This window comes from Arachis hypogaea, chromosome 20, assembly GCF_003086295.3.
Source record: "Arachis hypogaea cultivar Tifrunner chromosome 20, arahy.Tifrunner.gnm2.J5K5, whole genome shotgun sequence".
Lineage (NCBI taxonomy): Eukaryota > Viridiplantae > Streptophyta > Magnoliopsida > Fabales > Fabaceae > Arachis > Arachis hypogaea.
The window spans coordinates 117,426,951-117,499,039 of NC_092055.1; the positions used below are offsets into that span (position 1 = coordinate 117,426,951).

At 36.3% G+C, this 72,089-nt stretch overlaps 1 protein-coding gene, 1 non-coding gene and 1 pseudogene across 2 annotated transcripts; all 3 read left to right on the top strand.

Annotated features, from left to right (window-relative positions):
- Window positions 1-9,779: 9,779 nt before the first annotated feature.
- LOC140183175 (MACPF domain-containing protein NSL1-like) lies at window positions 9,780-11,765 on the top strand. The gene is made up of 5 exons (XM_072231197.1): window positions 9,780-9,948; window positions 10,696-10,842; window positions 11,035-11,039; window positions 11,152-11,340; window positions 11,466-11,765. Exons 1-5 carry the CDS (start codon window positions 9,780-9,782, stop codon window positions 11,706-11,708), a joined length of 753 nt encoding a protein of 250 aa, XP_072087298.1. The 3' UTR covers window positions 11,709-11,765.
- An 8,328-nt stretch (window positions 11,766-20,093) lies between these two features.
- On the top strand, window positions 20,094-20,195 carry LOC112787186 (small nucleolar RNA R71; annotated as a pseudogene).
- Window positions 20,196-58,501: 38,306 nt separating this feature from the next.
- On the top strand, window positions 58,502-58,609 carry LOC112787531 (small nucleolar RNA R71). The gene has a single exon (XR_003194939.1). It is a non-coding gene; the product is annotated as a small nucleolar RNA R71 (small nucleolar RNA).
- Window positions 58,610-72,089: the final 13,480 nt, after the last annotated feature.

Sequence of the window (72,089 nt, forward strand, 5' to 3'; positions counted from 1 at the left end):
ATTTATCCCTGTGGCTACCGTAGAACCAATAACCTTGTCACGGAACGAAATCTTGGAAGTCAGCCTGGAACTAAGGTCGCCCTTACTTGATCCCTCCTTCACACCTGATGCAAACCCTCCCACACTCTCCCCCTTATCTCTTTCGATGGCATGGCCATCTTCTTCACCGTGTTTCACCCTCAAACGCTCTCTCCCGCTCTCTCCTTCTCTCATTCTCTCTGAGTACGGAGTACGTACTCTTTCTCTGCTAGGGTTTAATTCTTGATTGGTAGACTGTGTATTGGTATTTGGTTTACAAGTACATATATATATACACTGGAGTACGAGAGTAATACATAACAAATTACATCAGGTATAATATGGCCTTCTAGCCACTAATAAGGTTTAATCATAGTATTGCAGTTGACATCAAATGGTGTTTAAGCTTTTTCAAAACCCTTCTGCTCATTACTATTTAATTTGTTGAACATTAATAATTTTTCTCATAAACGGTGGCAGCCTACAGGAGTTTATGAGTTTAAAAAACCCTTCATAAGCGGTGGCTGGCTATAGAGTTTTTTAGGTATATTTCGTTGCTTGCTAAACCGTTGTGACCTACCACGGTTTACTTTCAACACTTCTCCTTATTAAACCGTTGCAGACTACCACGATTTACATGTAAATAGGAAACCGTGGTTAACTTTCACAGATTACATAATAACAAAAAAAAAAAAGACATACAGATAAAAAAGTTCCAATTATTACAATCACGTAAAACTTTCTCTCCTTTTATTTATTTGAGTACATTGCCCTTAAAATGAGATGATTATTATAATGTCTAAGAAGTAGTAGTTAATTTGCTAAAAAAAATTTAAAACGTAATATAAAAATAAATAATTTTTAAATATTTAATATTTATTTTAAAAAATAAGTTCGTCCAATACCAAATTAAAAATTACCATAGAATTTGCCTTAAAACTATTATAATGACTAATGAAATTAGTTTGAATGAGTATAATTATAATATTTTCTTCAATTTCACAGGAGGAATAGCATTGTAATTTTCTCAGACCTTATGGCTCACATTATTTTCAGAACAATAAAATAACTGAACAATACTGTTATATTAATTTATCTATTAAAAAAAAAAAAGTTACTGCCAAGTCATACTCTCTTCTGTTTTCATTTTTTACATTTTTTACAGAAATAAAACTAAACCATGTCAGCCTCCATGTCAATAAAAAATTAAGATTAAAGTCAATGTTGATGAAATTGATAGACATGACTAAGTTTTTAGTTGGAAAAACTAAGATTATAACGACACAACAATTATTAAGATACAGATTTACGAAAATTAGTAAAGAAAATATATCCCTTTTTTTTAGGAAATTTCGGTTTTTAAATGGTCTAAAATATTCTCTATAAACTTAGAATTAATATTTAAATTGACTCTGAAATTTATTTTAATTTTTAAATAATTATTAAAATTTTAATTGTCTCAATTTAAATACTCTAATGTTATCGATCTCCTCAAATTATTTATATTAACATCTTAACATTAATCATATAAAATAAAATAATATTGTATTTGTTAGTAATACGCGGTATATTGATATAAATGATAGTATTATATGTCATAATACGATTTGTCGACATGTTTTTGGTATGTTATTATTTTAATGGATTTAAATTGGCTTATAATTTTTTACTCATGACTCAAATTAAAATTTTTTTATTTAGATTAAATAAATATATAAATTATAAAAATATATAAAATATAAAGTAATTACATAAATGTATAACGTTACATATTTCAGATGCTAAAAGGTGAATTGAAAAATAAGTATATTTCGGTGACTGAAATTCTGTGCTGTGACAGTTGTACCATCATAACACAAGGTGTCAAAATCTATAATGTTACGCATTTATGTAATTCCTTCCTCTTTTATGTGTTTCCGTAATTTATGTATTTATTTAACTTAAATAAAAAACTCCACAAATTGGCCTATAAATTTTTTTGAAAGATTAAAGTGATTCATGAGTGAAATTTAAAGAATCCATTTGAGTATTAGCTCGTAATAATCATAAGAACGTAGACGTATAGGCTTACTGTTTCTTCTTGAAAGGATTTTGGGCCTTGAAAGGATAACTTATCTCTATAAAAAGAAAAGAGGATTTGTGCAAGACAATGTCAAATATGGCTCATAGCTCATATCCGATTGTCTTTCTTTTCCAGTTTTTGGTATAATTTTTTGTTTATGGTCTATATTATGTCATATATCTTAAACTGATTATCACAGTTCGGATTTCAGTTTTAGGCCCATTAACCCAATATGTATCTGAGAACCATATTCAACTACCCTCCAAATTGAAAAGAAAGAAAAAACCATCTAGGGGGTAGGGGCCGGGTAGTACGTCCTCTTTTTTTTTTTTTTTAAATTAAAATAAAAAAAAAAAGTAGATGAGCGGATTGAGAAATACTTACATATTTGTAATTATACTTAATGAAAAATTTTAAAAATATTTTTAATATTGTTATAAATAAATAAGTAAATAATTAATTAATTACAAATATAATTTTATTTTATATATTTCACCAATACTGCCACCGGTGAGTAATTTACAAAGTTGTCTCTATGCTGGACAAAAAATTAGATGAATGATTTTATTTATATCGGACAAACAGTCCCAGGTTATATATAGGTGTATGTTATGGTGTCTATATATATTTGTCTAACTTACTACAAAGAGATAAAAATTAATATTTAAATTAAAAAATATAAAAATAAATAATTTTTTAATATTTAAAATTTATTATAAAAAATAATTTCGACAATTTCGGTACCAAAATTAAAGAGATAGGAGAATTCACCTTATATATATAGTTTCATCTATGCCACTGTATTTTTGTGGCATTTCAGTCTTTCATGACTTAGGACCAATCAGATATATTGTAAGAAATTTGAACGAGTGATATTAAGGAATAGGGTGTGGTTGTAAAACTGTACGGAAGGGGTGCACGGTGGACACGCGCGAGTTTGTCCGTATTGGAGATGTCTCTTGTGTCTTAAGAACTTGTTTGGGTGAGTTTTTAGAAAAAGATTTTTTTTGAGTTATCTTTTTTTAAAAGATCTCATAAAAAAGTAAAAGTAATTTTTATGTTTAGTATCTCATGTAAAAAATTCTTTTTATCTATTAATTATATTTGGATATAACAATATAAAAATACTTTTTTGTTTATTTATTACATGAAAAATATCTTTTTTTTAAGAAAAAAAATCTTTAAAAAAAAAGATGTAAATTACAGCTTCTCAAAAAAGATATTTTTTTTTCTAATACTTTTACTTTTACTATTAGAAATTTGCTAAACACGCTAAAAAATAAAAAATAAATTTTTTATTGAAATTTTTTTTATCAAAATAATGACGCCTAAACAAACACTGAGACTCCTAACATGCCAAGTATTTTCTTTGGTATCCTTTGTGTGGACGCTCCCTATTTTGTTTCTTTTTTTTTTTTTTTAATTTGTAAGATTGATTAAATTAAAGATCACCAATTAAGATAATAACATACTTAGCATCAAGTCCATGTTATTAATAATTTTACTGAGTAATTGTAACGCATCAAAACTCTCAATATACTTAACGAATGAAGTGTTGAATTAGCCTTCTAAAACTTTTCATAGAAATAATAGAAATTATGTGAACTCCATCTTGAATTGCTTGATTAAGTGCTTCAAGCACAACTTCAATTTCTTTAATGTTTCATGGCCTTCCTTGCCTTCAATGCTAATGAATTTTCCTCCAATAATTTTACCAAGACGCCCACAATGACAGCACCAGTGAAGAACCTCTCCTACTCCAACAACAGTGTAATGTGAGAGTGAATTTTCTCTGATAGAAAAAAAATTGACACTGTCCAGTCTTTGATTTCAAACCTTGATAAAATCAACGATCCTAATTATAATTATAGTTATGACTATTATTTTCTCAAATTTTACAAACTCTTCTTCTCTTCGATTTCATTCTCCACGAGCCCCATTTTCTTCTGGTGCACTAACAACAACAAGAAGAAGCTCTCTCTTCTCAAATTCTTCAAACCCTTCTTCTTCTCTTTAATTTCACACTCTACTCGTCCTATTCTTTTCCCCAACAGTAACAACAAGAAGAAGAACTTTCATTTCTCGTCTTCTTTCTCCTGCATTAGCAACTCTATGAGTAGAATCTTAGCTATTGAAGACGAATACGAATCTCGCATCGAAATCGGAGGCCAGAATCTGAAAGCTCTATCTCCCGAAGTATGGCTACACAACACGACGAGCAAGAAGAGAGAGCTTTTGAGACCTAAAGTGGAATTTAAGGTTTGAGACATTTTCAAGTTCTTCTTTCTCTATCTCAATCACTAAATCCCTAAATTAATAATCCTTGTTGATAATAATTGGTTTAAATTTGTGTGGTTGGTTTTGCAATTAGACAGGTACCTAAAGTATTTGGGATATGAAATATCTTATTACTGATGTGGATGACAAGATGAGAAAAATTAGTTATTTTTTTCTTTCTCTTTGAATTGCCATAGTTTGGTTGTCTAAATTTTGGATAATGATGTGATATATATAATATTTTTCTTTCATTGCGATTAGATATTGAGAAAGGAACACAGCAATAGATAAAAAAAAATTCATTTGATTGTGAAAATGCTGTATTTTTCTTTCAATTCTTTTGATTTTTTTTCTTATTTGTGTTTGCTTCTGAAAATACTGTATTTTTTTTTAAACAAAATTATTTTTAAGATTATGTTTTTTGAATTAGGTATTTGGTGTCACTTTAAAATAAGTAGAGGAGAACAATGAGGTTCTGGAAGACATGTGCTGCAAGTTCTGCCTGCCTAAACAGTTTTATTGTTCCTGCAATCATCTTAAGGTTTAAGAATGTAATTTATAATGAAATTTGATGACTTTACTTGTTTGTAATGTTGGCCATTCAAGTAGTACTCTGTTTTTATTATTTAGACCTTAATAATATTTAGTAGTGATTAAATTTTGATTATATTCTCTTGTTATGCAAAGTAGCCACTACAGGAGTTTGGTATGACAGAATCTGAGTCTGCAATTTTTAAATTCTGTAGATAATTGTCAATTTTGTAGATCATTGCCAGAGCAAATGAGTTAGCGAAGATTCAATCAGTTTAACCGAACGCTTTTATGAAGAGTTCCACCAAGACATGAGACGCTTTGCGATTTTTTTTCTTTTTTAACTTTTCTATTTGCTTGTTGTTGTTCTTGCTCCACTTATTGTGTTGAGCTCTCCTATTAAAAAAAAAAACACTTATTTGTCTGACTTCTATGAAAATTCTGATGTTAAAGATGAGAAGCACATCTGTTCAAAATTGTAATAGGATATTGAGTATGAATTGGTGTAGGAATAAATTTATTGTGCATGAATTTATTGTTCAAAGTAATTATATATGTTCTGTAATTTGTGATATGGTATTATAAACATACTAATTGAAATAGAGAAAAAAGATTGTACACAAGTTTTAATCAATCAAAATAGTAAAATTACAATATGAAATTTCAAAATAAATATCCCAAAAAACAAATTATAAATAACAGATTCTTCTCCTCTTTTACACCATTCAATAATTTCATCAAATATTTTTCAAGATCAATAGCAATCCAAGTATATTTGGCATCAAAAAAGCTCTTTTAGTATGTATCTAAGATTCTACAAAAAAAAAAATTAATATAAAATTGTTATTAAGTGAAAGAAATAAATAAAGTATTACTATGCTAATTTGTTTACAATAATGTAAGTAATTATTTATTGAGATATTTTATAACTAAAAATTACCTTAAATTTTATAAACTCTCTTGACTGTTCACAAATATATTTGGTTGAAGAAATACATTCAACAGTTCCTATTAGATATAAATAATCATAATAATGTTAAACACCAATAAAAAAAAAGTATTACTATGCTAGTGATCAGTGCTTCTAACCTTATTATCTGTCATTCTTTCCTTAACTTTTTGTATGCTTTATTATGATCTTTATATTTTACTTGCATGTTTAATCTCTACCTTTTAGAAATTGGCCGACCTCTTTACCAACAATTTTGCAGCATCTAAGATATACGTCCATGATTCTGACTATCTTAGCACAATAAAAAAAAGGTCAACCCAAAAGTCTTTGTGACTACATAACGAGGTTCAATAAAATAGCGATGGAATTCTCCAACCTCAACTTTGTCGACAAATCGAAGACTTTAGTTGAATTCTGAAAAAAAAAAAAAAGTTGGATAGATGGTAATTGAAGAACTCAGACAAACTCGTCAGAGCAATAAACTAACTCATTAAAAAGAGGACAATCAAAAAGACCTTTCCGAAGATGTACTCTTTTTTCCATTCACAAAATTTTTTTCATACTAGGTTTTTCTTAAAAGGGTTTTAACGAGACACTTCATCCTGCACCTCCTGTGCTAGGATTGTAACTCTCAATAAATAATACATTATTTTCAACTTCATCATTCTTTATTTTTAATTATTATTATTCTTACCTTTAATTCGACTACTGTTTTTCCTACACACTACACATATTATGACAAACCAACATCAAATGTGGCATACAAAAACAAACCGACAATTATAAGTTGGAATCAGTTTAAACAAGCTGACACCTTAAGTTGGAATCAATGCAAATAAATCGGCAATCATAAGTTGGAATCAGTCAAAACAAACCAACACCTATAAGTTGGCGTCAGTCCAATAAACAATCACCTATATGCTCGTCCAAAAATATACTAATATAAGCAGCACCTTTTCAAATGACAAGCTTATCCAACTTTATTTTCAAGATTACCAAGTTGATCTTGGACTAATCCTCATACCTCCAAATTATTACATAATCACATCTTTGTTATATCTTATCAAGTCATAACTTGATTTTCATAAAGCTCAATCTACTTCTCTTAAAAATAAATAGGTTAAATTTGGGTTATAAACTAGAATTTTTATGGCTCATGAACAACCACCATTCACGTTGTTGCGTATAACTGGACCGTTATACCTATAAATTATTCATTATAATCTGGTCCATCCCATACTATTCGATAACTGCCACACTTATAATTTGGAGAACAAGTCAAATAAATATATATAATCATTCAAGTAAAATAGAAAAATAACTTCCTCATATATCATTTTTAATAGTTTGGAGAAGTAGTCAAAATAAATGTTGGTATTTCAAACATAACCACACTATAATTCACACACAGCTCACTAATATCTCGACAATAATTGAAGATATTTAAAAATGATTATATTTTTGTAAGTCTATATAAGGTAAAGCAAAATAAAAAATAAAAAATATCTGAAAATTTAATACTCATTTACATCACATTTATTCGTTTCTTTGAATTATTACTAAATTGAATATAAGATTCATCCTATTTAATATTTTTTGAAGTTCGACGTATACTTCATTTGTAGAAAAGATATAATAACATCTTTCTTTCTATGATAAACTATATCTCAAATAGACTAACAATAAGAACATATATATCTCATTAATTCTACAAAATATTTATGTTTATACTCTAATAATTTATTGCCCTAAATAACACCAAATAAATCAAGCCACACTGCATATTTTGATTGAATTGCGTGTTTAAATATATATAACCCCACCACTATAACGTACTTGACCTACGTTGACCTATAAAGATATGAAATTATGCCCTGGCCTATCAGGTAACCTCGAATTCGAAAGGCATTTGCTTTCCATAATATTGATGTTATCGTTATCATGTTAGGTTGCATACGGCATTACCAAACAAGTCAATAACGCAAGTTACCTAACAATGATCTTTTTATATATATATAGAGTATGGATTCATCTTATAAGAATTTGTTTGGGTGAAGTTTTAAAATTTTTTTTTGAATTATATTTTAAAATTTTTTAAAAATAATAAAATTAATTTTATATTTAAATATTTTATATAATTTTTTTTATTTATTAATTATATTTGAGTTACAATAAGATAAAATATTTTTTTATTTATTTATTATGTGAAAAATATTTTTTATTAAAAAAATTATTAAAAAATATAAATTGTAACTTTTTAAAAAAAATATTTTTAATTTTTTTATTATTTTTATTTTTACTATTAAAAATTTGTCAAATATATTAAAAAATAAAAAAATATTTTTTATTAAAAAAAGTTTTTTTTATTGATTTAATGGCGTCCAAACAAACACTAAGAATGAAATTTTTATACGAAAATATGAGAATGTATTTATAATTTGATTAATTTAAATGGTTAAAATTAAATATAGCTAAAAATAGTATACAAACAACGTATTTAATATAGTTATTGATTTCATGAGAGAAAATATATTTAATAGCCATTATATTTATGAATTATTCTCCACATACAAGCGTTTTTGCTATACAAGTCTTATAAGTCCATATACTCAATTACACATAACACGCGCCTCTTTTGGCACGTCTAATCCACGCGCCTCTTAACAGATTTTTCAATCAACGCGTGAATATATAACTTCCTTTTTCGAAAGGATTTTGTTTTCTTTTTCGAATTTCTTCTGCGTTTTCGTGCCTTCTCTCTGCGATCTCTTTCGTGCGTTTCTCTCTGCGTTCCCTTTTGGCGTTTACGTGCGTTCTCTTTGTTTGTTTTCTCGATTTCCATTGTTTCTGAAATCAAGCTCTGAAATCATTTTGAAATCAAGCTCTACTCTGAAATTGTTTTGAAATCAAGCTCTGAAATTCTTTTGAAGATAATGGATGATTTAACTTCAGATTGTCAGCTAAACCAGAGCGAAGTGAATTTTGATCCAATGAAGTCTCTGAGGTGTGGTTTAATTCCAGTTAATATTTTTGTTAGTAGTTTATGATTGTGGAGCTGATTAATGTTGTGAACCTTGCCTATGAAATTTTTTGTTCATTGTTCATTGTTTGAATTGAATGTAATGTACTAGTTCTGATGAATCTTCTGCATTTTATATCAGACTTTCGGGTGTAAATGAGGAATATTTGGGTGTAACCTGAGAAAGTTTGGGTGTATTTACAGGTTCTGACTTTTCAATTGACTGAGGGTGAATTGTCTTATTGTTTTAGTTGAATTGTTTTAGTTTCTGTTTGATGATGACTCATGAATATGAGTTTTGTTATTTTTTATGATGGTTTTATAGTTGTATTTGAAATCTATAGTTTTTGCTTGTTTTAATATTGCGTATTGTGGACTATTTTGGGTGTATTTTGTAGTTCCTCCGTGATGTTGATAAGCAGTTTGTTCCCAAGGTTGGGATGACTTTTAACACCCTTGAAGATGCTGCAAAATTCTACAAGAATTATTCGAAAGTTGTAGGTATTTCTACAAGAGTTCGGAGCATAAATAAGAAGGAAAACGAAATTAAGAATCAATTGATTAAATGTAGCAGAGTGGGGAAATGGAAATAAAAAATATCTCCGACAGAGAAGACAAACCCCTCAGCAGGATTAAATTGTCCCGCAATAATTTATATACACATATTGAAGAACATCGATATTTGGATCATTTCCAAGGTCGTGTTGCATCATTCACATCCTTGCTGTGCAAATCAAGCAGAGATGCTTAAACAATACAGAGAACTAAGCATGTCCGTGCGTCGTACAATAGAGAAGAACGAGGAAGCCGGAATCAGACCAAGCAAAATTTACCAATCATTTGTGACAGTAGCGGAGGGTTACCGCGAGTTAAATTTTATCGAAAAGATGTGAGAAATTACATCACGAGAGAAGTGCGGAATGTCATCAGAACTAGAGGATGCAAAAGAATTTGGGAAATACTTATTAAAACTGAAAGAGAAGAATCAGAATTTCTTTTTCGAGCTCGAACTCGAGGATGATCAGTCGATTAAGCTTGCTTTTTGGGTGGACGCAAGGAGCAGGGCCGCCTGTGAGTATTTCGGAGATGGTATTTCATTCGACACCACCTACAATACAAATAGGTAATATGCTGTTTTGGTTTATGATGTTGAATTAATGTTGTTTTATAAATCTGCACACTACAAGAAAAAAGGCCTATCGGCACACATTTTTCTTGCCACGCTTTTAAAGTGTGGCCAAAAGTGGTCAATGGGCACGCTTTTATGAGGGTGGCAGCTAATTTGTGATTTGGCCACTTTTTTTTGCCACACTTAAAAAGCGTGGCCATAGAGAGAAACAGGCATGCTTTAAAAGCGTGGCTAATTTGTCTTAACCCTGCAAAAGTGTACCGATAAAGTTCACCCCAAAATTTTATTTCCCACATTTTTTTCTAAGTTATCTTTTAACCTAGCTATAGAAGTGATATGATAACAGCTGATACACTTCACTGTTATTCCCAAATTCACTTTTAACCTAGAAGCAAGCTGCCGTCACACCCAGGAAGCTGCCGTTGCACCAAGTCGATCGCCATGACCCTCACACCCAGCATGCTCGCCTTCATGTTCATCTAACCCTCACACCCAGCCCTTTATCTAACCCTCACACCCAACCCACTCTCTGTCGCACCCAAACCCTAAATCACTTTCTCATTCACCACTCTCATCACTACTCCGTGATTAACTGTGCCTGGAGCTCCGCCGTCTTTATTTCACCGCGCCTCGAGCTCTGCAGTGCACGATTCACTGCGTCTCAAGCTCTGTTGTCTCTCCGTCTTGAGCATCACCTCCTTCGTCAGACCAGGGTCGCAGCCGAGCTGCCATCCCCTTCTCTATCGCTCCTAGGCATCGGCATGCCCTCCTACTCCCTCAGTGGTCTCTGTCTCGCAAACCCTCGTTGGATTCGGAATCCTCTGTCTTTGTCTCAATCGGCACCGTAAGCACTGGTAAGTCTTTCTTCCCTGATTCTCTGTGTCTCTATTTTGGACTAATTAACAGAAAGAGAAATCTTTCCCCAATTAGGCACTCCTGCCTAAAGTTCTTGGAAGTAGCAGAAGATAATTCGCTGAAAGTGAACGTTTGTGCAGCAATGTTATTGCTCCCTGTGTCTTTGTTTCCATCTTTGTTTAATATTTTAGGTTTTGTTTGTTGGCCTCCCTTTGACTTGTTCTGATAATTATTATTTAGTTAGTTAAATCCATGTTAAATTTGTAGATGAATCTTAAACTTATGTTACATTGGCATGTATTTTTTAGATGAATTTTGCAAAGGGAGTTGGAGGCGGTGGGAAGAGGTTGGTGGTGCTTGATGAAATGTACAAGAGGGATATTTTGATCCCTACAGCTGGTGGAGCCTCCATCACCATTAGAGGGGTCTCTGAGGACATTCGTTGTGATAAAGGGGATAGAATAAGGTTCAAATCCGATGTGCTTGAGTTCAACCAGGTCCTCCTTTTTCTCTATATCTTCTTCTCTGTTTCATTTGTAAGATGCCAATTAGTTAGAAAGCTTTGTTATATCACTATGTTTGGGTTTTAAGATCTTTATCTGAATCTTTTTTAAACTTTCAGATGTCTGAGTTGTTAAATCAGAAATCGGCAGTGCAAGGGAAAATACCTTCTGGCTATTTCAATGCTCTTTTTGATTTAAGTGGTAACTGGTTGAGGGATGCTGCTGACATCAAGTATCTTGCTATTGATGGTTATTTCATTTCGCTTGACTATTTACATCTAACAGCTTCTCCACTTGTGCTGCAAGAGGAAGTTAAGAAGTCTGTTCCTGCTCAATGGGACCTGGCGACATTGGCTAGGTAAACACCACGCCCCTACTATGTTTAGTAAGTAGAGTGGCGAATTCACTAAATTAATCTTTGTATTCCTGGTGTAAATATTGAGTGTCTTGAATTCAATTCGTTGTTGGTTGTTATACATTCATCATTTTGGCGATCCTACAAAATTTAGCCTAGTTGTTGTCTTATTGATGAACCGAACAGACTAATGAAAGAGTTTCGACATTGATAGCACCCATCTCATTTGATGTGGAGTGATCTTGACAGTTTGATATGGTGTTTAAGTTTGGGTTTCTATGTTGATTCGTATGTGATGCTGATGAATTTTGTTAGGCAGGTTCATTCAGACATATGGTACACACATAGTAGTAGGTATGGCTATTGGTGGTCAAGATGTAATCTGTGTCAAACAGAAGCATTCTTCAAAGATTTCTCCTGGTGATCTCAGAAGACATTTAGAAGATCTTGGAGATTTTCTGTTTTCAAATGTAAGGAGTCCTTCTTTACTACAGAGGCAGACAACCGATGACAAACAGAAGGTATTTTGCTTTATCATCTACAAATTTACCAGTTTCACTAGTTTGTTACTTTTAGAGCAAATAGTTATCAGAACAAAGCCTTAGAGCAAATAGTTACATTGGCATGTATTTTTTAGATGAATATTAAACTTATGTTAGTATTATAGAATACATTGGCATGTATATATTGTAGTGCACCAGCATATGACTATACAAGACAGGTTATGAAAGGGTAATAGGTTCTAGGGTATTTTACACCAACCTCACCTATGGTTAAATGATATTGTATAATGTACCGCTTGATTTTCATGCCTACACTAAACCTCCTAAGGTTACTGTAATTTGTTGTAAAGCACCACTACTAGATTATTGCATACAATTATAAAGTAAGTATATGGTATGAAGTTGATTATTATCTTCTGGGGTGACCAAATGTTTGCATCCAACTCCTCTGTAGGCCATCCATTATTTTGGTTTGAAAGGAACAAGCATGTTTGATGTTGATAACTTTCCTGGCTTTCAAATTGGTGAGTTTTCTTTTCAAATCCTAAATATAGTTCCAAGGAGCTTGGACTTCGGAGTTCGATGATAGCAGGCCCTACCAAGAAGGTTTTGAACGTGCTTAAGAAGAATGGTACATATTGCTCTTCTAAAACAGAAATCTGTTAACTTGATGTCTTAGTTTTAACTTGGTTCAACCGAAATCTCCTAAGTGGTCGAGAATTTCTCTATTTGCATGGCATGGTCGAGAGTTTCTATTTAGCTTGTTTGTTTCATATTTTCGATTTAGCTATTCATACAATTCCTTCATACTTGGTCGGGGCATATATGCCAAAACATTAAAACCTAATGATTTGTGATCAATTAAAATTCTTCTGCTTCTACTTAATGGAGCACCTCATATCAATACTTTTACTTCTGCTTCTACTTACTGCTATTATTATTATTTTTATCAGTGCACAAAGTGATGGCAAATCTGATCATGTAGGAGTTGAAAGCTAGAGGAATTAACAATGAGCACACTCTTGCTTATCAGGTTAGTTTGAACCTCATTTAACTTGCTTTTTAATTGCTGAATTGTTGGCTTACCTTTTTGAGCCTCTGTTTCTTATGGAATTGTTGGGTGAATTTCCAAAGTCGAGTGGGCCCGGTACAGTGGTTGAAATCATATACAGATGAAACTCTCGTTGAGCTTGGTCAGAAAGGTGTGAGGAGTCTTTTAGCTGTTCCAGTGAGGTACATTATTTTTGGACTTTTACCCCTGTTTTTAATTTTTAATCGTGTTTTTCATTAGACACTGTTGAAAGTTGTGAAATATCCTTAAGAGTAAAAGACGCTCCTCCTCCTTGTATCTCAGCTTTGTGAGTGAGCACATAGAGACCCCTGAAGAAATTGACATGGAGTACAGGAAGTTGGCTCCTGAATCTGGCATCAAGAAATCTGGCATCAATGACTCTTCCCCATACAAAGCTTCTGTGATCCCTTTCATTGACTCCAGACACATCCTTATAAGTAATCCACAGGTTCCCATAAAATTTTTGAACCATTAATTGCCTCACTTGTGTGTACGAATTGCACAGATACTGCCATCCTTTTCTCTGAATCTCACGCTGAATTTTTGGATATTCATCTAGTTGGAGATTAAACCGCACTTCTGGTAGAACCGGCCTCTTGCCAGTAACATCATAAAAGTGCTCTTCATGTAGTTTAGAGCGGAATCTTCTTGAATCATAGAAATAACAGAATAAAACAACAAAGTGACAACACCAAACTTAAAACTGTTGCTCGTCCTCGATCAAAATAAAGAAATACAAAGGGGAAGAAGAAAGGAGAGAAGAATTTTAAATAGAAGAAAATAAAAATCAATGCTAAAAGTTTTTTTTGAACGGAAATAATTAAACAGAAGAAGTAGGAGAAAAGAAGGGGGTTATGGACATAGGAGGAGGGCGTGAAGGGTTGCGGTCTTGAAAGGGAAGGGACTGGCTTGTGTGGTTGGAGAGGGAAGAAGATGTGTGTTTATAAGGTAGAGGGGGGCTGTGTCTATAACGGATGAGAGAAAGGAGGAATAGAGGAAGCTGGGAATGTAGTGAATTTATGTGTTTGTTATGAGGACGGGTTGAAGGTTGGTGGTAGGAATGGAAGGAGTGGGGTCGGTTTTTTATAGAAGAAGGGTTAGGTGAGGGATGGATCACGGGCGAAAATCTTGGTCAAAGGGGGGGGGGGGCGTTGGGGGTCACGTTATTTGGGAAAGGCTGAGGGGGATCACATGTGGGTATTGGGAAAGCAAGAGGGGAGGGTTGCAGTGTATGGGAAGTTGGGTTGTGGAATGGAATATATTGGGAAGGGGGGTGAGATTCGGTTAAGGGGGAAGAGAAGTCAGGAGGGGTTCAGGGGTTGGTGGGGTAGGCTTAGTAGAAAGTGCATGAAGGAATAAATAAATAGGTAAGGTAAAAAGGGAAAGGATCAATCAGAGGGAAGCCATGTGATATGGTTGGGATATGTGGGATCACGTTTGGCAAAAAATTAGGAACAATGAATCAGCTGGTGTCGAACTTGGGGATAGTGGCGTACGGCGTCGTGACTCACACAGTGGATATCTCCTCCCCACGCCAAACTTGAGGAAGCTCAAGTTTGGCGCCAACCCTTACTTTTTTTTTTCCGTTGAATTTCCTACGCCGAATGCCAGGGGAGCCAAGTTCGGCGTCCCCCTGGCAGAGAACTTTTCCTTTTTATGCGCAACAATGGCGCCAAACTTGAAGAACCTGAAGTTCGGCACTATCTCTTCCCCTTTTTCTCTCCTTTATGTCATTCTCCACGCCAGACTTGGGATTTTCCAAGTTCGGCGTGGGCCTTCCAGAGCCTAATTCCTCTTGTGCACGCACACACGTCGCCGAACTTGAGTGGCCCAAGTTTGGCATCAAGATTACAGACCCAAATTACCCTGATTCATGTAGCACTCGGTGCCAACTTGGAAATCCCAAGTTTGGCGCCAACCAATCCAAATTAGCTGTCTCCAGAGCTAGCAAAAATTCTTCTAAGTGTCTAGTTCTTGTTCTAAAATTTCTGCATGATCAAAATATACGTAAAACAAGGGAAAAACAGTAAAAACTCAATAAATGTCAAACAAATAATAAAATCAACGCAACGAAAAATAAACCAAGGATACGAAATTATCGGGTTGCCTCCAGACAAGCGCTTCTTTAACGTCACTAGTTTGACGGTCAGTTCCACTAATTCAGTAGATGAGCGGACCTTTGGCGATCAATCTCGCCTCCAAGATAGTGCTTCAACCTCTGGCCATTCACTGTAAACTTCCTGTCAGAATTCTCTTCCTGAATCTCCACATGACAATACGGTGAAACTCTGGTAACCAAAAACGGTCCTGACCACCGGGATTTCAGCTTCCCGGGAAAGAGTTTGATCTTTGAATTGAACAGAAGCACCCTCTGACTTGGCTCAAAAACTCTAATGACAATCTTCTTATCATGTCATATCTTAGTTCTCTCCTTATAGAGCTTGGCATTCTCATAGGCTAAATATCTGAATTCATCAAGCTCATTCAATTGAAGCATTCTTTTAATTCTTGCAGCCTGAGCATCAAGGTTCAGATACTTGATTGCCCAGTAAGCTTTATGCTCCAGCTCAACTGGCAAGTGACAGGCTTTACCATAGACCAGCTGATAAGAGGATATGCCAATAGGAGTCTTATAAGCTGTCCAGTAAGCCCAGAGAGCATCATCAAGCTTACTAGACCAGTCCTTTCTTGAGACGCTGACGGTCTTCTCTAGAATCTTCTTTAGTTCCCTGTTGGAAACCTTAACCTGTCCACTTGTCTGAGGGTGATAAGGGGTTGCCACTTTATGACGGACTCCATATCTCTGCAGAAGTGAGTCTAGCTGTCTGTCATAGAAGTGACTTCCACCATCACTAATGAGTGTCCTCGGGATACCAAACCGGCTGAAAATATATCTTTGAAGAAAGCTCATCATCACTTTGGCATCATTGGTGGGTAGAGCCACAGCTTCCACCCACTTGGACACATAATCAACTGCCACTAGGATATAGTTGTTGGAATATGATGGTGGAAAAGGTCCCAGGAAATCAATACCCCACACATCAAATAACTCAACCTTAAGAATCCCCTGCTGTGGCATCTCATGGTTGGCAGGAAGATTCTTAGCTCTTTCACACCTATCACAGTGCTTCACAAATTCTCTTGAATCTTTGAAGAGAGTTGGCCAGTAAAAATCGCTCTGAAGGACCTTTGTAGCTGTCCTTTCACCACCAAAGTGGCCCCATAATCAGAGCCATGATAGTGCCAAAGAATTTGTTGTGTCTTCTCATCTGAAACACATCTCCGGATTATACCATCTGAGCATCTTCTAAAAAGGTATGGCTCCTCCCAAAAGTAGTACTTTGCATCAGTTAGTAGCTTTTTCACCTGTTGTCTGCCGTACTCCTTTGGAATGAAATTCATGGCTTTATAATTTGCAATGTCTGAAAACCATGGAGCCTGCTAAATGAGGAATAGTTGCTCATCTGGAAATGTCTCAGTCACAGCTGTGGGTGATTGTACTCCTTCTTCAGGCTCAATTCTGGAAAGGTGGTCAGCCACTTGATTTTCTGACCCTTTCCTTTCTTTTATCTCAATATCAAACTCTTGAAGGAGTAGCACTCATCTGATTAATCTTGGTTTAGAATCTTGTTTGGTTAGAAGGTACTTCAAAGCAACATGATCAATAAACAATAACCTTAGAACCAATTAAATAGGTCCTAAAGTTATAAAAAACATACAGCATCATTTAACACACGGCTAGCATAGTAAATGACATGTATAAGCTTGCCATGCCTCTGTCCTAAAACAGCTCCTATAGCAAAATCACTAGCATCACACATTAATTCAAATGGTAAATCCCAGTCAGGGGGAGCTATAATGGGAGCAGAGATAAGGTTTGCCTTCAGAGTTTCAAAATCATGCAGGCATTCAGCATCAAACACAAAAGGAACATCAACAACTAATAGGTTGCTCAATGGTTTAGCAATTTTTGAAAAATCCTTTATAAATCTTCTATAAAACCCTGCATGACCCAAGAAACTCCTGACTGCCTTAACATTAAATGGTGGTGGTAATTTTTCAATTACCTATACCTTTGCTCTATCAACCTCAATCCCCTTGTTTGAAATCCAGTGTCCAAGAATAATACCTTCTGTAACCATAAAATGACATTTTTCCAATTTAAAACAAGGTTTGATTCTTGACACCGTTTCAAGACCAGAGATAAGTTCTTAAGGCAGGATTCAAAAGAATTACCAAAGACAGAAAAATCATCCATAAATACCTCAATGAACTTTTCAACCATATCAGAAAAAATGGAAAGCATACACCTCTGAAAAGTTGTTGGAGCATTACAAAGTCCAAATGGCATTCTTCTGTAAGCAAATACTCCAAAAGGGTATGTGAATGCTGTCTTCTCTTGAATTTGAGGGTCTACTGCAATTTGGTTATATCCAGAATATCCATCTAGAAAACAATAAAAAGCATGACCAGCTAACCTCTCAAGTATCTGATCAATGAAAGGTAGGGGAAAGTGATCTTTCCTTGTAGCAGTGTTGAGCCTCCTGTAGTCTATGCACATTCTCCATCCTGTGACTGTCCTTATAGGAATAAGCTCATTCTTTTCATTCTTGATCACTGTCATCCATCCTTTCTTGGGAACTACCTACACAGGGCTTACCCAAGGACTGTCAGAAATAGGATAAATAATGCCGGCTTCCCATAGTTTTATTACCTCTTTTTGGACCACCTCTTTCATAGTTGGGTTGAGTCTCCTTTGTGGTTGCACAAACGGTTTAGCATCATCTTCAAGAAGGATTTTGTGCATACACTTGGTTGGACTAATCCCCTTTAAATCACCAATGGTCCACCCAAGAGCTGTTTTATGGCTCCTGAGCACTGTAATAAGTGCCTCTTCCTCTCCAGGCTTCAGGGAAGAGATAATAATCACTGGATATAACTCATTTTCACCCAAGAACACATATTTCAGAGAAGGAGGCAATGGTTTGAGCTCAAGCTTGGGGACTTCCTCCCCCCTTTTAGGCGTGTTCACCATTGTTTTTTGGGGTGGTGAATCATCAATTTCCACTAATTCATACTCAGAAATAGGATCCAGAACATCATCAAGTACCTCAGCTTCCAGTACCTCTTGAACAAGTGGTTCAACAACATCAACTCTCATACACCCTTCAGAATCATTAGGGTGTTTGAGTGCTTTAAATACATTAAGGACCACCTGTTCTTCATTGACCCTCAGGGTTAATTCACCCTTTTGCACATCAATCAAAGCTCTACCTGTAGCTAAAAAGGGTCTAGCAAGAATAATAGAGGATTTTGCATCTTCTTCCATATCCAATATAACAAAATCAGCAGGAAAAATAAATTGTCCTACTTTCACAAGTAAATCCTCAACAATACCCATAAAAAATTTAATAGAAAGATCAGCAAGTTGAAGAGAAATACGAGTGGATTTTACCTCCTCAATTTGAAGCTTTTTCATCACTGAAAGTAGCATGAGATTGATGCTAGCTCCAAGATCACATAAAACTCTCTGAATAGTGACATCTCTGATGGTACAAGGAATGACAAAGCTTCCTGGATCTTGCATCTTCTCAGGAAGGTTATGTTGAATAATAGCACTGCATTCCTTGGTCAACACCACTGTCTCTTGTTCCTTCCAATTCCTTTTGTTAGTCAACAATTCTTTCACGAATTTAGCATAGAGAGGCATTTGCACAAGAGCCTCTGCAAAAAGAATGTTGATTTGCAGCTTCTTGAAGACTTCTAAAAATCTAGAGAATTGCTTGTCCTTGGAAGCCTTCTGAAGCCTTTGAGGGTATGGCATTTTAGGCTTGTACTCAGGAGCCTTAGGTAATGAGGGATAAGTGTCAAGAGAGTCTGGGAATGGGTTGTCTGCACGCTTTGGAGGGACGTGCTCTACTTCTTCCTTCTTCTCCTCTAGAGCTTCTTTTTCAACTAGCTCCTCATTGAACTTGGTCTCAGAACCAGCTACTTTACCACTTCTCAATTGAATAGCATTGCAATCTTTTCTTGGGTTAACCACTGTGTCACCAAGAAATGTACTTGAAGACCTCTAAGGTATTTGCTTGCTCAACTGCCCCATTTGCACCTCCAGGTTTCTAATGGAAGCTCTGGTTTTCTGCATAAAACTATTCATCATGGTCTCCCAGTTAGAATTCTGCTGGGGTTGAGAATTTTCCTGCTGAGGTGGTTGTTGTTGATGAGACTAAAATTTGCAATTATTATGATTATTCTGCTGAAAACTGCCTTGAGAATTATTGTTGAAATTCTGAGATCTCTGAGGTTGGTCTCTCCACCCAAAATTTGGGTGATTTCTTCATCTCTGATTGTAGGTCTTAGAGTATGGATCATTATTGGGGTTTCTAGGACCATTCCCCATGTAGTTGACCTGTTCAGAAGAAGATTGAGCATAATCATAATTCTCATTTTGCATAAAATTACTTGTCATGTCATAAGAGGCTTCTTGAGGTGCATTCTGAGTGTTGACAGCTGAAACTTGCATTCCACTCAAATGTTGAGTAATTAGACTTATTTGCTGAGACAAAAGTTTGTTCTGAGCAAGAAGAGCATCAACAGCTTCCACTTCCAAAACGGCTCTCTTCTGAGGGGTCTCAGAGTTCATAGATTCCTGTTGGAGGATTATAAGTATTGGTTGTTAGCAACCAACTCAATAAGCTAAGTAGTCTCCTCTGGTATCTTCTTCATGTGCAAAGAACCACCTGCAGAATTATCTAAGTGCATCTTGGACATTTCACATAGGCCCTCATAAAAAATATCCTGCTGAGTCCATCTAGAGAACATGTCCAGAGGGCATTGCTTAGTTAGTAACTTGAATCTCTCCCAAGCTTCATAAAGGGTCTCACCATCTTTCTGATGAGCGGATAATTTATACACTTTTTGGTATTGTTTTTATATAGTTTTTAGTATGATTTAGTTAGTTTTTAGTATATTTTTATTAGTTTTTAAATAAAAATCACATTTCTGGACTTTACTATGAGTTTGTGTGTTTTTCTGTGATTTCAGGTAATTTCTGGCTGAAATTGAGGGACTTGAGCAAAAATCAGATTCAGAGGCTAAAGAAGGACTGTAGATACTGTTGGATTCTGACCTCCTTGCACTCAAAGTGGATTTTCTGGAGCTAAAGGAGTTTAAATGGCGCACTCTTAATTGCGTTGGAAAGTAGACATCCGGGGCTTTCCAAAAATATATAATAGTCCATACTTTGCCCGAGTTTAGACGACGCAAACTGGGGTTCAACGCCAGTTTTCTGCCCTATTCTGGAGTTAAACGCCAGAAACAGGTTGCAAAGCAAAGTTAAACACCAGAAACAGGTTACAAACTGGAATTTACCTCCAAGGAAGACCTCTACACGTGAAAGCTTCAATACTCAGCCCAAGCACACACCAAGTAGGCCCCAGAAGTGGATTTCTGCATCATTTACTTATTTCTGTAACCCTAGTAACTAGTTTAGTATAAATAGGACTTTTTACTATTGTGTTAGGAATCTTTGACTAGTTTTATGCTATTTGAGACCTTTAGGGAGGCTGGCCATTTGGCCATGCCTGGACATTGTTCTTATGTATTTTCAATGGTAGAGTTTCTACACACCATAGATTAAGGTGTGGAGCTCTGCTGTTCCTCATGAATTAATGCAAAGTACTATTGTTTTTCTATTCAATTCAAGCCTATTTCTTCTCTAAGATATTCATTCGCACACAAGAACATGATGAATGTGATGATTATGTGATGCTCATCATCATTCTCACTTATGAACGCGTGCCTGACAAACACTTCCGTTCTACATGAAAGCAAGCTTGAATGCATATCTCTTAGCTTCCTGATCGTGAGATCAGAGTCTTCGTGGTATAGGCTAGAATTATTGGCGGCTATTCTTGAGATCCGGAAAGTCTAAACCTTGTCTGTGGTATTCCGAGTAGGATCTGGGAAGGGATGGCTGTGACGAGCTTCAAACTCGCGAGTGCTGGGCGTAGTGACAGACGCAAAAAGATTATTGAATCCTATTCCAGTATGATCGAGGACCGACAGATGATTAGCCGTGCGGTGACAGCGCATTTTGGACCATTTTAACTGAGAGGACGGGAAGTAGCCATTGATAACGGTGATGCCCAACATACAGCTTGCCATAGAAAGGAGTATGAAGGATTGGATGAAGACAGTAGGAAAGCAGAGATTCAGAAGGAACAAAAACATCCCCATACGCTTATCTGAAATTCTCACCAATGAGTTACACAAGTATCTCTATCTTTATTTTACGTTTTATTTATCTTTTAATTATTAAAACTCTATAACCATTTGAATCCGCCTGACTGAGATTTGCAAGATGACCATAGCTTGCTTCAAGCCGACAATCTCCGTGGGATCGACCCTTACTCACGTAAGGTTTATTACTTGGACGACCCAGTGCACTTGCTGGTTAGTTGTGCGAAGTTGTGACAAAGAACTAAGATTATGAACGTGCGTATAAAGTTTTTGGCGCCGTTACCAAGGAATGAACGATCACGATTTCGTGCACCACTTTCTGTCTGAAAGTTTGAACCTCCACCCTTAGCTTAGTCAACTTTTGAGGTGGGAAAATTTTAGTTAGAAATCCAGTGACAACCTTATCCCAAGTATCCAAACTCTTCTTGGATTGAGAATCTAACCACAACTTTACTCTATCCTTTACAGCAAATGAGAAGAGCATGAGTTTGTATACCTCAGGATTCACTCCATTGGTCTTCACTGTATCACAAATCTGCAGGAAACTAGAAAAATAAATTGATTTGGGTCTTCCTGAGGGAGTCCATGATATTGACAATTCTGTTGCACAAGAGTAACTAGCTGTGGCTTCTGTTCAAAGTTGTTTGCAGCTATAGGAGGCACCACAATACTCTTGCCATAAAGATCTGCATTAGGAGCAGTGTAAGAACCAAGCACTCTTCTAGGTTGCTCATTTCCATTCAGATTTGCCATATTGGCATTAGCAGCATTATTATGATCCATGGTGGACTCTGCAGTATTGTAAAGTCTTGCGTGTTGCAAACGCCACCTCAAAGTCCTTTCAGGTTCAGGATCAAAGTCTAATAGAGGTTCTTTGTCCCTGTTCCTGCTCATAAACAGACAGAAGACAAGAAAAGATGAGATTCTCTACGTCAGAGTGTAGAGAATTCCCAGTGAGGTAACCTGTGTAAAGAAGTAAAATAAAAATACTAAACAAATAAAATAGTAAAAATTCAAAAATGACGACTGAAATTAGAGATAAAAATTCGAAAATTAATAGGCAATTTAAACAGGAAAAATAAAATCAACTAGGTAACACCAAACTTAATTTCAGAAATTAAGGAAAAATATTAGTGCTAATTTTCGAAAATATTAAAGCAAAAATTTAATAAAATTAAAACTAAAATGCCTAATCTAAGCAATCAAAAAATTAATAGTTGTTAATTACAGTCAATCCCCGGCAACGGCGCCAAAAACTTAGTGTGGAATTTAAAGTCCACAAACTAACCGGCAAGTGCACCGGGTCGTACCAAGTAGTACCTCAGGTGAATGAGGGTCGATCCCACAAGGATTGATAGATCAAGCAACAATGATTGAGTGATTGGCTTTGTCAGACAAACAGAAAATAGTGTTGAGAGTTCAAAAGCATTAACAGTAAATTCAGAGAATTAAATAAGTAAGCAGTGAACAAGTAGTGAATAATATATGGAGAAACAGTTAAGACTTCAGATTTATCTATTTTCCGGATTGAATTTTCTTACTAACTATTTTAATCATGGAAGATTCAATTCATGGCAAACTATATGTGACTAAACCCTAATTCCTTAGACCTTTTTAGTCTCCTCTAACCTTCATCAACCGCCAATTCCTTGGTCACTTGATTCCAATTAAAGGGTGAAGTTCAATTCTAGTTTATATGCCATAAAAACCCTAATTACCCAAATATAAGAGGATTATATGTCACTTATCCCGTTAAGTCCAAATAATCAGAAATTTAGGAGAAATTATTTTTAAGTTGTTGTTCAAGTAAAGAGCTTTTCCAAGTTATACAAGAACTCAATTAGAACAAGGGTCATACTTCCATTCCACTCAAATTCATAAGATAAAGAACAAAAATAATTCCTAAAATAGAAATCAATACATGAATTAAAATAGAAAAATAATAGTATCAATCCATACAATAGAAAGAGCTCCTAATAACCTTAACAGTGGAGTTTTAGTTGCTCATGGTTCAGAAAGAAAACTAGGATTCAGAAAAATAATAAATTGCAGAATGAGGTAGAAGAGAAGAGAAGAGCCCAAAGGGCTGATTCTTTTCCCTTTTATATCTAATCCTAATTAATGTAAAAATATATTTTCTAAAACTAAATAATATCTTTTTCTAATTATAAATAAAATAAAATTTAATCAAAACTGAATGAATGATTTGTGCGAGCCTTTGGACGAGGTTGGGGACCACTGGCTTCATTAGGGTTGGCACCAAACTTGGAAGAATCCAAGTTTGGCGTGGAGGAGGTAGAGAATTCTTCTTTTGCTTCTTGGCCTGTGGCGCCAAACTTGACAATGGTCAAGTTTGGCGTGGAGTGATGCGCACAACTTTCCTTGCATCCTTTGAGTTGGCGCCGAACTTGAGTTTCCATTGATTTGGCGCCGAACTTGAGTGAACTCAAGTTCGGCGTGGAGATGGCAGTGTGAATTCTCCTTGGAGCTTCTTGGTGGTGCCAAACTTGGAAAAATCTAAATTTGGTGTGGAGGTTGTGCGTGGAGCTTCCTTTGGAGCGTTGATGCTGGCGCCGAACTTGAGTAAACTCAAGTTCGGCGTGGGGATGGCAGCAAGCTGATGAGCGGATATTTTATACGCTTTTTGGGGTTAATTTCATATAGTTTTGAGTATGTTCTCGTCAGTTTTTAGTCTATTTTCATTAGTTTTTAGGAAAAATTCATATTTCTGGACTTTACTATGAGTTGTGTATTTTTCTGTAATTTCAGGTATTTTTCTGGCTGAAATTGAAGGAGCTGAGCAAAAATCTGATTCAGGCTGAAAAAGGACTACTGATGCTGTTGGATTCTGACCTCCCTGCACTCAAAGTGGATTTTCTGGATCTACAGAACTTGAAATGGCATGCTTCCAATTGCGTTGAAAAGTAGACATCCAGGGCTTTCCAGCAATATATAATAGTCCATACTTTGCACAAGGATAGACGACGTAAACTGGCGTTCAACGCCAGTTCTCTGCCCAATTCTGGCGTCCAGCGCCAGAAAAGGATCAAAAACTGGAGTTGAATGCCCAAACTGGCACAAAAACTGGCGTTCAACTCCACAAATGGCCTCTGCACGTGAATTGCTTAAGTCTCAGCCCCAGCACACACCAAGTGGGCCCCAGAAGTGGATCTCTGCATCATCCATCATAGTCCACTCATATTTTGTAACCCTAGGCTACTAGTTTAGTATTTAAACGACTTTTAGAGACTTATTTTTGTATCTCATGACATTTTCAGATCTAAACTTTGTATTCTCTGACAGCATGAGTCTCTAAACCCCATTGTTGGGGGTGAGGAGCTCTGCTGTGTCCCGATGAATTAATGCAAGTATTTCTGTTTTTCATTCAAACACGCTTGTTCCTATCTAAGATGTTCATTCACGCTTAACTGTGATGATGGTGATGATCTGTGACATTCATCACCTTCCTCAAACAACGAACGTGTGCCTGACAACCACCTCCGTTCTACATACGATTGAATGAGTATCTCTTAGATTCCTTAATCAGAATCTCCGTGGTATAAGCTAGAATTGATGGCGGCATTCATGAGAATCCGGAAAGTCTAAACCTTGTCTGTGGTATTCCGAGTAGGATTCAAGGATTGAATGACTGTGACGAGCTTCAAACTCCTGAAGGCTGGGCGTTAGTGACAGATGCAAAAGGATAGTAAATCCTATTCCAACCGGATCGAGAACCAACCGGTGATTAGCCGTGCTGTGACAGAGCGCGTGAGCGTAGTTTTCACTGGAAGGATGGAAGGTAGCCATTGACAACGGTGATCCACCAACACACAGCTTGCCATAGGAGGACGTGCGTGCGTGAATCAGAAGACAGAGGAAAGCAGAGATTCAGAAGACAAAGCATCTCCAAAACTCCAACATATTCTCCATTACTGCACAACAAGTAACCTTTAATTTATGCTCTCTTGGTTATTCACAATTCAACTGATAAACATAATTGACTTCCTGACTAAGATTTACAAAATAACCATAGATTGCTTCAATCCAACAATCTCTGTGGGATTCGACCCTTACTCACGTAAGGTATTACTTGGACGACCCAGTGCACTTGCTGGTTAGTGGTACGAGTTGTGAAAAGTGTGATTCACAATTCGTGCACCAAGTTTTTGGCGCCGTTGCCGGGGATTGTTCGTGTTTGAACAACTGTCGGATTATTCTGTTGCTTAGATTAGGAAAAATCTTTCTTTTTTGGTTTAGAGTCTTTCATTATTTATCCCTTGTTAAAACACTTTAAATTTATAGCTCAGTTAATTAGAACGTGGTGTTTATGTTCATGATAATTGGCTATCATATTTTTTAAAACCTTTTTCAAAAATAATTTTTTCTCTTAAATCCTGTGCCAAACTTTAAGTTTGGTGTTTTCTTGTTGAGTTCCCTTTGGTTTTCAAAAATTTTGGTTGGGTTTTCTAAAAATTTTAAGTTTGGTGTTCTTTCTTCATGTTCTTGTGTTCTTGTGAGTCTTCAAAGTGTTCTTGAGTTTTCCTTGTGTCTTGATCTTAAAATTTTTAAGTTTGGTGTTCCTTGGTGTTTTCCCTCCAAAATTTTCAAAAACAAGGAGCATTAGAGCTAAAAATTTTAAATCTTGTACTATCTTATTGTTTTTCTCTCTCCTCACTAAATTCAAAAATATCTTTTCAAAATATCTCTTCTAACTTCCTAACTTCTTATCTTTTCAAAATCTGTTTCAACTAACCAACTAACTTTTTGTTTGTTTCTTAACTTTTTCAAAACTACCTAACTAACTCTCTCTCTCTCTAATTTTCGAAAATATCTTCCATCTTTTTCAAAAATTTCTTTTTTTTATTAACTAATTAATTTTTATTTTTTTTACGAAAAAATTTTTTTTTTTATTTCAAAATTCAAATTCTTTTTAGTTATTTTATTTTATTTAAGTATTTACTTCTTATAAAATAAAATAAATAAAAAGATAAATCAGTCCAAGTTATATCCATATATCCATCATGGACATAAGTGGAGATGGACAGTCCAGGAGGACTTTGGGGTCATATTCTAACCCCTCTACTGCTTCATATGGGAGTAGCATATGCATACCCGCCATTGGAGTTAGTAGCTTTGAGTTGAATCCTCAGCTCATTATCATGGTGCAGCAAAGTTGCCAGTATTTCGGTCTTCCACAAGAAGAACCTACAGAGTTTCTGGCACAATTTTTACAAATTGCTGACACAGTACATGATAAGGAAATAGATCAGGATGTCTACAGACTATTACTGTTTCCATTTGCTGTAAAAGATCAAGCTAAGAGGTGGTTAAATAACCAACCTAAGGCCAGCATAAGAACATGGGAACAGCTGACAGAAAAATTTCTGAATCAATATTGTCCCCCAAAAAGGATGACACAGCTAAGGCTGGACATCCAAGGCTTTAAACAAGGAGATAATGAATCCCTTTATGATGCCTGGGAGAGATACAGAGAGATGCTACGAAAATGCCCCTCTGAAATGTTTTCAGAGTGGGTTCAGTTAGACATCTTCTACTATGGGCTTGCAGAAGGAGCTCAGATGTCTCTAGATTACTCAGCTGGTGGATCTATCCATATGAGAAAGACAATCGAAGAGGCTCAAGAGCTCATTGATACAGTTGCCAGGAATCAGCATCTGTATCTAAGCAGCAACCCTTCCATGAATGAAGAGGTTAAAACAGTAACTGCTGAATTCAGTACTGTAAAACAAGCTGCTGAATTCAATCAGCAATTGGATTTTCTAACAAAACAGCTAGCTGAATTCAAAGATAGGCTACAGGAGACAAGGATAGCTAATATACATATGGACGAACAGTTTAAGCAAACAAAGCAGCAGCTATCAAGGCAAATAGCAGAAGAATGCCAAGCAGTTCAATTAAGAAGTGGGAAAACATTAAATACCCCACCTCAAGGCATCAAAAATTCAAGAAATGAGCGACCCACCAAAGATTCACCTAAGGACAGTAAGAGCCCAGGGAAAAATGATTCTGGCACTAAAACGCCAGAAAATGGGTGGAAGGCTGGCGCTGAACGCCCAGACCATGCCCAAAACTGGCGTTCAGCGCCAGAAACAAGGCAGGATTGGCGTTCAACGCCAGAAATGGGCAAGAATCTGGCGTTGAACGCCCAAATGGGGCATAATCCAGCATTGAACGCCCAAAATGGTCACATTTCTGGCGTTCAGGCGCCAGGAACAGACAGTGAGTTGGCGTCTAACGTCACTCCAGCTTCTGACTCTGGTACTCAATTGCCAGTGAGGGATCAGACACACACAAGTGCTGATAACAACCCCTCTAAAAAGGCTTCTTTAACCACTAAGGTTGAGGAATATAAAGCCAAGATACCTTATCCTCAAAAACTCCGGAAAGAGGAGCAGGATAAGCAATTTGCTCGCTTTGCAGATTATCTAAGAACTCTTGAAATAAAGATTCCATTTGCAGAGGCACTTGAGCAAATACCTTCTTATGCCAAGTTCATGAAAGAGATATTGAGTCATAAAAAGGAGTGGAGAGAAACAGAAAGAGTTCTCCTCACTGAAGAATGCAGTGCAGTCATTCTGAAAAGCTTTCCTGAAAAGCTTAAAGACCCTGGGAGTTTTCTGATACCATGCATATTGGAAGGTGATTGCACCAAGACAGCCTTATGCGATCTTGGGGCAAGCATCAACCTAATACCTGCATCCACTATCAGGAAGCTTGGCTTAACTGAAGAAGTTAAACCAACCCGGATATGTCTCCAACTTGCTGATGGTTCCACTAAATACCCATCAGGCGTGATTGAGGACATGATTGTCAGAGTTGGGCCATTCGCCTTTCCCACTGACTTTGTTGTGCTGGAAATGGAGGAGCACAAGAGTGCCACTCTCATTCTAGGAAGACCCTTCCTAGCAACTGGACGATCCCTCATTGACGTCCAACAGGGGGAAATAACCCTGAGAGTCAACGATGACGAGTTCAAGTTGAACGCTGTCAAAGCCATGCAGCATCCAGACACATCAACAGACTGCATGAAAGTTGACCTTATTGACTCTTTGGTAGAAGAGATCAACATGGCTGAGAGTCTCGAATCAGAGTTGGAAGACATCTTTAAAGATGTTCAGCCTGATTTGGAGGATTCAGGGGACATGAAAGAGCCTCTGAACTTTCTTCTGAAAGAGGAAAAACCTCCTAAACCAGAGCTCAAGCCACTGCCACCATCCTTGAAATATGCATTTCTAGGAGAAGGTGACACTTTTCCAGTGATCATAAGCTCTGCTTTAAATTCACAGGAAGAGGAAGCACTTATTCAAGTGCTAAGGACACACAAGACAGCTCTTGGGTGGTCCATAGGTGACCTTAAGGGCATAAGCCCAGCTAGATGCATGCACAAAATCTTATTGGAGGATAATGCCAAACCAGTGGTTCAACCACAGAGGCGGCTAAATCCAGCCATGAAGGAAGTGGTGCAGAAAGAGGTCACCAAATTACTAGAGGCTGGGATTATTTATCCCATTTTTGATAGCCCCTGGGTGAGCCCTGTTCAAGTCGTCCCAAAAAAGGGAGGCATGACAGTGATTCATAATGAAAAAAATGAACTGGTTCCTACAAGAACAGTTACAGGGTGGCGCATGTGTATTGACTACAGAAGGCTCAATACAGCCACCAGAAAGGATCATTTTCCTTTACCATTCATAGACCAGATGCTAGAGAGACTAGCAGGTCATGATTATTACTGCTTTTTGGATGGCTACTCAGGCTATAACCAGATTGCAGTAGATCCCCAGGATCAAGAGAAAACAGCATTCACATGTCCATTCGGAGTGTTTGCTTATAAAAGGATTCCCTTTGGGCTATGCAATGCACCTGCAACCTTCCAGAGATGCATGCTCTCTATTTTCTCTGATATGGTGGAAAAATTTCTGGAAGTCTTCATGGATGACTTCTCAGTATATGGAGACTCATTCAGCTCCTGTCTTGATCACCTAAAACTTGTTCTGAAAAGATGCCAAGAAACCAACCTAGTTTTAAACTGGGAAAAGTGTCACTTCATGGTGACTGAAGGAATTGTTCTTGGGCATAAAATCTCAAACAAGGGAATAGAGGTGGATCAAGCAAAAATAGAGGTAATTGAAAAATTACCACCACCTGCCAATGTTAAGGCAATCAGAAGCTTTCTGGGGCATGCAGGATTCTATAGGAGGTTTATAAAGGATTTTTCAAAAATCGCAAAACCTCTAAGCAATCTGCTAGCTGCTGACATGCCATTTGTGTTTGACACAGAGTGCCTGCAGGCGTTTGAAACGCTGAAAGCTAAGCTGGTCACAGCACCAGTCATTTCTGCACCAGACTGGACATTACCATTTGAGCTAATGTGTGATGCCAGTGATCATGCCATTGGTGCAGTATTGGGACAGAGGCATGACAAGCTTCTGCATGTCATTTATTATGCCAGTCGCGTTTTAAATGATGCCCAGAAAAATTACACAACCACAGAAAAGGAATTACTTGCAGTGGTTTACGCCATTGACAAGTTCAGATCCTACTTAGTAGGATCAAAGGTGATTGTGTACACTGACCATGCTGCTCTTAAGTATCTACTCACAAAGCAGGATTCAAAACCCAGGCTCATCAGATGGGTATTGCTTCTGCAAGAGTTTGATATAGAAATAAGAGACAGAAAAGGGACAGAGAACCAAGTAGCTGATCATCTGTCCCGGATAGAGCCAGTGGAAGGGACGTCCCTTCCCTTCCTTGAGATCTCTGAGACGTTCCCTGATGAGCATCTATTTGCCATTCAGGAAGCACCATGGTTTGCCGATATTGCAAACTATAAAGCTGCAAGGTTCATACCCAAGGAGTACAATAGAATACAAAAAAAGAAACTAATTACTGATGCAAAGTACTACTTGTGGGATGAGCCCTATCTCTTTAAGAGATGTGCAAACGGAATTATCCGTAGGTGTGTCCCCAGAGAGGAAGCACAGAGAATCCTATGGCATTGCCATGGATCTCAATATGGAGGCCATTTCGGAGGTGAGCGAGCAGCCACCAAGGTCCTCCAATGTGGCTTCTATTGGCCCACACTCTATAAAGATTCCCGAGAGTTTGTACGTAATTGTGACAGTTGCCAAAGAGCTGGTAATCTGCCTCATGGTTACGCCATGCCTCAACAAGGAATCTTGAAAATAGAGTTGTTTGATGTATGGGGAATTGACTTCATGGGACCTTTCCCACCATCATACTTAAACACTTATATTCTGGTGGCAGTTGACTATGTATCAAAATGGGTTGAGGCTATTGCCACACCCACCAATGATACTAAAACAGTGCTGAAGTTTCTCCAGAAACATATCTTTAGCAGGTTTGGTGTCCCTAGAGTGTTAATCAGTGATGGGGGCACTCACTTCTGCAATAAACAGCTTTACTCTGCCATGGTTCGGTATGGAATTCGCCACAAAGTGGCCACTCCATATCATCCACAAACCAACGGGCAAGCTGAAGTCTCTAACAGAGAATTAAAGAGAATCCTGGAACGGACAGTAAATACCCGTAGAAAGGATTGGGCAAGGAGCTTGGATGATGCTCTGTGGACTTACAGAACAGCATTCAAGACCCCTATAGGGACCTCTCCATACCAACTCGTGTATGGTAAGGCATGCCACTTGCCCGTGGAACTGGAACATAAGGCCTACTGGGCAACCAGATTCCTAAACTTAGATGCCAAATTAGCAGGAGAAAAACGATTGCTCCAGCTAAATGAGCTAGAGGAATTCAGATTCACAGCTTTCGAAAATGCCAAGCTTTATAAAGAAAAATAAAAAAAATGGCATGACAGAAAGCTGTCATCTAGAATCTTTGAACCAGGACAGAAGGTCCTGTTGTTTAACTCTAGACTCAGGCTATTTCCCGGGAAACTGAAATCCCGGTGGAGGGGACCATACGTGATTACAAGTGTGTCACCATATGGTTACGTGGAGCTTCAAGATATTGATTCTGATAAGAAGTTCATTGTCAATGGACAAAGAATCAAGCATTATCTTGAAGGCAACATTGAGCAAGAATGCTCAAGGCTGAAGCTAGATTAAAAGCTCAGCAAGGTCCAGCTAAAGACAATAAAGAAGCGCTTTCTGGGAGGCAACCCAGCCATGGGGCATTAATCCTCTAAGCATTTTGCCCTATTTTTCTTTTTTATTTGTTTATATAAAGTTTACTGACACTAAGGTAAAGGATCAATTGCATAAGTTTATAGGGTTACAGAAGGAATTTGCACACAAAACAGAGATTGGAAGCTCAATGGCAAGAAAACGCCAGTAAAGGGGCATTTTGGGCGTTCAGCGCCCGAAATGGGCATCCACTGGGCGCTGAACGCCAGTAATGGCAGCAATTGGGCGTTCAACGCCAGAAATGGCCACCCACTGGGCGTTGAACGCCAGGAATGGCAGCAACTGGGCGCTGAACGCCCAGGAGATCAGCATTTGGGCGCTAAACGCCCAAAACAGGCAGTGTTTGGGCGTTCAAACGCCAGGAGGACAGGGAGGAGCCAAATCCAGTAATCCCACACGTATTTCCATTTTAATTTCAAATTTTATGCTTCAATGCATGATTTTTACATGAACATATCAAGAACCCTGATTTCTAAAATCCTTAATTTCTAAAAATCCATCTTTCCAAATTCAATCCAACTCTTTTCAAAATCTTTTCTGAAAACAAATCTATCTTTTTCACTCAAAAATCTTTTCAACTAATCCATATCTTTTTCAAATATCCATATTATCTTTTTCAAAATTCAGAGTTATCTTTTTCAAAAATCTATCATATCTTTTCAAAATTAAACTCTATCTTCTATCTTATCTTTTTCAACTCAATCTTTTTATCTTATCTCTTCCAATTTTTCGAAAACCCACCCCCCACCCCTTTAAATTGGGTTCGGCCTCCCCCCTCCTTCATCAACAAGTGCTACTCAATCTCCTTCTATCCCTCTCCTTTCTTTTCTTTTGCTTGAGGACAAGCAAACCTCTAAGTTTGGTGTGTTTATCCGAGATCACTACTAAGATTATGGCTCTCAAAGGAAAACAATCCACTCCAAGAGGCAAGAAAGAGAGCGTTCCAAAATCACTTTGGAATCAAGGGAAGTTCTTATCTAAAGAACATTCAGACCATTATCTTAAAGTAATGGGTCTGAGATCAGTAATCCCGGAAGTGAGATTCGATCTGAAAGAAGATGAATATCCGGAGATCCAGGAGCAAATTCGAACCAGGAACTGGGAAGTCTTAGCTAATCCTGAAACGAAAGTAGGAAGAAACATGGTCCAGGAGTTCTATGCTAATATGTGGCAGACTGACAAGCAAAGACTATCTGGAACAGCCTGCTACGAATTTCGGACCATGGTCAGGGGAAAGATTGTTCATACCACCCCTGACAAGATCAGAGAGATATTAAAGCTACCTCAGCTAAAGGATGATCCAGACTCCTTCAACAGGAGGATGATGAGAGTAGACATTGGCCTGGATAAGATTCTAGAGGACATATGTATCCCTGGAGCCAGGTGGACCACCAACACAAAGGGCGTCCCAAATCAACTCAAGAGAGAGGATCTCAAACCAGTTGCCAGAGGATGGCTGGACTTCATTGGGCGTTCTTTGTTGCCCACTAGCAACCGTTCTGAAGTCACAGTTAAAAGAGCAGTGATGATTCATTGCATCATGATGGGAAAAGAAGTGGAGGTTCATCAGCTGATTTCAACTGAGCTCTATAAGATTGCTAACAAAAATTCAAAAGAGGCCAGGTTGGCTTATCCAAGCGTGATTTCTCTGCTCTGCAAGGACGCTGGAGTCAAGATGGGAATAACTGAATATATCCTAATTGAAAAGTCAATCACCAAAGCATCAATGGAGAGACAACAAGCACAGGAGGATCTTATCAAGAAGAGAGCACAGGAATTCCTCCCAGAGATTCCTCAAGCGGAATATTGGGAATATCTTGAGACGTCTGTCACTAAGATACAGGAAGCTATGGAGCAAATAATAAAACAACAGAAGGAACACAGTCAAATGCTGACCCAGATGTTTAAAGAACAAGAGGAGCAGGGACGTGACTTAAGGGAACTGAAGCGCCAAAAGTCTTCTGTCATACCAAGCCTCCCAAGGATCAGAGGAACCCCCATACCCCCAGAATAAAGGTTGTTAATTTCCAATTTCTGCCTTAACTCTGTGACAGTGTCCTTATAAAAAGTTTACCTTAGAAGTCATATAATAGTAATTAGTATCTATTTGATTTTATCTCCAATTAAGCTGTAGTTTATTTTTCTCATCATCATTAAACATGAATAAAATAGTAGATCTTTTGAATAAGAAGCAATAAAATTTCGAGTTTAATAAAAGAAATTCTAATTGGTTAAATGTGGTGGCAATGCTTTCTGTCTTCTGAATGAATGCTTGAACAGTGCATATGTCTTTTGAATTTGTTGTTTAAGACTGTTAAATATGTTGGCTCTTGAAAGAATGATGAACATGAGACATGTTATTGATAATCTGAAAATCATAAAAATGATTCTTGAAGCAAGAAAAAGCAGCAAAGAACAAAGCTTGCAGAAAAAAAAAAAAGAGAGAAGCAAGCAGAAAAAGCCAAAAGCTCTTAAAACCAAAAGGCAAGGGCAAATAAAAAGGATCCCAAGGCTTTGAGCATCAGTGGATAGGAGGGCCTAAAGGAATAAAATCCTGGTCTAAGTGGCTAAACCAAGCTGTCCCTAACCATGTGCTTGTGGCGTGAAGGTGTCAAGTGAAAACTTGAGACTGAGCGGTTAAAGTCAAGGTCCAAGCGAAAAAAAGAGTGTGCTTAAGAACTCTGGACACCTCTAATTGGGGACTTTAGCAAAGCTGAGTCACAATCTGAAAAGGTTCACCCAGTTATGTGTCTGTGGCATTTATGTATCCGGTGGTAATACTGGAAAAAAAGTGCTTAGGGCCACGGCCAAGACTCATAAAGAAGCTGTGTTCAAGAATCATCACACTGAACTAAGAGAATCAATAACACTATCTGAATTCTGAGTTCCTATAGATGCCAATCACTCTGAGCTTCAATGGATAAAGTGAGATGCCAAAACTGTTCAGAAGCAAAAAGCTACTAGTCCCGCTCATCTAATTAGAATCTGAGCTTCATTCAAAAACTCTGAGATATTAATGCTTCTCAACCTATTAGTCTTCTATTTTATTTGTCTAGTTGCTTGAGGACAAGCAACAGTTTAAGTTTGGTGTTGTGATGAGCGGATATTTTATACGCTTTTTGGGGTTAATTTCATATAGTTTTGAGTATGTTCTCGTCAGTTTTTAGTCTATTTTCATTAGTTTTTAGGAAAAATTCATATTTCTGGACTTTACTATGAGTTGTGTGTTTTTCTGTAATTTCAGGTATTTTTCTGGCTGAAATTGAAGGAGCTGAGCAAAAATCTTATTCAGGCTGAAAAAGGACTGCTGATGCTGTTGGATTCTGACCTCCCTGCACTCAAAGTGGATTTTCTATAGCTACAGAACTCGAAATGGCATGCTTCTAATTGCGTTGGAAAGTAGACATCCAGGGCTTTCCAGCAATATATAATAGTCCATACTTTGCACAAGGATAGACGACGTAAACTGGCGTTCAACGCCAGTTCTCTGCCCAATTCTGGCGTCCAGCGCCAGAAAAGGATAAAAAACTGGAGTTGAACGCCCAAACTGGCACAAAAACTGGCGTTCAACTCCACAAATGGCCTCTGCACGTGAATTGCTTAAGTCTCAGCCCCAGCACACACCAAGTGGGCCCCAGAAGTGGATCTCTGCATCATCCATCATAGTCCACTCATATTTTGTAACCCTAGGCTACTAGTTTAGTATTTAAACGACTTTTAGAGACTTATTTTTGTATCTCATGACATTTTCAGATCTAAACTTTGTATTCTCTGACAGCATGAGTCTCTAAACCCCATTGTTGGGGGTGAGGAGCTCTGCTGTGTCCCGATGAATTAATGCAAGTATTTCTGTTTTCCATTCAAACACGCTTGTTCCTATCTAAGATGTTCATTCACGCTTAACTGTGATGAAGGTGATGATCTGTGACATTCATCACCTTCCTCAAACAACGAACGTGTGCCTGACAACCACCTCCGTTCTACATACGATTGAATGAGTATCTCTTAGATTCCTTAATCAGAATCTCCGTGGTATAAGCTAGAATTGATGGCGGCATTCATGAGAATCCGGAAAGTCTAAACCTTGTCTGTGGTATTCCGAGTAGGATTCAAGGATTGAATGACTGTGACGAGCTTCAAACTCCTGAAGGCTGGGCGTTAGTGACAGACGCAAAAGGATAGTAAATCCTATTCCAACCGGATCGAGAACCAACCGGTGATTAGCCGTGCTGTGACAGAGCGCGTGAGCGTAGTTTTCACTGGAAGGATGGAAGGTAGCCATTGACAACGGTGATCCACCAACACACAGCTTGCCATAGGAGGACGTGCGTGCGTGAATCAGAAGACAGAGGAAAGCAGAGATTCAGAAGACAAAGCATCTCCAAAACTCCAACATATTCTCCATTACTGCACAACAAGTAACCTTTAATTTATGCTCTCTTGGTTATTCACAATTCAACTGATAAACATAATTGACTTCCTGACTAAGATTTACAAAATAACCATAGATTGCTTCAATCCAACAATCTCTGTGGGATTCGACCCTTACTCACGTAAGGTATTACTTGGACGACCCAGTGCACTTGCTGGTTAGTGGTACGAGTTGTGAAAAGTGTGATTCACAATTCGTGCACCACAAGCATTCCCTTGGCTTTCTTGTTGTGGCGCCAAACTTGGGGAATCCAAGTTTGGCGTGGATGAAGCAGCTTTGCTTTCTAATCTCTCCCTACTTGGTCTTTGGCTCCAACTCTATCAGATTTGTCCAAAACACTACCTGAAATAAACAGAATTGCACACAACTCAAAGTAGCATTCGTAGTGGCTAAAATATATCAAATCTTGATTAAACTTAACAATTCAAGTGAAAATTCACTAGGAAAAGATAGAGAAGATGCTCACGCATCAGCAACCTAGCTACTTGGAAGAGGGAGGAAAGACGCAGCTCAACCGACGACAGAGGAAGCAGCAACAGTAACGACATTGACGGCAGAGACAGAAGAAAAAGTTCTGTTTCAAGCCACAAAACAACGTTAAGGCGAGTCCACACACTCTTTGGAGGAGAATGGAAGTAGTCAGCACTGGCAGAGAGTAGCCGGAGGGACTACTAAAAGTAGTATCAGGAGAAACAGAAAGAAAGAGAAGAGTGATAAAGAGAGAAAGGATTTTCGAATGTGAGGGGGAGGGCCGCGCCTTTTGAATTTAGAACATCCTTACCATTGAATTGACTGGTGGATAAATCTGACAGTAACGTATTCAAGTTCACAAAACGCAATATTCCACTTAAAGGGTTTTTCGGCAGATTTATTTGCCAATAAATTCGCACCTAGATTTCGCACCTATTATTTTATGTTTTCTTTAAATTATTACCGACAAATTTATCGTTGGAAACAAAAATCTGCAGAAAATGCTTTTGACTTGCCGAATTTGTCGCCTCCGCCGCTATTAAAGCCATCGCTAACGTACGATGCTAAATCCGACAAAAAATTCGACGATATTCAATGTTTTTCTTGTAATGGTAGCCAATTATTATCACAATTTCTAATCAGACATCCAAATCCAGCTCTTCTAACATCTTCAAAAATATTCCTGTTACAATTTAATTTGAGATTCAACACTTCCATTACACTTAATTAACTTAAGCTGCGTTTGGTTTTGAGAACAAGATAAGATAAGACACTGAGAATAAGACACAAAGATTAGAGTTTTTATATTTTGTTTGGTGATAAATTGAAACAAACTATAAAAGTCTAATTTATTTTTTTTATTTAAAAAATTTGTGATATAAAAAATAATAATAAAAAAATATAATTATAATAAATTAACAAAAATAATGAAAAAAAATAAAAAATAAAAAATAAATTGTGTATCTTTTTAATGTTTCTGTGTCCTTTTTATTAGGATTGACACAAAATATACTAATTCAATATCTTTGAACAAAATATCTATGTCTGTCAAACATAAATTTGTATCTTTATATTCCTGTCTTAGTGTCTTATGTCAAATGTAGCCTTGCAGACATCCAGAAAAAAAAAAAAAAAAAAAAAAGAACACATATGAATAATTATTACACTTACAAGACCCACGATAGTTTGCAAGGGAAGAAAAAGGGGGAGTATGGCCATGTTCGGATTATGTAAGCTGGGTGATCTCATTCTTACTCCACCATATATGAATTGTGGTAGTTGCAAGACTTGACTTAGCTCGTAGACCAGTTTATGGTCTTCCCAGATAAGACGAAAATACAAATTGGGTGCATCTAGCTAGTTAGCCCCATCAACTTTTAGATCAAGCATATTCGACCGTTCATCGTGATGGATAATGTTAATGCATAAATCCTCTTTATTGTGTATTGATAAGAATGTGGGCAAAAGGTGCCACACTATGATTAATTAACACTTTAATTTTGTGCCCTGTAAGATTGCAAAAAAATAAAAAATAAAAGTGAGATTGATCAAGTTCGTGATGATAGATATCTTGATTTTTTGGTCAATAGAATTTGAAAACGAAAAAAGAAACTTCGTCCAAATATATTTACTTCTTTTTATACGAGATTTCAATCTCATTAGTTGGATGCTGCTAATTCGAAAGAATTTGCAGAAGGAAGGACGTAAGTAATGCATCTATTTTAAAATTCCTACAACCGAATTTTTTATATAAAGGAACTTGAAAGAAGACTTCAATATGTCGTTTAGTAAAAGACGTTAATCAAATTAGACAAACCGATTTTTCAGTTTTTAATAATGGGAAAGTGACGGAATAATGTGGAAAAATGGAACATATAAGACAAGCTAGCTGCATGTGACAATGATAGGTTTATCACTTTATTGTAATGACTAGAGAAGCTCTAATAATAAAAAATATTATTTGTTAGATAAAAATAATTATCAATATATTTGTATATAAATATATGTATTATTTAATTTATTTTTAATATATATATTTTAATATATATTTTATATTAATTTTAATGTATACGTAACATATAATTACTTAATAAATAATAATTAATCGGTTAATGAACGATTTAATATTTGATTACTTTAATTTTAAGGGTGAAAAATAGAAGATTATGTGGGATATGATTGTGACGACAACGAGAAGTCCAAATAATTAATCAGTTCATGGGATAGATGAATGTAATATTTGGTTACTTTTAACTATGAAAAAAAAAATAGAAGTTACTGTGGATCGGGAATACGAAGATTTTAGTTTCGTTAAGGTTCTGAATTTTTTTTTTTTTCTGTTTATTTAAACTTTTGTGTGTTTATGTATAAGTATGTATTTCTTTTTTGGAAATAGCTACGTCAAATATTATGAGTATTTGTGGAAGATAAATACTTAGCGGAATAGATAATTTTAGAATTCAAAATTTAGGATTGAAATTATGTTATTTGCATTATTTTTTTAGTATATGTTCTATTCACTAAATTCAAAATAATTTTATTTACATACAGTGAATTAATGGTTAACAAGAACATATTTAAATCATTTTAAAATTTACATTTTTTAATACAATTATAGCGTTGATTTGATAAGTATAAATACTATACAAAGTATAATATATATTGGGACGACAAATAATTACATAAATAAATTAAATAATAAAATATATTTTTTATTTTTAATCTTTGTGTTTTTTTTTAAAAAAAAATATCCTTAAATTTGTTAGAAAATTATTAATTTTTTTAACCTATGTATGCGAAATACATATATCAATTATAATCGTAAATTAAATTATTTTATAATAAATAATTTATACAACGGTGATTTTATTTATTATCATAAATATTAAATTAAATAAATTATGATTATTTTTTATTTGAAATTAAATGAGAATAAAACTGGAGATACTATTTTATTTAGACTTTAAGGTTTAATAAATATCACATTCAAATATAAATAGTGACTTTAAGATTTCGATCCCCAACACACCAAAATTGCCTCGCAATTCTTTTCCCATCCGGAAAGTTGCAATTCAACCACGCTACTAGCGATACAGAAGGTTTTGGTTAAAGAAGATTGAGATAACTCTTCTGTCACTTTTATCAATACAGGTACACTTCTAAATTATGACATATATTTTTAATAGTTTAATATGAATGATCTAAATTATAAAATTATTTGTTCTAACAAAGTTTAGTTTCATTTAATTTTGTCCGTAATGTTTTTTATTTGCATCAAAATTATCCGGATACTAATTTCATCTAAATAGTTAGAGATAAAATTGAAAACATTTAAGAATATTTTGACACAAATTAAAAATATTAGAGATAAAATTTGATGAATTGCAAACGTTAAAAATAAAAGTAGTCTTTTTTACATAAATAAATTTTTAGAGAATCAATATACATATTTGTGTAAAAATTAAATATACATATTTGATTTTTGTTTAGAAAAATCATGTGAATTTGATTCTCTTGTAATTTATGTATGTAAAAAAAGTGTACTTTTACCCTAAATTAAATGAAATCAAATGTTATTCGTTTATAATTTTTTAAGATAGATCACATTTTCGTCCTAGTTTGTTTCTGTATAATTTGCTGGAAGTTTTAGCGGATTACAAAATAATACAAAAACCATGGGACCTTAGAAGAATTTACATGCAAACAGAAAAAAGCGTAAACCATGGGAGGCTCCAGCAGTTAATGTGCAAAAATAAATAAAACTAAATCATCGGAGACTCCAACGATTTATTAAGAACGAGCCTTGAATTATCAAAAAAACAATTCCTTTTTGCTCCCAAATGTTAGGATTCAACAGTATACCACCATGTTGAAGACCGAAGGAGATATCCTAATATTTGAGTGCACCATTTCTGTCGATGATATTTTCCATGAAATCAACCATGTTCTTATCTTTTACCAACATGAAAGGAGCCTTGAAAATATTTAACCTACTCATCATCTCTTGCACAATTTCTAGGTATCTTATAATGGATAAAAATAAAAAAGTAATGCTATATACAAATTTTTTTTATTAAATAAATTCAACTAAAATATGTTTAAAAAATTATTTTATCACTTTGATTGGACTTAATTCATAAAATAATTTATACATATAAAATTTTTCAAAATAAAATATATTTAAAAAATAAATATTATCATGTAGTTTAAAAAATAAAAAGTTATATATATAAATTTCAATCGTATTTATTATACGTGACTCTTTTTTAAAAGTTATTTTATATACGTGTATAGTTGGAGGATAAATTTCGTTTGATTTCTCAATCATAAAATCTAAGAAGACATTGACCTTAGCTTTCCTTCAATCAATACATTCTCAAACATCTTTGCCAAAATAATTTTTTATTGAACTTAATAATCAAGTCACCAAAACAATATATGCTAAAATAATTAAACTTAATATTAACATTTTGTCCAAAAATATGAGTGCAAATGTGCAATAAATATCCTCAACTAACGATAGGAATAAGTTTCGGACTTATGCGGCACGTATTCATTATTAATGAAATGAGACGCAAACTTTGAGTTTTAGTGCATTCAAATTTCAAATGTAACTGCTCTTCATTTAAAAATTGTCTTCGATGACAATTGTAACAACTAATTTTGGTTGGTTAAAAATGTCTTTAATGAGAATTTTCATGCTCCCTTTTGATGGGGATATATATATATATATATATATATATTTTTTTTGGTCTAGAAAAGAGATTCAAAGACCCCAAAATACAAAAGAGAAAAAACTGACTACACTCTCTGAGAATGGAAACAACAGAACAGTTGTAATCAAGGTTTGAATGGTTTTGTGGGCCCCCCGGGGGAGAGGGTTGGGGGGGGGGGGGTCTCAAAGGTGTGAAGACCCATGGGTGGAGATTGTCCATTTTTTGCCAGGCGATCGACACAAAATTAGCTTCTCTCATTGAGTGCTTATGGGTGCCAGGCAAATAGCCAAGATGCTGATATTATTGACTAGGAAGCACATGGGTTTGGGGGAATCTTTTGGTGATAAACTTGATACTCGCCAAAGAAACCGGTTCCACAACAATGTTGGTATAGTTCTTTGAAGATGCAAGTTGGAGACCATGAATTATACCTCAAAGTTCTGCATATATGATAGAGCAAGTACCCAAGTTACAGGTTGTTGAATTTAAAGAAATAAAAATAATTATTTAATAATGGCTAAATAATATTATCTTGGGTTAAAAGTCTAATTATGTGTGTGATTGATTTGTTTATTGTGCAAAAAATTATAAAAAACAAAACAAGCCTAATAACAAGTTGATAAGGCCCAATAATAGTTCAGCCCCATAAACACTCAACTCACTTATTCATGGCCTAAGAAAATAGTCGTTGATCATTAACCATAACAACGCATTTCTATTTGAACCAAAGCTAATGTAACTGAATTCAATCTCTCTCTTCTCTCTTCTCTATCCACATAATTACTTCCAAGAGTAAGCAAGAAAAAGTAGTTTCGATTAGGGTTCAAATCAAGAAGAAAAAGTAATTGCCAAAATAAAAAAACAAAAGAAAAAGAAGAAGAAAGTCAGAAGTTAGGACACAAAAGCAAAGAGCAAATTAAGAGGTGAATCAGAAAATTATTTTTATTTCTGTGTTTCATTGTTGCTTGTTGAAGATGCTTTTCTCCTACATGCATTGAACAGAAAATTTGAAGAAAATAAATGTTATAGAGATCTACTACAAATCAAAAGTCAAGAACCAAACTTGGAGTAAAAAAATTGATGAATAGCTCAGATCCTTAAAAAAATTTGAAAAAGGAAGAAAGAGAAGTAACTAGGTAAGAATGCATGTTAAATTTAATCACTGTTATTATCCCATCTCTCTTTTGCACTTCTGTTGTTGCTGTGTTATTTGGGAAAGAAGTCAAAGCTTTTCAAACTAAATTTCAAGCTCTGGAAAGCTTTACTCCTCTATTAAAGGGATAAACGGCCAGAGATTGGAGAAATAAGTGAGCACACAAGTTTGGATTTTCATAGCTTTTAAACAATCCATTCTTCTCCTTCATGAGTTTAATTTACATTAAATTTTCTGTTTTTCAATATTCATCTTTCGATGTTTCTTTTCAATGAAAAAAGGCATTAAGTGAGGAATCAGTAAAAGCTATTGAGAGAAAAGACAAAGAGAGTTATAAGAAAAAGTCAGAAAATTATGTCAAAACTCTTTTGTGTGTTTTTCTGTTTTGTACATATGATCTTGAGGGGATTTCCTTGCTAAGTTGGGTGAGCACTTAGTGATTGAAAGTCTAGGGAGTGAACCTAGCCAAATCTAGCTTGGGTAGAAGCTGGGTTTATCCCAGATAGGATTGGATTGAATCTTAGAAAAATTGGTGTTTGTAATCATTGTAAATGATAGTGAAAATTCTACCACAATTATAGAAGAGACTAGATGTAGGTCACATTGCACATGGTGATTGAATCAGGATACATGGTTATGTGATTTTCTCTTCTTTATTGTTCTTCTATTTTTCTTAGATACGAGACAAAATAAAAGTGTCTCCTGCATTGCCTATTTCACAGAAGTCATAGATATTCAAAAGCAAAGTGTTGCTCCATTTCTGGTCGCATCGTAAAGAGACAAAATAAAATTGTCTCCTAAAATTTCAACTTGACAGACTTAACAGCAACTAAGTTCCAGATCCAGTCTGAAGCAAAAAGCAAAGAAATTTAAAAGGATACCATAAATTCAACCCCCTTCTTTAAGCCATTCATAAACCTTCAATTGGTATCAGAGCTTAGTCTCAAAGAGATCAAACTTCACAGCTTGAAAAAAAGATCCAAATGGCCAACAACATCGGTTCGAATGTAGTGCCTTACACTATTACTGAAGGTCAGTCTAACAATAGACCTCCTTTCTTCAACGACAAGAACTACAATTACTGGAAGGTATGAATGTAGATAATTGTCTAATTCATTGACTACAATATCTGAAAGATCATCATGAACGGTCCACAAATACCAACTAAGACAAGTGCAAAAGGAGTTGTGACACCTAAAGAAGAAGTTGAATAGAATGATGAAGATAAGAAAAAGGTGGTGCTAAACGCTAAAGCTATCAACATGATACACTACTCAATTAGTTTTGAGGAGTACCGGAAGGTATCAAGGTGCAAAATAATAAAAGAAATTTGGGATAAACTCCAAATCACATATGAGGGCACAGAACAAGTGAAGGAAACAAGGATCGATATGCTGAGAAAAGAATATGAGATGTTTGCTATAATAGAAGGAGAAACAATTGATGAAATGTTCGAGAGGTTCTCTGTCATCATCAATAGCTTGGATGCTATCGGGATGACTCACACCGAATAAGTGCTAGTGAGAAAAATACTTAGAAGTATTATCAAAGAATGAAAAGCAAAAGCAAATGTCATTGCTGAGAGTGGTAACCTGAAACAGATATCATATGATGAGTTGCGAGGAAAATCCCTTGCCTATGAAACCACCCACATGAACCGTGATCTTAAAACGAAAGGAGTGACTTTGAAATCTACTGTTGAGTCATTGGAAGATGATTCTGATGATAGTTTATCCGATAACAAAATTGTATTTTTTGCTAGGAGGCTAAGAAGGCTCATGAGAAGCCAAGAAAGGAGCAAAGGATCAAGCTCGAAGGAACAAAAGAGAAACCTCAGCAAGATAATCTGTCATCACTGTAAGGAGGTTGGTCACTTCAAGTATGACTATACAAAGTTCAAGAAGGAGGATAGAACAAGAAAGGACAAGAAAAAGGTTCTGATGACGTCTTAGAGACTTGGAAAATGACTCTAAAGAAGAAGATTCTAAACAAGAAGCTCAAGTCTATTTCATGAGTGACCATGGTAGTGCTAAAGAGGTAAATGGATAAAATGATTGATGATTTAACTGGACATGTGAGAAAAGTTTTGAATATATGCTATGAAATTGAACCTAAAAATGATTCTTTGAAAGCTGAAAATGCATACCTTAAAGAAAAGTTGAATGAAACCGAAAACTCTGTTGATTTACTTGAAGAAAATAAGCGGCTCAAAGCTGAAAATGAAAAACTTAAAGAAAAATATTCAGTTATTGATTTAATGGTCCGAATAGATGAAAATGAAATGTTGAATAAAGTAATTAGAGGTTTAAATTAAGAGATAGCTAAATTTGCTCAAAGTTCCAATAGCTTAGACAAATTACTAGCTAGTGAAATACCATTGTTTGAAAAATCTGAATTGGGATATTTTGATAAACATAAAACCGTTTTTGTAAAATCAAGTGTTAAAAATGAAGCCTTAACTTCCAAAATAAAAAATTTCAAACCTCACATTATTTTGAAAAATCAGCAAAGAAGAATCATTGTCAAACTTGTAAGAGACATGGACATTCATCTCATCATGCTTTATTTTTGAAAGAAAAATTGAAAATAAAGTGTACAAAATTGTTAGAGATTTCAATACTCTTGGGAAATCAAGATGGCTTAACATCAAAAGATCCAAATTAATTTGGATACCTAAGATCACTTAAAAGTGTTGTGTAGATTTGTCTTGCATCCACGAAAAAGATGGACATGTGGTACTTGGATAGTGGATGCTCAAGGCACATGACCGGAAAGTCAACATTCTTCATCAAACTCAATAAGTACGATAGAGATTTTGTGACTTTTGGTGATGATGAAAAAGGAAAAATCATAGCCGTAGGTAAAGTTAGTAAGAATTTTTCTACATTCATTAATAATGTATTCTTGGTTGATGGTGTGAAGTACAACCTTCTAATCATTAATCAACTTTGTGATTTGGGATATTGGGTTACTTTCAAAAGGTTGGAATGGTTAGTTGTTAATGAAAATTCTGGTTATCTTTTGTTTGTTACAAGAAGATGTAATAATGTGTATGGTCTTACTTGGAGAAACTTAAAGAATAAAATATAGCATGCTTTACCTCCATGGAATCCAAAAAGTAGTTATGGCACAAGACATTGGGACATGCTAGCATGTTTTAAATCTCTAAGCTTGTCCAAAGGAACTTAGTTAGAGGTCTTCCTAAAATTTAATTCGACAAAGACATCACTTAACGCTTGTCAAATGGGAAAACAAACTAAAAGTTTCTTTAAACCCAAGGAAGATGTTTCAACTAGGAGACCTTTGGAGTTGCTACATATTGATCTATTTAGTCCTACTAGAAGTTTAGAACTCAAAGCTTAGGAGGTATACACTATAGCTTAGTTATGGTTGATGACTACACTATATTCAGTTGTGTTCTTGATAAACCATTATTTTATGGTTTATTTTGTGCTCAATTGATTGGTTTATCAAGTCCTTGCACACTTATTCATACAATTTGCATGATTTTTACAATCCCTTCCCAATTTTGTTCTATGGTTGAAAACTTTCTTCCTAAGCCTTTAAATTGTATATTTTTAATCCCCTTTATATCATTCGATGCCGTGATCTATGCGTTAAGTGTTCTCGGGCTTTATAGGGTAGGAATGGCCTAGAGGAAGGAAAGGAAGCTTGCAAAAATGGAAGAAACACAAGAAATAAAAGAGACAACCAGTGAGAAGCGACACACACGCATGGCTCACGCGTGCGCGTGAATTGGAGTTTTGCACAGCGACGCGTGCGCGTGCCTGATGCGTACGCGTGATATGCAAAAATGACCAGCGACGCGTATGTGTGACTGACGCGTACGCGTGACATGCGCTACCTGCAGAAATCGCAGAAAATACTGGGGGCAATTTTGGGCTGAGTTTGGACCCAGTCTTCGGACCAGAAACACAGACTAGAGTCAGAGGACAAGTAGAGGCTCAACACACATTCTCATTCGCATAGTTTTTAGTTTTAGATTGGAATCTTAGAGAGAAATCACTTTCCTCTAGGTTTTCTTCACATTCATAGTTCTAGTTTTTATGCTTTTTATGCTTTTGCTTTGGATATTGAGAAGAGTCATTTACCCCCGTTGAAGTTGCCATTATTCTAGTTTGCTTTCTTATTCCTTTACTCTTTTGATTATTTATTAACCCTGTTCAGATAGGTATGTTATGATTTTGGGATTTATTAATGCAAAGAACTACTTTTATCTTTAATTAATTTTCAGTTATTATTTTATTTAATTCACCATGTTTTCTTCTTATTCCTTTATGAAAATTACATTCATGTCAATGGAGTAGACTCCCAACTTGGCTTGGGAGTTGATTAAAAGGAGACCCTTGAGTTGAAATACTCAAGTGATTAGTTTAATTGGAAGTTGTTGGCTAACTCTCTATTTACTAACGCTAATCCTTCCATAAGGAGAGGATTAGGACTTGCGAATAAAAGTTAACTCAATCACTTGACTTTCCTTTATTTAGTAAGGGTTAACTAAGTGAAAACAACAACCTCTTGCTATTACACTTGGGAAAATCCAACAAGGATAGAACTTCCAATTAATCTTCCCCCGATCAAGGCTTCTACTTTTATTATATAGATTCTCTTGCTAATTTCCATTGCTTTAAATTACAATAATTTATTTTTCTGTTCTCCAACTCTAAAAAATTCTCGAAAAACTCCTGACTAATGAAATAGTACTCTTTTGTCAACTCGTTGGGAGACGACCTGGGATTCCTACTCCCAATATTTTTATTCTAATTTTGTGACAACCCCTTCTAAATTGATAAGCAGATTTTCGTCGATTAGGAACTGCACTCGCAACGTTATTTCTATATTAATTTCTTAATTGGCTAATTTTCGCATCCATCAGTTCTCTTTCTAGCTCACAAGAATGACACTTTTTCAGCTTTTATTATTTTATGCAAGAAGATTCAAAATGAAAAAGATTTGAAGATTGTATCTATTAGAAGTGATCATAGAAAAGAATTTGAAAATCAAAATTTTGAACAATTTTGTGATGAATTTGGTATATCACACAATTTCTCTTGTCTTAGAACACTTCAACAAAATGGTGTTGCAGAAAGGAGAAATAGAAGTCTTCAAGAAATGGCTCGAGCTGTGCTTTATGAAAGTGATGTACCCAAATTTCTTTAAGCTGAAACTGTGAATACAACTTGTTATATTTTGAATTGAACCATCATTCAGAAGTTTTTAAAGAAAACCCCCTATGAGCTATGGAAAAGAACTCCTCCTAACCTTAAGTACTTTCATGTCTTTGGATGTAAATGTTTTGTTTTAAATACAAAGAAAAATCTTGAAAATTTTGATCCAAAGTCATATGAATGTACTTTTCTAGGATACTCAACCACTATCAAAGCCTATAGAGTATACCTTAAAGAACATAGGATCATTGAAGAGACCATACATGTTATTTTCTATGAATCTAACTAAATTTCAAGTGTTGTAGAAGATAATGATACAGGAAATCTAGCTGAACAAAACCTAAGTAGGACCCAAGTTCAAGACAAATCAGAATCCTTGCAAGAATTTCCTAACTCTGATTCTGCAGACCAAATTACAGGAGATAAATTTATCTCCTACAACAGCAGAAGATTCTACAAATCTCAACAATCTTGAATCAAACCAGACCGAATCTGCTCTTGCATCACCTAAACAAAAAAAAATGAAAGTTCTTGAAGAACTATCCACAATAATTTATAATCGGAGATCTATCATAAGGATTCACCACAAAATCTTCAAATAGAAGGAGGATAGAACAAAATGACCTTGGCTACATTTCTCGAATCGAACCACAAGATGTGGAGAAAGTCCTTAAAGATCCAAATGGGTCAAATCTATGGAAGAATAATTAATTCAATTTGAGAAAAATAAAGTTTGGACATTGGTGCCAAGTTCTAATATGAAAAAGGTGACAGGAACTAAGTAGATCTTTCGGAACAAGTTGGATGAAGATGGTAGTATTGCAAGAAACAAAGCAAGACTCATGGCTCAAGGGTATGATCAAGAAGAAGGAATTGAATTTAATGAGTCTTTTGCTCCGGTCCCCTTTAAGGGTTTCCCTGGTCGATGTTTACAGAGAGATATGCCATACAGAGAAGCTTCCACCTCCTGTCCGATTAAGAACAAGAAAGCTAGAACTCGGACAGAATATTGTGAATATCATAAGCTATACGGGCATTCAACTAATGAATGCTATGATCTCAAGAACATCATTGAAAAATTAGCCAGGGAAGGCCAACTTGATAGATACCTGGCAGACAGGTCGGACGACCCGAGGAAAAGAAGAAGGGATGAAGAAGGAGGACGACCAGAATGCCCTCCTCACACTTCTGAGCGACATATACATATGATCAATGGTAGATCCACAGGAGGAGGAATATCAATATCCTCGCGGAAAAGACACCTCAAGAAAGTATATCAAGCCGGACAGGACGATCGATCACTCGACCTGTCCACCATCTCCTTCACTAAAGATGATGCTCAAGGCATAGTACCCAATCACAATGACCCAGTAGTAATAACCATGATCCTGGCAAATGCTAACCTGCACTGAATTTTAGTGGATCAAGGCAGCTCCGCGGATATCCTGTTTAAGCCCGCCTTTGATAAACTCGGGTTAGAGGAAAAGGATCTAAGGGCATACCCGTATGGCCTCTTTGGATTGGGAGATATTCCGATCTGACCTCTAGGCTACATCTCATTGTACACCACCTTCGGAAAGGGAGCCACGTCAAGGACACTGAGTATCGACTTCATTGTGGTCAACGAACATTCAACATACAATGTCCTAATAGGTCGACAACCCTTAATTGACTTGTAGCCATCGTTTCCACCCCACATCTTTGCATGAATTTTTCCACACCTGAAGGGGTTGCCACTATTAAAGGAGATCAAAGGCTAGCAAAAAATGCTATAATGAAAGTCTCAGTTTGAAAAGCTCAGAAGGCAAAGAAGTTAATACAATTAAGTTAGGTGGAGTCCGAGTTTGAGAAGAACTACAACCCTAACTAAAAGGAAAAATAGAAGAGATACAAATCAGAGACCACCTCAACAAGACAATGAGCATTGGGGTAAACCTGGAAAAAAGCCTGACGAAACAGCTCGTAGTATTATTGAGGAAAAACTCTGATCTCTTTGCCTGAAAAGTGACGGAAGAAAAATGTCGGTAAAGGAATTTCAAAAAAATGTCGCATTGCAAGTATAGTTCTAAACCAACAAATTATCCTCGGTCAATGTTTAAATTATTTGACACTTAAGCAAACCCAATAAAATTAATCAAAGTATTTAAACCTCGTGTCGTCTCTCAAGGAATTACAGGGAAGTGTATTTATTATTGGTTATGAAAAAGCATATTTTTGGGTTTTGTAATAAGAAACAAGAAAGTAAAATGGGGAGAAAATAAATTAATAACTAAGAAAGCTCTTAGCGGATTGAGAATTAGAAGTTTCATCCTTATTATCATCATCAATTGTGATGGTAAATGTGAATTGCCTTCACTTAGTTAACCTCTAACTAATGGAGGAAGGTTAAGTGCATACAATTAACTTGAGTTCATAAGTCCTAGTCAACTCACAGTGAGAGACTAGCTTTGGTGAAGTTCAAGCTAACCGGCAATCTCCAATTACCATTTAACAAAGGACTTTTGATAACTCAAGAGTCTCTAAATAATCACTCCAAGTTAAGAACATAGAAATCTAATTTAAAATCCAACCAAGAATTTTATCAAACACTTGGAAGACATAAAATAAAAACTTAGAAAACTAACAAGGAAAATTAAATCTAAACAACCAATTACAAGCATCAATGACTAACAATTAAATAGAATAACAATAAACATGAAAAACATAAATTGCATTAATAGAAATCAAATGTAAAAAGAGCTCATAAATGTAAAAATGGCGAAAAAGGGAAATTAACAAGAGAAGAAGATGAACTAAAGTGCTTAAACAATTAAAAGTAAGACAAAAACTAAATTAAAGGAAGATTGAACCTGAACCTAAAGAAAAATTTGAAGAAGAAACCCTAAACCTAGAGAGAGGCTCCTAAAACCTAAAATTGAATGAATGTGTGAATGAATGATTCCCCCATTCCAGCTCCACTCTGCAGCCTCTAATCTTCACTTTCGGGCCTGAAACTGGGTCCAAAGCAGCCCAAAAATTGCCTCCAGCATTTTCTGTAAATTGCAGCAAGCGACGCTCGTCACGCGTACGCATCAGCCACGCGTACGCGTCGATTTGAAGATTCATTGGTCACGTGTACGCGTCATGTCACGCGTACGCGTCGCTTGGAGTATGGCGCGATCACGCGCACGTGTTGTTTATGCGTGCGCGTCGGCATCAGCTTCTCAAATCTTCATTTTCTTGTGTTCCTTCTACTTTTGCATGCTTCTTTTCCATCCTCTAAGCCATTCCTGCCCTAGAAACCTGGAAAACACTTAAAAAACATATCACGACATCGAATGGTAATAAGAGAGGATTAAAATTAGCAAATTTAAGGCCAAAGAAGCATGTTTTCAGTCATAGTACAAAATTAGAAAGGAAAATGTAAAACATGCGAAATATATGCATAAGTGTAAGAATAATGGATAAAATCCACTCAATTCAATACAAAATAAACCGTAAAATAGCGGTTTATCAGAAAGCCTGTGACATGCCAAGTATAGATCCCGACTTGATGTGTCATAAGCTTGCTGTATACCCAGGTTCCCGATCTATTCAGCTAAAGCGTAAGAAGCTCGGACCAGAGCGAATGCAAGTTGTAGAAGAGCAAGTGCAAGCTTTGCTAGAAGCAGGATTCATAAGGGAGGTCAAATATCCGCTTTGGCTGGCCAATGTTGTGTTGGTAAAAAAGCAAAATGGAAAATGGAGAATGTGTGTCAATTATATCGACCTCAACAAAGCCTGCCCTAAAGACTCTTATCCGCTCCCTAGCATTGATGCTTTGGTCGACTCAACGTCAGGCTACAGATATCTATCCTTCATGGACGCCTACTCGGGATACAATCAAATCCAGATGTACAAGCCGGATCAGGAAAAGACCTCATTCATAACTCCAAAAGCAAACTATTGTTACATAGTAATGCCTTTTAGAGGCTGATGAATAAGGTGTTTTCCCCTCACATAGGAAAAAGGATGGAGGTATATGTGGATGATATGCTCGTTAAGACCAAAGAGGACGGAACACTATTGTCCGACCTTTAGAAGTCTTCTCCACTATAAGAAGGCATGAAATGAGACTAAATCCCTCAAAATGTACCTTCGCAGTAGAAGCTGAGAAGTTTTTGGGGTTCATGCTGACTCAAAGAGGCATAGAAGCTAATCCTAACAAATGTCAGGCCATACTCAACATGAAGAGTCTGGCCTGTATTAAAGAGGTCCAACAATTAAATGGAATATAGACCGTTCTATCCAGGTTCATGGCAGGATTAGCCCAGAAATCCCTCCCACTCAACTCAATTCTGAGGAAAGGAAAGCGATTTGAGTGGATCCCAGAATGCGAACAAGATTTCTAATGCATCAAGGCTTTCTTGGGAAAACCACCCATACTTACTCGACCTGAAAAGGGAGAAGAGGTTGTACTATATTTGTCAGTGGAAAGTCGGGCTATAGTCTCGGCTCTGGTACGAAAAGATGAAAGGGGGCAACAACCTATCTACTTCATCAGCAAAACCCTACAAGGGGCAGAGCTAAATTATCAAAAGATAGAAAAGTTTGCTTATGCTCTTGTTCTTACATCTCGAAAGTTATGATCCTATTTCCATGCCCATACCATTAAAGTCAGTATCAATCAACCAATGAAAAATATCCTACAAAAAACGGACTTAGTCGGGAGGATCCTCAAATGGGCGGTAGAGCTGTTTGAGTTTGACTTAAGATACGAAACTCAAACAGCCATCAAATCATAATACCTCGCCGACTTCATTACTGAATACACTGAAAGCCTCGGTAACCCCACCACATGGAGCTTGTACGTGGATGGATCATCAAATAAATCTGGAAGCGGGACTGGTGTTATCCTAGAAAGCGACCAAGGAACTCGGATAGAACTATCCTTAAGGTTTGAGTTCCCTACTTCTAATAATCAGGCAGAATATGAAGCTCTACTTACTGGCTTGAAGCTGGCTAAAAAAGTAGAGGTAGAATAGGTAGTAGTGTTCAGTGATTCACAAGTAATAACTTCACAAATTAATGGCACCTACCAAGTTAAAGACCCAACTATGAAGAAGTACCTGGATGAAACACGAGAATAGTTGACACACTTTTCTGAAAGTGATGTCCAACATATAACTCGGGAATATAATGCCCGAGCTGATGCCCTATCAAAACTAGCCAGCACCAAGCCAGGGGGCAATAATAAAAGCCTCATTCAGGAAACCATACAAAAGCCATCCATATCAAAGGAAGAAGAAGTGTTGACTGGTGCACGAAATTGTGATCTCAGGCAACGGCGCCAAAAATTCTGTACGCACGTCTAAATAAATCGTTTTTCATTCACAACTTCGATACAACTAACCAGCAAGTGCACTGGGTCGTCCAAGTAATAAAACCTTACGTGAGTAAGGGTCGATCCCACGGAGATTGTTGGAATGAAGCAAGCTATGGTCATCTTGTAAATCTTAGTCAGGCGGATAATAATTAATTATGGAGTTTTCGAAAATAATACTAATTAAACAGAAAATAAAGATAGAAATACTTATGTATATCACTGGTAAGAATTTTAGATAAAGATATAGAGATGCTTTCGTCCCTCTGAACTTCTGCTTTCCTGCTGTCTTCATCCAATCAGTCCTACTCATTTCCATGGCTGGCTTTATGTAAGGACATCACCATTGTCAATGGCTACTTTTCATCCTCTCTGTGAAAATGGTCCGATGCGCTGTCACTGCATGGCTAATCATCTGGAGGCATCACCGTGTCAATGGCTACATCCCATCCTCTTGTGAAAATGGTCCAAATGCTCTGTCACGGTACGGCTAATCATCTGAGGTTCTCGATCATACTGGAATAGGATTCACCCTCCTTTTGCGTCTGTTACTACGCCCAGCACTCGCGAGTTTGAAGTTCGTCACAGTCATTCAATCCCAGAATCCTACTCGGAATACCACATACAAGGTTTAGACTTTCTGGATTCTCATGAATGCCGCCATCAATCTAGCTTATACCACGAAGATTCTGATTAAGAGATCCAAGAGATAATCATCCAATCTAAGGTGGAACGAAAGTGGTTGTCAAGCACGCGTTCGTGGGGGAATGATGATGATTGTCACATTCATTACATTCATGTTGAAGTGCGAATGAATATCTTAGAAGCGGAATAAGTTGAGTTGAATAGAAAAACAGTAGTACTTTGCATTAATTCATAAGGAACAGCAGAGCTCCACACCTTAATCTATGGAGTGTAGAAACTCTACCGTTTGAAAATACATAAGTGAAAGGTTCAGGCATGGCCGAATGGCCAGCCCCCATAATCTAAGAACCAGATGTCCCAAGATGATCCAAAAATCTCAAATACAATAGTAAAAAGTCCTATTTATAATAAACTAGCTACTAGGGTTTACAGAAGTAAGTAATTGATGCATAAATCCACTTTCGGGGCCCACTTGGTGTGTGCTTGAGCTGAGCTTTAGCTTTCCACGTGCAGAGGCTTCTTTTGGAGTTGAACGCCAGGTTGTAACGTGTTTCTGGCGTTCAACTCTGGTTTGTGACGTGTTTCTGGCGTTTAACTCCAGACAGCAGCGTAGAACTGGCGTTCAACGCCCTTTTGCATCATCTAAACTCGGACAAAGTATGGACTATTATATATTTCTGGAAATTCCTGGATGTCTAATTTCCAACGAAATTGAAAGCGCGCCATTTTGATTTCTGTAGCTCCAGAAAATGCACTTTGAGTGCAGGGAGGTCAGAATCCAACAGCATCAGCAGTCCTTCTTCTACCTCTGAATCTGATTTTTGCTCAAGTCCCTCAATTTCAGCCAGAAAATACCTGAAATCATAGAAAAACACACAAAATCATAGTGAAGTCCAGAAATGTAAATTTAGCATAAAAACTAATAAAAACATCCCTAAAAGTAACTAGATCCTACTAAAAACATACTAAAAACAATGCCAAAAGCGTATAAATTATCCGCTCATCACAACACCAAACTTAAATTGTTGCTTGTCCCCAAGCAACTGAAAATCAAATAGGATAAAAAGAAGAGAATATACTATAAATTCTAAACTATCAATAAAACATAGCTCCAATCAGATGAGCGGGACTTGTAGCTTTTTGCCTCTTGAATAGTTTTGGCATCTCACTTTATCCATTGAGGTTCAGAATGATTGGCATCTATAGGAACTCAGAGTTCAGATAGTGTTATTAATTCTCCTAGTTCAGTATGTTGATTCTTGAACACAGCTACTTTATGAGTCTTGGCCGTGGCCCTAAGTACTTTGTTTTCCAGTATTAACACCGGATACATAAATGACACAGACACATAACTGGGTGAACCTTTTCAGATTGTGACTCAGCTTTGCTAAAGTCCCCAATTAGAGGTGTCCAGGGTTCTTAAGCACACTCTTCTTTTGCTTTGGACCTTGATTTTAACCGCTCAGTCTCAAGTTTTCACTTGACACCTTCACGCCACAAGCACATGGTTAGGGACAGCTTGGTTTAGCCGCTTAGGCCAGGATTTTATTCCTTTAGCCCCTCCTATCCACTGACGCTCAAAGCCTTGGGATCCTTTTTATTTACCCTTACCTTTTGGTTTTAAGGGTTACTGGCTTTTTGCTCTTGCCTCTTGGTTTTAAGAGCTTTTGGCTTTTTCTGCTTGCTTTTTCTCTTTTTTTTTCTATTTTTTTTTGCCATTTTTTTTCTGCAAGCTTTGTTTTTTTGCTGCTTTTTCTTGCTTCAAGAATCATTTTTATAATTTTTCAGATTATCAAATAACATGTCTCCTTGTCATCATTCTTTCAAGAGCCAACATATTTAACATTCTTAAACAACAACTTCAAAAGACATATGCACTGTTCAAGCATTCATTCAGAAAACAAAAAGTATTGTCTCCACATCAAAATAATTAAACTAAGTTCAAGGATAAATTCGAAACTCATGTACTTCTTGTTCTTTTGAATTAAAAACATTTTTCATTTAAGAGAGGTGATGGATTCATATTCACTACTTTAAGGCATAGACACTTAGACACTAATGATCATGTAATGAAGGCACAAACATAGATAAACATTTAACATAAGAAAACGAAAAACAGAAAGTTTAAGAACAAGGAATGAGTCCACCTTAGTAATGGTGGCGTTTTCTCCTTGAGGAACCAATGATGTCCTTGAGCTCTTCTATGTCTCTTCCTTGTCTTTGTTGCTCCTCCCTCATTGCTCTTTGATCTTCTTCTAATTTCATGAAGGATGATGGAGTGCTCTTGATGTTTCACCCTTAGTTGCTCCCAATAATTGTGTGGAGGAAAATGTATCCCCTGAGGTATCTCAGGGATCTCTTGATTTGCAGTCAAATGTTCTACCACTGAGCTATAGACCCTTGATGGAAGCTTTTGTCTTCCCTTTCCTCTTTCTAGAGGTTTCTCTGGCCTTAGGTGCCATCAATGGTTATGGAAAAACAAAAAAAGAATTATGCTTTTACCACACCAAACTTAGAATGCTGCTCACCCTCGAGCAAAAGAAGAAAGAATAGATGAAGAAGAAGATGTGGAAAAAAAAACTAGGATTATGAGGAGAGAAGGTGGGATCCTGTGGGGTTCACAGATGCTGAGTTGATCCTGTGGGGTCCACAGATCCTGAGGTGTCAAGCATTTGCATCCATGCACCCATTAGGCATGTAAAATGCCTTTGCATGCAATTCTGGCATTTAAATGCCGAATTGATGCTTGTTCTGGGCGTTCAATGCCCAGATGCAGCATATTTCTGGCATTGAACGCCAGCCAAATGCTTGTTTCTGGCGTTCAGCGCCAGCTCTTCTTCACTGTGCATTTCTGGCGTCTGAACGCCAGGATGCTGCTTGTTTCTGGCGTTCAACGCCAGAAACATGCTCTGTTCTGGCGTTGAACGCCATACAGATGCTCCTTACTGGCGTTTAAACGCCAGTGAGATCCTCCTCCAGGGTGTGATTTTTCTTCTGCTATTTTTTATTCTGTTCTTAATTTTTTTGATTTATTTTGTGACTCCACATGATCATGAACCTATAAAGACATATAACTAATAAAAATATAATTAAATAAAAATTGGGTTGCCTCCCAACAAGCGCTTCTTTAATGTCAATAGCTTGACAGTGGGCTCTCATGGAGCCTCACAGATGTTCAGAGCATTGTTGAGACTCCCCAACACCAAACTTAGAGTTTGGATATGGGAGTTCAACACCAAACTTAGAGTTTGGTTGTGGCCTCCCAACACCAAACTTAGAGTTTGACTGTGGGGGCTCTGGTTGACTCTGTTTTGAGAGAAGCTTACTGTGCCTCTTTTCCATGTTTACAGAAGGATGACCTTGAGTTTTAAACACAAGGGAGTCCTCATTCAATTGAAGGACTAGTTCGCCTCTGTCAACATCAATCACAGCTCTTGCTGTGGCTAGGAAGGGTCTTCCAAGGATGATGAATTCATCCTCATTCTTCCCAGTATCTAGGACTATGAAATCAGCAGGGATGTAAAGGCCTTCAACCTTTACTAACACGTCCTCTACTTGTCCATAAGCCTGTTTTCTTGAATTGTCTGCCATCTCTAATGAGATTTTAGCAGCTTCTACCCCAAAGATTCCCAGTTTCTCTATTACAGAGAGGGGCATGAGGTTTATCCCTGAACCAAGGTCACATAGAGCCTTTTCAAAGATCATGGTGCCTATGGTACAAGGTATTAGGAACTTTTCAGGATCCTGTTTCTTCTGAGGCAATCTCAGTTGATCCAATGCATTTAGTTCATTGGTGAACAGGGGAGGTTCATCTCCCTAAGTTTCATTACCAAATAAATTGGCATTCAGCTTCATGATTGCACCAAGGAACTTGGTAACTTGCTCTTCAGTAACATCCTCATTCTCTTCAGAAGAGGAATACTCATCAGAGCTCATGAAGGGTATAAGGAGGTTCAATAGAATCTCTATGGTCTCTAGATGAGTCTCAGATTCTTTTGGTTCCTCAAAGGGAAACTCCTTATTGATCACTGGACGTTCCAGGAGGTCTTCCTCACTGGGATTCACGTCCTCTCCCTCTTTTATGGTTTCGGCCATGATGGTCATTTCAATGGCCTTGCACTCCCCTTTTGGATTTTCTTCTGTATTACTTGGGAGAGTACTAGGAGGGGTTTCAGTGATCTTCTTACTCAGCTGGCCCACTTGTGCTTCCAAATTTCTAATGGAGGACCTTGTTTCATTCATGAAACTCACAGTGGCCTTAGATAGATCAGAGACTAAGTTTGCTAAATTAGAGGTATTTTGTTCAAAGTTCTCTGTCTGTTGCTGAGTGGATGATGGAAAAGGTTTACTATTGTTAAACCTATTTCTTCCACCATTATTAAAGCCTTGTTGAGGCTTTTGTTGATCCTTCCATGAGAGATTTGGGTGATTTCTCCATGAGGGATTATAGGTGTTTCCATATGGTTCACCCATGTAATTCACCTCTGCTATTGCAAGGTTTTCAGGATCATAGGCCTCTTCTTCAGAAGGCGCCTCTTGAGTACTGTTGGATGCAGCTTGCATTCCATTCAGACTCTGAGAAATTATATTGACTTGCTGAGTCAATATTTTATTCTGAGCCAATATGGCATTCAGAGTATCAATTTCAAGAACTCCCTTCTTTTGAGGCGTCCCATTGTTTACAGGATTCCTCTCAGAAGTGTACATGAACTGGTTATTAGCAACCATATCAATGAGTTCTTGAGCTTCTGCAGGCATTTTCTTTAGGTGAATAGATCCACCTGCAGAAGTATCCAATGACATCTTTGATAACTCAGATAAACCATCATAGAATATATCTAGGATGGTCCATTCTGAAAGCATGTCAGAAGGACACTTTTTGGTCAGCTGCTTGTATCTCTCCCAAGCTTCATAGAGGGATTCACCTTCTTTCTGTCTGAAGGTTTGAACATCCACTCTAAGCTTACTAAGCTTTTGAGGAGGAAAGAACTTAGCTAAGAAAGCCGTGACCAGCTTATCCCAAGAGTTCAGGCTATCTTTGGGTTGAGAGTCCAACCACACTCTAGCTCTGTCTCTTACAGCAAAAGGGAAAAGCATGAGCCTGTAGACTTCAGGATCTACTCCATTAGTCTTAACAGTATCACAGATCTGAAAAAATTCAGTTAAGAACTGAAAAGGATCTTCAGATGGAAGTCCATGGAACTTGCAGTTCTGCTACATCAGAGAAACTAATTGAGGTTTCAGCTCAAAATTGTTTGCTCCAATGGTGGGGATGGAGATGCTTCTTCCATGTAAATTGGAATTAGGTGTAGTAAAGTCACCAAGCATCCTCCTTGCATTATTATCATTTTCGGCTGCCATCTCCTCTTCTTGTTCGAAAATTTCTGAAAGGTGCTTGCTGGATTGTTGTAATTTAGCTTCTCTTAGTTTTCTCTTCAGAGTCCTTTCAGGTTCTGGATCTGCTTCAACAAGAATATTCTTGTCCTTGCTCCTACTCATATGAAAAAGAGGGAACAGAAAAATAATAATAATAGGAATCCTTTTTACCACAGTATAGAGGTTCCCTTATGTGAGTAGAAGAAAAGAAGAAGAGAAAATCTGAACTCAGAGAGAGAGGGTTCGGATTTTTGGTGAGTGGGGAAGAGATGTTAGTAGATGAATAAATAAATAGAAGGAGATGAGAGAAAAAGAGGATTTTCGAAAATAATTTTTGAAAAAGGGTTAGTGATTTTCGAAAATTAGAAGAAGAAATAAATTAAAATTGAATTTTGAAACAATTAGTTAATTAAAAAGAGTTTTTGAAAAAGAGGAAGATATTTTCGAAAATTAGAGAGAGAGAGAGAGAGAGTTAGTTAGGTAGTTTTGAAAAAGATAAGAAACAAACAAAAAAGTTAGTTAGTTAGTTGAAACAAATTTGAAAATCAATTTTGAAAAGATAAGAAGATAAGAAGTTAGAAAAGATATTTGAAAATCAAATTTTTGAAAAAGATAAGATAAGAAGATATTTTTAAAAAGATATTATTGAAATTAGTTTTGAAAAAGATTTGATTTTTAAAATCACAATTAATGACTTGATTCACAAGAAATCACAAAATATGATTCTAGAACTTAAAGTTTGAATCTTTCTTAACAAGTAAGTAACAAACTTGAAATTTTTGAATCAAAACATTAATTGTTGATGATATTTTCGAAAATTATGAGATAAAATTAAGAAAAAGATTTTTGAAAAATATTTTTAAAATTTTCGAAAATAAGTAAGAAAAATGAAAAAGATTTGATTTTTGAAAAAGATTTTGAAAAAGATAAGATTTTTAAATTGAAAATTTGATTTGACTCATAAGAAACAACTAAATTTTAAAAATTTTTGAAAAAGTCAACTCAAATTTTTGAAATTTATGAGTGAAAAAGGGAAAGATATATTTTTTTTTTGAATTTTTTTTATGATGAGAGAGAAAAACATGAAAAAGACTCAATGCATGAAAGTTTTGGATCAAAACAATGAATGCATGCAAGAATGCTATGAATGTCAAGATGAACACCAAGAACACTTTGAAGATCAAGATGAACACCAAGAACTTATTTTTGAAAAAAAAAATTTTTATGCAAAGAAAACATGCAAGACACCAAACTTAAAAATCTTTAATGCTTAGACACTAAGAATTCAAGAATGCATATGAAAAACACCATACAACACAAAACAATATAATATGAAGATCAATCAAGAAGGTTTTATCAAGAACAACTTGAAGATCATGATGAATGCAATGCATGAATGCAATTTTCGAAAAATGCAAGATGAGTATGCAATTGACACCAAACTTAAAAATTGACTCAAGATTCAAACAAAAAACACAAAATATTTTTGATTTTTATGATTTTATGAATTTTTTTTATTTTTGTATATTATTTTCGAAAAAAAAACATATAGGAAAAAGAAAATAAGGATTTCAAAATTTTTAATATGAATTCCAGGAATCTTGTACTCTTAGTCTAAAGCTCCAATCTGAGGGTTAGGCATGGCTTAATAGCTAGCCAAGCTTTAGTATGCTATTACATGCATTGAAGTGATTAGTTGAAGACCAATCCCAAAGCAGTTTGGATATGGCTTTACAGCCAGATAGGATTCAACATGTTACCATGAAACTCTAGAATTCATTCTTGAAAGTTTTGAAGCCATAGAATAATTTTTTAAAACAAAAGGAAAAAAAATTTTTTGAAAGATTTTTTTGAAAACAATTTTTTTTTTGAAAAGAAAACGAAAAGAAAGTTACCTAATCTGAGCAACAAGATGAACCGTCAGTTGTCCAAACTCGAACAATCCCCGGCAACGGTGCCAAAAACTTGGTGCACGAAATTGTGATCTCAGGCAACGGCGCCAAAAACTCTGTACGCACGTCTAAATAAATCATTTTTCATTCACAACTTTGATACAACTAACCAGCAAGTGCATTGGGTCGTCCAAGTAATAAAACCTTACGTGAGTAAGGGTCGATCCCACGGAGATTGTTGGTATGAAGTAAGCTATGGTCATCTTGTAAATCTCAGTCAGGCGGATAATAATTGATTATGGAGTTTTCGAAAATAATACTAATTAAACAGAAAATAAAGATAGAAATACTTATGTATATCACTGGTAAGAATTTCAGATAAAGGTATAGAGATGCTTTCGTCCCTCTGAACTTCTGCTTTCCTACTGTCTTCATCCAATCAGTCCTACTCCTTTCCATGGCTGGCTTTATGTAAGGACATCACCATTGTCAATGGCTACTTTTCATCCTCTCTGTGAAAATGGTCCGATGCGCTGTCACTGCATGGCTAATCATCTGGAGGAATCACTGTGGTCAATGGCTGCATCCCATCCTCTTGTAAAAATGGTCCAAATGCTCTGTCATGGCACGGCTAATCATCTGAGGTTCTCGATCATACTGGAATAGGATTCACCCTCCTTTTGCGTCTGTCACTATGCCCAGCACTCGCGAGTTTGAAGTTCGTCACAGTCATTCAATCCCAGAATCCTACTCGGAATACCACAGACAAGGTTTAGACTTTCCGGATTCTCATGAATGCCGCCATCAATCTAGCTTATACCACGAAGATTCTGATTAAGAGATCCAAGAGATAATCATCCAATCTAAGGTGAAACGGAAGTGGTTGTCAGGCACGCGTTCGTGGGGGAATGATGATGATTGTCACTTTCATCACATTCATGTTGAAGTTCGAATGAATATCTTAGAAGCGGAATAAGTTGAGTTGAATAGAAAAACAGTAGTACTTTGCATTAATTCATAAGGAACAGCAGAGCTCCACACTTTAATCTATGGAGTGTAGAAACTCTACCGTTTGAAAATACATAAGTGAGAGGTTTAGGCATGGCCGAATGGCCAGCCCCCATAATCTAAGAACCAGACGTCCCAAGATGATCCAAAAATCTCAAATACAATAGTAAAAAGTCCTTTTTATAATAAACTAGCTACTAGGGTTTACAGAAGTAAGTAATTGATGCATAAATCCACTTCCGGGGCCCACTTGGTGTGTGCTTGGGCTGAGCTTTAGCTTTCCACGTGCAGAGGCTTCTTTTGGAGTTGAACGCCAGGTTGTAACGTGTTTCTGGCGTTCAACTCTGGTTTGTGACGTGTTTCTGGCGTTTAACTCCAGACAGCAGCGTAGAACTGGCGTTCAACGCCCTTTTGCATCATCTAAACTCGGCCAAAGTATGAACTATTATATATTGCTCGAAAGCCCTGGATGTCTACTTTTCAACGCAATTGGAAGCATGCCATTTTGAGTTCTGTAGCTCCAGAAAATCCACTTTGAGTGCAGGGAGGTCAGAATCCAACAGTATCAGCAGTCCTTCTTCTACCTCTGAATCTGATTTTTGCTCAAGTCCCTCAATTTCAGCTAGAAAATACCTGAAATTACAGAAAAACATACAAACTCATAGTGAAGTCCAGAAATGTGAATTTAGCATAAAAACTAATGAAAACATCCCTAAAAGTAACTAGATCCTACTAAAGACATACTGAAAACAATGCCAAAAAGCGTATAAATTATCCGCTCATCATTGACCATACACAATCAACATCTAGGATGGATGGCTCCCATAGTCAGCTACCTCAAATTCGACTTGCTCTCCAACGATGAAAAAGAGGCTAAAAGGCTCATAAAGGAGGCACAAAACTATACCTTAGTCCACAATATCCTATACAAAAGAGGGATTTCAACACCCCTCTTAAAATGCATCCCGACCTCCAGCATGAAGGAAGTCTTGGAGGACGTACTAGTGGTATATGTGGAATTACCTAGGAGGTCAATCACTAGCTAAAAAAGTAATCCGAGCTGGCTTTTTTTGGCCGACCTTACAAAAAGAAGCTGCCGAGTTCGCCAAAACATGCCTACCTTAAAAAATGCCAATTTCCATGTAGCACCTCCTGAGGAGCTCATCAGCGTCACCTCACCATGGCCATTTGCTAAATGGGGGCTGGATCTACTTGGACCATTCCCCCAAGCCCCAAGCCAAGTCAAGTACCTCATAGTAGGGGTTGACTATTTTACTAAGTGGATTGAGGCAGAACCTTTGGCAACCATCACTGCTCAAAGAAGTTGGAAATTCCTATATAAGAACATAGTCACAAGGTTTGGGGTTCCCCACTCCATCACCACGGACAATGGAACTCAATTTACCGACTCAACCTTCAAAAATATGGTGTCCGACTTGAAAATTAAACGCCAGTTCACGTCCGTAGAGCACCCCTAGGCCAATGAACAAGCTGAGGCTACTAACAAAGTCATATTGGCCAGGTTAAAGCGCCAATTACAAGACGCGAAAGGAGCTCGGGCTGACGAGCTTCCTCAAGTCTTGTGGGCTTATCGGACCACTCCAAATTCCACAAAGGGAGAAACACCTTTCCGACACAGATATGAAATGGAAGCAGTAATCCCATTGAAGTAATTGAAGAATCACCTAGAGTTCTATTTTACAATAAAAGAGCTAACATCCAGGCTCAACGAGAAGAGCTCGACCTCCTAAATGAAGTCCGACAAAGAGCTCGAATTAGGGAAGAAGCTCTGAAGCAAATGATGGCTCTAAGATACAACAAAAAGGTGATAAAGAGAAACTTCACCACCAACGACCTTGTCTTGATTAGGAATGACATCGGAACACAGAAGGTGGGTGAAGAAAAACTAGGTGCAAAATGGAAAGGACCCTATAAGATAATAGAGGTCCTAGGTAAAGGTTCCTATAAGGTGTTCGACCTCCAAGGGCATGAGCTCCCGAGGTCTTGGCACGCTTGCAACCTAAAAAGATACTACAACTAAAAGCTTTATACCTAGGTGCACTCTTTTTCCCAATAAAAAGGGTTTTTTAATGAGAAACCAGTACAAGGACTAGGGGCACTCAAGCCTTTAGTAAATAGCTCTGTAAAGGAATTTCTTAGATTCTAATAAAGGATTCCTGGTTTATTTTTTTACGTTTCCTATCTCAAACGCATTAAACTTAAGCTCGACAAACAGCAAAAATCATGTCCGACTTAACATGGTCGACAAGATAAAGCCACGAGTTATACAAGCAACTCATACGAAGCGACCTCAAAACAGGTCGAAACAAAAACAGAGTTGCAAAAGTAACTTAGCAAAGACCAACTACTTGAAGTTGGGCCTATTAAAGAAATTAACAAACAAAAACTCAAGAATTAAAACACAATATGCATTACTACGGAAAAAAGGTACTACATAAAAGAGTTATGAACATTTCTTAATAAAAGTTGTGAAACAAACAACTAAACAATAGAAGCAAAGTGCTCATGAAACTACCAACTACTACAAACCAGATTGTTTTGAAAGCCCACAGGCCGGGCTACTACAAAATAACAAAAGAGATTTGAAGAGAACTCAAGGCTCCTTCCCAAAAAGGGGGTCAAGTTTCTCACCAGTAGCTTCATCCCTTTTAGGAGAAGGAGGTAGCACGGAAACAGGAATGGCCGATACAGCAACCGAGGAGGCCTCAACAGCAATATCTTCAGGTGAGGCTCCCAAGGAGGAAGTCGAAACTATCGGAGGTCCCGAGGTGAAAGACGGACTGGCCCGAGCTCAGGAAGACTTTGGATCTTAGATAGGCACCTCCTCATCCTTTAAATCGACTGTATGAATGATCTTCCTGTCCACCACTATATTTCCGTACTAAAAAGGGATAGATCGAGGTCGGGAGCCAAAACCTTAACCTGGACTTCAAGGTTCTCAAACATTTCATCCATACCCAAGGCAACCATCTCCTGGAACCCAGCCAAATCCTCCTTCAATTTCTCAAGTTCCTCCTCCCGAGCCAGCCTCTCCCCAAAGTCCCTAGTATAGCTTTCCTGGTATTTTTTGGCTTTCTCCTCGGCCAATGCAGCAACTGCTTCCGACTTATTCTCCCTCTTCCGAGCTCTTTCCAAGTCGGCCTTCAAGGTGTCCCTCTCTTTCTCCAATTCCACCTTGATTTCACTTAGCCTCTCCACATCGGCTCGGGAAGCTACCAGAGCCCCAGCAGTAGCTTGAATAGGAGAACTCTTCAGCTCCCTAGAAAGTTGAGAGCACACTCCCAAGAGACGAAGACCCCCCACTAGCCAGGGTCTGGAGATGATTTTGGATCGCTACATCATCCATACTCATGTGATGATGAGCGACAAGGTACTCCTCTCCCCAGGCCAGAGCATTAAAATTCTTGGTATAGATGCTCTCTTCTTCATCAAGTTTCTATTTTTTGGGAGGCGGCTTTGTGGACGAAGGAGACGAAGGAGTGGAGTCTAAAGAGATAATCCGGGAAAGGGGGGTCAGGATAATAATTTTCGGATCAGAAGGACCCGATCCTGACCTCTTCCGTGGTGAAGATTGGGTAGACTTACCGATCTCCTGCTGTGAAGGACCCTCCCCGACCTCCTTTTGCAGCTGGAGGTTCCGAGCCACCATCATCTTTTTGGTGTTCTGAAGAAACTTCATAGCAGATTTAGGAGCCATAACCTCTACAATAACAAAACATGATACGATTCGAATCAGCATCTAATAAACGAGAATAAACTAAAAAGCAAGGGAAAAGGCACTACCATCGTCCGACTTCAGAAGGCTAGGATCTCCCAAATACCTCTTTGTGTCCAAATGAGGATCTTGACCCCAGGTACCCAGAATGAATTCTACTACCCCCCTTCCTAAATCATCTAAATAAGAAAGATCATGCTTAACAATCTCAAGGGTGTCCTGCCAATACAAAGGGAACAAGCTTTCCTGGTTCTCGGACAAGAAGAAAGGTCGGACACCCACCACACCCTTGACTTTAAAGAAGTAGTTTTTAAAGTCGGGAAAGGAGTCATCAAAGATGGAAAACGCCTTCTGACCTTGTACAGCTTGGAAAGATATCCACCCCAATTTCTTGGTTGAACTATACGGTTTGGTGGCTACAAAAAGGTAGAAGAAAATATTCAAAGAAGGCTGAACGTCCAATCCTTGACAAAGAGCTAAAACATTTTCATAAGGCCAAAGAATTTGGGTGCAGCTGAGAAGGAGCAAGATTGGAAGATCGCAAGACCTCCATCTCGAAGTCGGTAAAAGGAAGTCGGACACCTAGCCTAGTAAAGAAATAGTCATAGGCATAAAAGAAGGGCTGCTCGGACTCTATAATAGGGGGAAAGCAAACTCTGTCCTCAGGGTCGGGTGATTCTAAAGCATAATTTCTCTCATCCTCCATATTCTCACAAATGATATGGTACCTACGGAACGTGTCATAATACTTTTTTTCGGTCACAGGGACACAGCTAAGAACAACGCTATCTACCCAGTCCCGAAGAGAAGGAGGAACCTTAGTTGACATGTTCAAAATGACCTTGCGAGACATAAACGCTAAAACTACACAGTGCAAAATAAAGTAGGCAGTTACTAGCAGAAGTCGGAGCTCGGCCAATGCAAGTCGAGCAAAACAACTAAATCAAGGAAAAGCTACTATTGAAAAATCTTTTCTACACAACAACCAAATGGCGCCCTCTCGACACGACACTATGTCAAAAGCGGCACCATTAGGGGCAATACAGTACATAACATGTTCAAAATGACCTTGCGAGACATAAATGCTACAACTACACAGTGCAAAATAAAGCAGGCAGTTACTAGCAGAAGTCGGAGCTCGGCCAATGCAAGTCGAGCAAAACAACTAAATCAAGGAAAAGCTACTATTGAGAAAATCTTTTCTACACAACAACCAAATGGCGCCCTCTCGACACGACACTATGTCAAAAGCGGCACCATTAGGGGCAATACAACACATAAAAAACAACAGTTATAATAGCACACACAACGACCCTTTCAAGAAAAGAAGAAGCCATTTTCAAATCTTTTAAGTAGCAAAACACTTTCTTTCAAATACGGCTCGTAAAGTCTCCTCTGAAAACAACAAAAATGTAAAAACAGCCAAAGCAAAGCGAACAACAAAGCAAGTTGCGTGCAATCAGAAAGGAGAAGCCTGAGGAAAAAGAAAAGGAACAAACCTTGAAGAAGACCGTCAGGAAGAAAGGAAGAGCGCGTCTAAAGAACAACAAAACGTGAACAATCTTCTTCACGCCGACAAGATCGAGACCCGACCTCCTTAATAGAAGCCACGGAATACTTGAGCCCGATCTATAAAAGGAACGAACTTAAACAGGGGCACTGTTCATACCCTGGCTTAACAAATGAAAGCCATAACCAAAACACTAAAAGGCCCACCATTAAAGGTGGACCTCAGGAGAAGCCCGACCTCTTCCAGGAGGTCGGACAATGACTCTCTAGGGCGAAAGCGCTACTCGCCCAAAGCAGAAGGGCTGATCCCTAAATCGTTTAGAAGGTGAATCTCAACAAACTCCCAAGATAAGGAAATGCTTATCTACCAGAAAAGATAAGATTACCCCAACAAAGGTGGTTAACAATTCTACTATAAATATACTGGCACCCTCAGGTATAACTCACGTTCTATTCCACTAAAAACCTGCTTAAATCCCTTACTAATTTAAGCATTGGAGTCTCTTGCAGGTACCACCCCCACCTCCTCACGAGAAACTCGGACAGGCAGCACTTCAGTACCAACAAGTCGGTTGCTACCATTAAAGAAGTCTGGATCTCACGTTCAGCCCCAAATCAGCATTTTAGGTAACTCTCGGAACAACTACCTATATGATTTTTTGATGGAGAGATATCTTTTTCAAGAGTTGTATGTGTCATAAACTTTAAAAATTAAAAATAATCCATCAATATTAAAATTTAGAATGTGTATATTTAAACTCATTGTTTTATATTTTTTTTTGAATTAACTAAAATAATCAAATATATATCGTAGTTGAATAACACAACTTTTTCATAGTAGTGTGATAAAAATTTTTTCATAATAATAATAATAATAGGCCAATTAGGAAGAAGCAATTTCCATCTAAGTTCTTATGTTCATTCATTCAAGTAGTGAAGGTCCATTTTCAGTCAAATTTGCCTTTAAAAATGAAACCCATTTTTCCTTCCATTTGCGCGTATCGTATTCGTTCTTTCATTTTCCGGTCCACTGGCAGCCGCATGATATAATGTTTCTGGAAGTTGAAATTACTACTTCATATCATTTTGCCGACTTCAAGTTTTAATTTATCTCCCTTTAATTAATTTTTCTATTAGTTTAGAAAACCACATCTGTATAGAAAATAATGGAAGTTTTTTATTTTACTTTAATATTTATTATATATTTCTCCATTTTTGTGTTTTTTTTGTGTGTCTTTTGTTGGCAGATGTCTTAATGAAAGACATAGTTTAAAGATTTAAAAATAAAAAATGTTTTAAAAAACTTTTATGCATGTTTTAAGTGTCACCGCTCCCTTAAAAGATAATAAGAATATACAAAGTCCTTGTCAAATTAATTATCTCATTCACTTTTTTACATTTATTGAAAAATAAATATATATCTTTAAATAATGGATTTAGTTTAATTCAGAGTATGATATGATACTAAGACTCTTAAAACATTTATCAACAAAATCAAATTTCTATCTGCAATTAAAGTGAAGCTGTAAAATGATATTTGAGATTAGCTGTTTGTATTAAAAAGATTTTCGAAATTTCAATTGCACCACAAAAATTTTTGAACAAGATTGAAAAAATGGTACTACATTAATTCCATTCCCTTTCAATCGAGTTATTTATCGGTAGTGAATGATATGGTACATTTTTTTTTACGTAAGACTAGATAAAATGTTGTTTTAATTTTTCTATTAAATACTTGATAAAACCGTGTCATTTAATTTTAATGGTCATAAATTTTTTTTTTTTAGAATAAGACATTTTGCGATTCATTAAATTTAAATAACATCATGTCATTAAACATTTAGCATCAAAACTAAAAGCGACATCGCATCGCATCGTCTAATCTAGTATCATAGTATGGAAATAATATGTCACGTTATTTATAACATGAAAAGTAACTCAATAGAAAAAAAAAAAAAAGACTCGTGATGCAATTTTTTTAATTTTAAAAATATTTGTGGTGAAACAAAACTTAATTTTTTTTTTTCCCGATACAAATAGCTAATATCAAGAACCACTTTAAAATTAACTCATATAGGAGTGAAACAAAGAAAACAAACGCACACTGAGTATGTGCAGTATTAGGAATCATTTGTATTCACACATTTGAGTTGACATTTCACATTGCGTCTCGAGTCTCAACTAACTTTCTGTTTTTTCATGATGACTACGTGTTTATTCAGATTCAATCGATTTCTTTTTTCAATAATTGAGTGCATACAGCGTGTGATATCTCATTTTCACTGCAGTTACCGTTGGAATCTATTCGCTTTCCTTGTTGGATGCATGAACTTTGAGTTCTCGATGACTCATTTGACTATTTTTCCCCTAATAATTTTTCTATTAATTATAATGTGAGTATAATTTGATCCTGATGTAAAACCAATGTACTAGTAATACTATGATTTAATCAAATATATATATGTCTAAGGGCATCGTTAATGATACGTAGCATATTTTCAAAAAAATAAGAGAAAATTTCACTTTTTTTTTTTAAGATGTTAAAGTGATATTTTTTTTATTTATAAAATATACATTTTTTTTTATATTTTTTGAAAATTTTTTTTAATTTATTTTAAAATTTTTGTGTTAATAAGTAATGTCAACTTTTTTTATTTTTAAAAAAATAATTTATTTTTTATAAAAATATTATTTAATAAAAATTTTATTTTTTGTGATTAAATTTTATGTACCAAAATATCTTTTAAAATATTTTGTAATGATTAAATTGTTTTTTTTACTAAAATATCCTTCAATATTATTTTTTTAGTAATTAAATTGTGATATTAATGTATATTATTTTAACATTAAATTAAAAATAAATTCCGATGAGAATAATATAAAAATATAAAAAATATTAAACAAACTTGTAAAATCATGTTTAATAATATGTATTGATATCATGATATTAGCAGTAAAACATACAAAAAAAATTGTTGTTAGAAAAATTTTTGATAAAATTATAATTTAGTAACTTAAAAAATTATTGAAGGGTATCTTAGTAAAAAAAAAATTAGTCATTAAAGAATATTTTGATGAAATATATTTTGGTAAAACTATAATTTAGTCACTAAAAAAATAATTTTTTAACAGATATTTTGGTAAATAAATTTAATTGTAAAAAATTAAATTTTTGTTAAAAGGTATTTTTGTAAAAATTAATTTATTTTTTTTAAAAAATAGATAAAGTTAATGATAGTTAACACAAAAAATTTAAAATGAGTTAAAGAGAAATTTTTTTAAAAGTTATAAGTGAGGAAAATGTATATTTTATAAATAAAAAGAATAAAATATAATTTTAGTATCTTTTAAGAATAAAATGTATATTTTAATATATTTTGTTACAACACATAGACTTCTTTCTCTCTAACACCGGCACCCCAATACACCACACTCTCAAAGCAAATATTTAACTACACTTCACAATACTCTCTAATCAAAGAGTATAGAGGAAAAGAAAAGTCAGATACAAGTTTTAAGTGTTTCCGACTGGTGCAAAAAATATGGAGAACTTAGCCTCATATTTATAGCCTAGGCCACCCACTCCATTTGCTATCCTAAGCAATGTGAGACTAATTCAACCAAATCCTAACAATCTCCACCTTGATTGAAATAGTCACACATCTTCAGCTTCCATAGTCAACACCGACAATTCTTTGCTGCCATTGTCTATACCGACAATCATAGTTCAGAGAACTATCATACTCCACCATGAAAGTATACTCACTTGGAATTAGACCACTCCAAGCATTTCGCCTTGGTACAGATCGAAACCTTGCTGAAAATTCATGGTGCAACTTCCAAATTGGCTTTTCCTGGAAGTTCTTCAGCCATTGACATAACTCCGCCACACACCTTGCATCTCAACGCCAACCAATGCCCGTGTGCAATTGTAGACCCGATTGTCACAACTTATCCTTATTCATGGCAGTGCGGAAATACCATGAGGATACTTCTTATCTTCTAGAGAACATCATCTTCTCTCATAGAGAGAGTAATATTGCAAGTATCAGATTGAGAGTCTTTTTCTGAAACCGCATTACCTGGACAATTTCTCTTTATATGCCCAGGCTTTCCACATTTCCAACATGTTACACTCCTTCTACGATTTCCTTTTCCATAATTGTCTCTTCTAGCTACAAGCGCCAAATCTGATGAAGTGCTACCCTCATTTTTCATTCTTCTTTCTTCAGCAATGATTTTACTGGCAACTTCTTCAAAATCCAGAGTTTCCTTCCCATATATTAAAACAGGTTTGATATACTCATAGGAAGAAGGAAGAGACAATATGAGCCTCAGTGCCTTATCTTCATCATCAATTTTCACTCCAATTGCCTCTAATTCAGAGACAATACCATTGATAGCACTAAGATGGTCGGAGATTTTCACATTGTGATCCATGCGTAGATTATGGAACTGCTCCTTCAATAACAACTGATTTGAGATGCCCTTTGCCTGATACAACCCTTCGAGTTTATCCCAAAGTTCCTTGGCTGTTTTCATTCCTTACACATTTGCAAGAACATTCTTAGCTAAACACAGGCGAATAGCACTTGTAGCTCTCAAATCTAGTTCCTCCCATTCTTCATCCTTCATACCAAAGATCTTCTCCTTCAATGCCTTGTGCAAACCTGATTGTATCAACACATCCTTGACTTGTATTTGCCACAAGCCAAAATTGATTCTTCCATCAAATTTTTCTATTTCAAGCTTCACAGCATTTGAATATCTTGACATTGTTGCAACCGTATACTGGAATAGTATAACTCAACTGTAGACCGTGCACTAGGAATGGTCCCAGAAAAGAGAGGTGAGTCACAATGGACACACTTAAATACCAAGTCTTTCCTTAGCCAGAACCTTTCCAAACTGCACTCTCACAGTG

Bases quoted from the DNA above. Each gene is read 5' to 3' on its own strand.
- LOC140183175 (XM_072231197.1), top strand. From the start codon at position 9,780: ATGTCATCAGAACTAGAGGATGCAAAAGAATTTGGGAAATACTTATTA. The intron at 9,949-10,695 runs GTATTTCATTCG...CTCCTTCGTCAG, and splicing joins CTGTGAGTATTTCGGAGATG to ACCAGGGTCGCAGCCGAGCT. The intron at 11,341-11,465 runs GTCCTCCTTTTT...TTAAACTTTCAG, and splicing joins ATGTGCTTGAGTTCAACCAG to ATGTCTGAGTTGTTAAATCA.